Source organism: Heterodontus francisci, chromosome 45, assembly GCF_036365525.1.
Source record: "Heterodontus francisci isolate sHetFra1 chromosome 45, sHetFra1.hap1, whole genome shotgun sequence".
NCBI classification, from domain to species: Eukaryota; Metazoa; Chordata; class Chondrichthyes; order Heterodontiformes; family Heterodontidae; genus Heterodontus; species Heterodontus francisci.
This window is the reverse complement of record NC_090415.1, coordinates 15,959,655-16,031,743: the sequence shown is the minus strand read 5'-3', so window position 1 is coordinate 16,031,743 and position 72,089 is coordinate 15,959,655.

Genomic DNA, 72,089 nt, shown 5'->3' with positions numbered 1-72,089 from the left:
CCACGATTCCATATGCTTTACTAACGACATTCTCAGTATGTCATGTCACCTTTAAGGATCGGTGCACAAGAACCTCAAGTTCCCTCTGACACTGCTGACAGTTTAGAATGAGACAAATAAATACATATCGCCTCTCCCTGTCCCTTCTGCCTAAATGCATCATCACACACTTCTCCGTATTACTTTCAATCCGTCACTTGGCTGCCCGTTGCCCCAGTCTATTTATGTCCTGTTGCTATCAACCTGCATCATGCTAACTGTTTCTGAGAACTCCCGTTGAGTTATCATCTGCCACAGACATATTTGTCTTATCACTGAGCATTGGGGAACACAGCTGTCCATCAAGTTCCATTCAGAAAAGCAACCGTTTGCGACGACTCATTGTTTTCAGTTCTTAAACCAATTTTATAATCCAAACGGACACTGACCCTTTTATTCCATGAACCTTAGATTTGATACCCGCGCCTCTTACATAATACTCTCTCAAACGCTCTCTTCAAATCCCTTTATCACAATGCAAACATGATCTGCCTTTTACAAATTACTGCTGACTCTAAATAATTATCAAAATGTGTTTTTTTACAAAAATCCGTGATAGCTTCATGACACATTTACACAGCCTGGCTTTCAATTCCAGATTTTTTTTCATAATTGAATTAATTAGTTAACTGTATCTAAGTTTGAACCCATGCACCCTTTCTCTTTGTCTCGACCACTGGATTATTAAGTCAGTGTCTATATCACTGCATCACCGTCTTTCCCTATAGCTAATAGACACTCTGTCCTCACCATCATAAACCACGTTTCCGTTACTGCCACCACGGGCATTTGTACTTGCTGCTCAGCACCTTATTCACTACACTTTGTGCTTTGGACGCATGCATTGTCGAACTGTTCTTGCATTCCTCGTAGTCCTTAGTCTACTCCTACCTAATATGGGACCACCTCCTCTCTAGGACTAGCCAACATTCTCATTCCCTTCTTTAACTGAATTCCACGTTTCTAGTTCAGTAACTGCTGCCAATTCTCCTCGAAATTTTGTTTAAATGCTCCACAACAACACCAGTGAACCTCCCCGCGAGACGATTGGGCCCACTCCTGTTGAGATGCAACCCATCCCTTTTGAATACATGCCCCCTGCTTCAGAAGCAGAAGTGACCATTCCTGCATCATGCCTCAAGCTACCCGTTGATCCTACCTATCTTTCAGACATAGCTAATCTCGAAGTCCTATTTTTTTAATTCCTCCCAAACTACTAGATGCCTGACCGGCGTGCCTCAATACCCACCCTGCTTATGCAGTAAGAAACGATGTGAACCATAAGTTATGGCTCACTCCCTGAGCCCCTGCAGAATATGCAGAACCTCCTCTGTGATATCATCCTCCCTGCATATGCCAACACACTACCAGGGACACAATGCTGATTACAGCAACGCCTCTCTGTTCTCCTAATTATGGAATCTCTTATAACGAGTATATTTCTACCATTTGCTGTTGCCTCCTGTGCAGTACGTTGCTCATTGCTGCCATGGTCTGGACTGCACTCCTTCAAGTGATTTGGGAATGGAATGATATTTTTAATAATTATTATTCGTTGTTGGGATGAGGGCGTCGCTGGATAGACCAGAATTTATTGCCCATCTCGATTTGCCCTTGATAAGTTGGTAGTGAGTCGCCTTCTTGAACCGCTGCCGTCCATTTGGGATAGGCACACAGACAGTGCTGTTGGGAAGGGAGTTCCAGAATTTTGACCCAGTGACAATGAAGGAACGGTGATGTAATTCCAAGTCAGGATGGTGTGTGGCTTGGAGGGGAACTTGTACGTTGTGGTGTTCCCATGCATCTGCTGCCCCTGTCCTTCTAAGTGGTGGAGGTCGCGGGTTTGGAACGTGCTGTCGAAGGAGCCTTGGTGTGTTGCTGCAGTGCATCTTGCAGATGATACACACTGCTGCCAATGTGCGTTGCTGTGTGAGGATCGACCTTATTTTCACTAATTACCATTGTAATGCTCATGCTGGTCTTCAGTATGGCAGATTGGTGAGGGCGAGCTCACGCAGTTTCCACCCTCCCCCACACTTCCTGCTGCACGCCCAATATGTCCTTTTGAACGCAGCCAGCTCCGTCACTAATGTTACAACCAAGCCACCCTCGGCAGATAGGCATTGAAGGCCCCCGAGCAAGAGAGCATCTGGGGCCGTTACTACCATCAGTGCTTCTTCCAACGTGAAGGAGTACTAATTCATTCGCTGTCGGAGTGCAGTCAGTGACATTCAGCAGGAGGTTTCCATGTCTATGTTTTAACTGATGTCATGAAGTTTCATCAATTCTCGAGTCAATGTTGAGCACTTCCAGCGCCAATTCTTCCCTACTGTATAAGACTGGTGGTCTGTCCTTCTGGTGATACAGCACACACCCAAAGATCACAGCAGAGGAGATTGGGACAATGGCTGAAAGATATGATTGTCTAAATATGAATGTGACAGGGTCTTGTTTGACAAGTCTTTGGCACAAGTCCGGGATGGAACATTTACATCATGAGTTGCTGATTATTTGTTCTTTCATGGGATGTGGGCATCGCTGGCAAGGGCAGCATTTGTTGCCTACCCCTAATTGGTCCTCACCAACTGAATGGCTTGCTAGGCCATTCAGAGGACAGTTAAGGGTCACCTGTAGGCATGACCGAGTATGGACGGCAGATTACCTTTCCTTAAGAGGCATTAGTGAGCCACAGACGTGTTTTGTTGGGCGATCGATAACAGTTTCATGGCCCCTTTGCTGAGTGTAGCTTTCAATTCTAGATTTTGATAAATTACGGGAATTGAAACTCCACTGGCTCCGGTGATGTGGTCTGAACTTATGGGCCTGGCAAATTAGTCTGTGCCTCTGTATTGCTCGTCTGGTGACATTACCACTCCGTGACCGCCGCCACTTTGTGACATCAAAATGATTTATTGACTAAGTATGTAATCGAATGCAGTTTTCTCTTTCACTCTTTGTGGTATCCTGTGTTAACTAACTAAACTATCTGGCGAACGAGACAAAGAAACGGAGGAACAAGTGTGGTCATTTAGTCTCTCAGGCCTGTTCCATTAATCATTGTGATCATGGCTGATATGCGACCTAATTCCAAACAGATGTCTTTACCGCACATCGCTTGGCTAACAAAAACATCGATCAAATTATGCTTTACAATTAGCAATTGAACTAGTATAAAATACTGTTTGCAGAAGGCATGAAGCCAAGAGCAGGTAATGATTTATTTTGTTACAATTGAATGGAAGGATGAGTCTCCCTTGAAGGTACCGAACAATAATGTGTGGGTATCGCTTATCTTGTTGCTGTTAGAAATTATTTGGTCAAGCAATGGAATAGTTATCTGTAATCGGAGTGCTCTTAGCAAAATATCTGGTGTATTTCCATACGTTGAAACTCTCATGATAATTCTCAAGCAATTCTTTAGTTCTGACGCATATTGGCATGCTATGTGGTAGTGATTAACACTTTCCAGATGTATCGTTGTTCTTTATTTTCACAGTTTTTGCAAATGCTTATTGCTGTTTTGAGTATTCTATGGCTTCAGCAAAGCTCATTCAGAAATTCCAAGCAACATCGCCAACTTCGTTGTCTTTATACACCTAAACCAGCACTTTCACGATCACTAGGTAAATCAATATCCATATCCTTGCCATCTTTTTCTACTCCTTTATGTCGAGGACTGTCTCTATATCCATCTCCCTTCCGCAGTCTCTGTCGATATCCATTTGTAACTCTGTTTCCATCTATCACGAGCTCTATCACAAACGCTCTACAATTTCAACTTCAATCTTATCAATACATTTAATCTCCATCTCTCTTCCTACCTTCAATTTTATGACTATTTTTACATCTCCCCACGCCTCTATCCTCGCTTCCATTTCTAGCTGAGTACATAGAACTTGATCAATTAATTTATGCCTCTCTTCCATTATATAAGAGTACGTCTAATTTTTGCTGACCAATTTATAGAAGCAGATTAGATATTAGTCAGTCAGGATTCAGACCAAAGAAAGGAACACGAGAGGGCATATTTAACCTGAGAGCAGTGAACGAAAGATATCCTGAAATCAAAAACATGTGAATATAGGTTTTATAGCATATGATAAATAATTTGATAGAGTCTACCATCACACAATAATGGACTGCTTAAACAAGCTAGATATTGACAGAAACAGTGAAAGCACAATTCGGAATCCATATTGGAAGTAATCAGATGTGACGAGATTGATAACGGATTTTCAGACAGTTTCCCAATCAAAACGGGAGAGCATCAGGGTTGTTTCATGCCCCCAAAACTGTTCTAACCAGTCCATTGAAACTGTCTTCAAAGGCACAGATAAAAGCAAAATGCTGCAGATGCTAGAAATATGAAATAGAAACAAGAAATGCCGGAAATACTCAGCATGTCTGACAGCGTCTGTGGAGAGTGCTGCATCTGTTTTGATGATGCGATCTTCCACCACAGCACTTGAGATATGTATTCTTTTTTCCTCAACCGAAGATTCCACTCTGCCCTCACGCACCCCCACCTCCCACCCCCCCCCCCCCCCCCACCGCCCCTCTGTGGTTGACATGGCGCTCGACTGTTTCCGGCCCATTTCACGCACCTCTACCCTTACACCTTCCCCTCCCTCCCGGAAATGCGATAGTGTTCCCCTTGTCCTCACTTTCCACCCTACCAGCCTCCAAAAGATCATGTTCTGCCATTTCCGCCACGTCCAGTGTGATGCCACTACCAAACTCATCTTACCCTCCCCTCCCCTGTCAGCATTCCCAAGGGATCGACACCCTGGTCCTGTGCTCCATTACCCCCAAAACCTCGTCCTCTTCCCACGGCACCTGCCCATGCAATCACAGGAGGTGTAATACCTGCCCTTCCGCCTCCTCTCTCCTCACTATCCAAAGTCCCAAACACTGCTTTCAGGTGAGGCAGTAATTTACTTGTACATCGTTCAATTCAATATACAATATTCGCTGCTCACAATGTGGTCTCCCCTGCAATGGGGAGACCAAATGCAGATTGCATAACCATTCTGATGAAGGGTCACTGACCTGAAACATTAACTTTGCTTCTCTCTCCACAGATTCTGTCAGACCTCCTGAGTATTTTCAGTTATTTTTGTTTCAGATTTCCAACATCTGCAGAAGTTTGCTTTTTATCCTTAGAGCATTGGCCTGGGCTCTGGATCACTTGTCCAGAGACACGAGCACTAAGCCCCCGCCTCCCCATTTCAGTGCACAATCCTGCATTAGCTGAAAACTTCTCTGACCAAATATGGATAATGAGATTTTCGTGCTGTGCTGACATTTTTGATGTTGTAAATACACTGAATGCATCAATACAAGGGGATATATGGTTATATTCGAAACCAGTGACAAGACCGCAACATTTACGAAGAAAATTGAGATTTGAAAAAGATAGACTAAGCAATGGAGGTTCAGATATATCCCATCAATTGTCAAATGTATGCAAACACAATGGCAGATGAGTGTGCAAAAGAAATGAGGTTGCTCATTTCCAATGTTTCTTGAGTACTTCAGTTTTGATTTTGAAAATATACACATTGATAAATACCAATGGGTTCAGCATCCGTTTTCAGTATTTGCTGTGTCAGATTGTTGGCCAGGTGGAAAAGCAAAGGAGATGCTGCTGGAAATTTCTGTGACAGCTCACTGACAGTAATGGTTCTGGAACCAGCACCTTCCCAGTTTTATTCATACAAAATATTGCCGATGCTCGAAAGCTGAAATAAAAACTGAGAGCGCTGCAAATACTTGGCAGCTTCTCTGTGGAGAGAAGCAGAGTTACACTTTACTGTCAGTGACTTTTCATCAGAACTTCCCAGCATTTCTTTTCCATCTGCTGCTGTGGCATAATCAATTTCTGTGGAAGAAGCAAATGAATTGTTCCCAGTATTCCCAGCCAAGTAAGTTTGCAAAACATCAATTCCTGCTTTGGGGCAATGACGTCAATGTGCAGGCCCAGGCTGGGAATGGATAGAAAGGATGCAGTGAGAACCAAGCGTTTCCATCTCATTGTTAACTGTACTTAACCAAATGCTTTCTTAAAAGAATTATTAAAACACTTTCTGACTGCAACACTTTCATCATGAGCATCAAAGAGTTTATTATTTAGATGGTGGTTCTCAATTGCCAATCAATTTGAAAGGGATACCTTCAAACAACCAAGTTTGAAAGCCACTGTCTTAAACATGTACAACTGGGAACTGATCGTGATCCAGGGCTTGAGGGGAGGACAACTGCTGTTCACTGTCCACAGGACTCTATGTAAACGTTGGGAGCCGGTAGTTAAAGCAAGAGCATTTTTCCTACCGCCGTGTAAAGAAGGTGTATCGCCAGTGGAGAGCCTCATTTCAATTAAAACATAATGTGTGGAAACGGTGAATTTCAAGTACGATTTGGATCTCTCTTCACATGAACTTTTATGTGCAGAATCTGAATCCTTCCCTATGCTTTATACATCTGTTGAATAAAGCATCTATCCCGATTAGGTTTGCCAAAAAGTTTAAGATGTAAATTTTAAATGGTCAGTGATCTATTGGAATTATTGGTGGAACAACTTCTTGAACATGATCTGAATCTTTTTGATATGAAGCTAAGTAAGTTATCGCTCAAGAATTTCACTTGATAGACTTATTTCACATAAAATGTCCACTTTGCTACTAATTGGCTGCTTTTAACTTGATTGCATCACTTAAGTTCCTGATCACTGGTGTTTGGGCATCGTTTGTTCTACTAATGAGTTTATAGTCGTCGAACAACAATGATTGTCTGAGTTTAGCCGCTTTGCACAATTCTAATACCTGGTGCAAGCATTGATAAACCATCAATAACATAAAACTAATCCAGCACAGGAACGTTCGCATTATCTGTGACTGAACGGTCACTCAATTCCTTTGAGAATTCTGCTTCACACTGGTATGAAAATGGAACAGAAAGTCGTTTTGGGTACATAAGGCCTTTCTGCCCACTTTACACTCCTGACTAACATGCATTTTATCCCCCTGAAAACTTCAGCTTTGAAAGATATGCAGAAAGGAACAGATAGTCAGATCATTAGAAAAAATAAACAAGTGGAAACCTTCATGAGTAGATTGATAAACACATATTGACAAAGCGACATTACAATATATGGCATATAGATTAGTAAGTAACAGATTGATTTTTGTTCTTCCAGTAATTTTCAGAAATGGGCATTTAAATATTTGTCTGATGATCAGAGAAACTTAGTTGTGATCGAACAAGGAACAGAAAAAGTTCACATGTAGGCACAACAAGCAATTATGAATGCAAATGTCAGGTTAACCTTTTTTTTACAATTGGATTGGTTTTCAAGATAAAGATGTCATGCTACAATTGCACAGGACTTTGTTGAACACTGTGTGCCGTTGTTATCTCCATATTTTAAATAGATGTGTTATTTCAAGTAAGCTGCGGCATGAGTGTGAAAGACCTGGAAAATTCTTTTACCTCCCTTGACTGACTCTCTAATTACAGGGTCTCCAGTGAAACAAAGAGCGGTACCTGCAGTCTGCAGATACAGACCAATGGCGCAGCATCTCTACATTTAATCAGCTGTCCTTTTGGTGAATAGCTCCCCATTTGTCAGCAATCTTTTGCCAACAAAGATTGTGCCCTTATTATACAATGATAAAACGTTGTTGAATCGTTACAAAATACAAGACGTTAATAAACTTGGAAGTATACAAGCCAAATCAATTTTAATGCTGTTGAAGGCAAGGCTGTGCATTTCGATGGGTTGAATTAGGAAGCTACATAGTCATTGAAAAACGGGTTTGATGAGCGAAGGGATCTTTAGATACACATTCAAAAGCATTAAATGAAGCATAGTAAGTCAAGAAAGACCATTAAAAACGCAAACAAAGCAGCGAGGTTCATTTCTAGAGGAACTAAATTGTTTGGCAATAAGGCATGTTAAGTGTATACAGAACCTCTGTTTCGCCCCATTTACGAATTACCTAACCATCCTGTCCCCATATTACTTATTACGACAGAAATGTTTTAGTTTAGTTTAGAGATACAGCACTGAAACAGGCCCTTCGGCCCACCGAGTCTGTGCAGACCATCAACCACCCATTTATACTAATCCTACACTAATTCCATGTTCCCACCTATATTTCCCTACCACCTACCTATACTAGGGGCAATTGCTTATGGCCAATTTACGTACCAACCTGCAAGTCTTTGGCATGTGGGAGGAAACCGGAGCACCCGGAGGAATCCCACGCAGACACAGGGAGAACTTGCAAACTCCACACAGACAGTACCCAGAATTGAACCCGGGTCGCTGGAGCTGTGAGGCTGCGGTGCTAACCACTGCGCCACTGTACCGCAGAGGAATGAAAGGTTATAACTCAGAAACGTGTTTTAACAAGTTTTTTTCTTATTCCCTCGAAGAGGGAAGCCTGAGGAGTGACCTTATAAAATTTCTGAAAGATAAGAAGGGGTTTGATAGACGTGTTGAAGATGTTTTTCTCTGCTTCTGGTAAAGTCTAAGATTAGAGGATGTAAATGCAAGATGGACACTAATACTTTCAATAAACCATCAAAAAAACATTTGTCCCCAGAGGATGGTGAGAAGGTGGACCTTGTTGCTGCATGAATTAGTTGAGACGAATATCAGATGTATTTAAGGGGAAGCTGGATAAATCCACAAAGCTGCAAGGAATCGAACAAAGCGCTGGCAGAGTTAGATGAAAGTGAGCACGAGGAAAATAAGAACCTGCATATACTGGTTGGTCCGAATATCATGTCGCTCTGCATTACATTCTATATTCTTTCTATGAAATGTATTTCACCATATTATGCAGAATTACAAAACTTTTATGTCTTTGCAAAAAATGTAAAGCATCACTGAAATACAGCGTAGAGTGCAAGCAAGTGCTTAATATATAATGGGGCAGAGTGTAGCCTTGAGCGTCGGATTGCAGAAGGAACATTTCATCAGAGGAATGCTTGCAACAGAGCTGCCTGATTCAGGAAGAAAGGGTGAAAGGAAAATCCGCTGGGTTTTGCAAGGAAGTGGCTAACCTCCCCTCCCGCTTTTCCTTCTGCCCGTGGAATGATAAGTATCCAAATGCAGATGATAAATTCGTGGCGGGCACTATCGCTGTGCAGTGCAGTTGTGCGATTCAGAGGCAATGGGAATCATTGCAACTTTGAATGATGGTGTGAAATTGACAACATTAAATCAGAAGTACATTATCCAATTCGGACTGATTTCGTTTGTATTGACATCAACAGAAGAGAAAATACATTCCTTGCTATCGTAGGCGGCCATTTGTTGAATAACAAGCCAACATTTATTAATAGGGCAATGCAGCAGAAGAAAAAGGTTAAGTTGAACATGTGTAAAGCACTATTTCAACCTCAGCTGGAGTATTGCATCCATTTCTGGGCACCACACATTAGAGCTTGGCTGCCAGACCGAAACCTGATGGGACCCGGGTCGGGTCACTCTTCCGGGTCAGGCCGGGTCAAACACAATAACAGCCAGGACGTCAAGGTGGGAAACACTCCGCACGAGTTTGCAGTGAAGAATTCCATCCAAGATGCAGCATAACCTCTTCAATAAAGTTGATTATATTCTGGTGATCAGGTCGGGTCGGGGCACGGGAAAAAATGAAAGGCCGGGTTGTGTTCCGGTGGGATATGGCTCCATCGGGCTCGGGTCGGGTTTCATTTGCAGAACGTCGCAGGCCTTTACAACACTTTAAGAAGCATGTGAAGGCATTGGAGACAGTGCAATTAGGATTCACGAAAATGGAGTGCGGAACTTCAGTTATGAAGATAGATTGGCGACATGGGACTAATTTCCTTGCAGAAAAGTAGGCTGAGAGGAGATTTGATGGAACTATTCAAAAGTATGAGGGCTCTGGACAGAGTGGATAGGGAAACACAAAACTGTTCCCATTGGTAGATAGATCCAGAATGAAAGGGCAACGATTTAAAGTATTTGGTGAAAGAAACAACAGCGATGTGAGCAAAATCTATTTTATGCATGGAATGTGCTACCTGTGATGAAGGAAGGTTCACTTGAGGCGTTCAAAGGTGAATTAAAATCTGATCTGAAAAGCACGAATTTTCAGGGTTGCAGGCAGAAGGAGGCGGAATGACACTAAGTAAATTACTGAATTGGACAGCTGGCGCAGACACAATGGGCCGAATAGCCTCATTTTGCACTGCAACAATTCTGTGATTGAAAGGTAAAATTCCCAAAAAGATTCGAATTTGCTGCGTGAGGTCTCTCACATTCATCAGCCATTTCCAACATTTATACAAGGATCTACTGTTCTCCATTTGCATGGCGGAATTTGAGAGCCAGGGCCTCCCACATCCGTTAACTAATTGCATGAGGACTGAGAAAACCTGGGTATATTTTAAGATGTTACATTCAAACACATTGCAGAGAGGTGCACCCAGCAACACCAGAATCACATGCAGTATCCTTCTGAAAAATACAAACGACAAAGCATGCCATACAACATTGCTTGAGATGTGATGTTCAGTTGGAGTAAAAAAAAAAGGCGATTAACGTAAATTGCGAGTGGCCCTGCAACCTCTGCTTAGGAGGCCGTGTATACAAGTTACAATGGCCCAATCTGTCTTCAGGATGATATCCCTGTGGTCATATGATTTACTAGGAGCACAGCATGATTGCCGTTTCTCCTGTCTTGCTGTTGCTGCGTTTTTCTTCCTGATTCACTTTTATTTCAAAGGAAGGTTGTCGTAGACAGTTGCATCACAGCCGTCCCCTTCCTCCAGATGATTGCCTTCCAAACCAGCCTTCGACATCCCGTGATTGATCATAGAGTATGCAACGCAATTGCCACTAGAGCCACTCTTGTTGCGCTGGAATTAAATAATATACGGGTGAAATTGGTGTTTGACGATAGCAAGAAACTGACGAGAGGGAATCAATAGCGGTTTCACTGGAATGTAGGGACGGAAGAGATGTATGACGGCTGGCCAAAGAGACATCACCTGAGTTGCACTGTGATTAGTATTAAGGGCGAAGCTGGCATCTTGGTAATGTCACTAGACTGGCAATGCAGAGTCCCAAGCTAATGTCCTGGGGACATGGGTTCAAATCAACAGCTGGTGGAACTTAAATTCAACTGCTTAATAAAAAAGAGTGTGGAATGAAACGCTAGTCGCGGTAATGCTGACTTGAAATGATCATCGATTGTCATAAAAAACTGATTCACTCATATTCTTGTGAGAAGGGACTCGGCTATCCATACATGGTTCAGCTTACGTGCGACTGCAGCTCCACTGCAATGTGCTTGACTCCTTCCGGCCCTCTGAAATAGCCCAACATGCCATTCAATTGCTAATGGCAATGAGCGATGGCCCTGCCAGCGATACTTACATCCCATGAGAGAAGAAAAAAAGAACCTTTGCCTGCAACGAATTGGCTGAGGTTACAACATTCCCTGACTGAGTTTATTTTCATAGATTAAAATATATATTAGCTGGAAGGATGAAGCAATGAAGGAATAACCCACTAAATTTAACCATGTGGTGATGGTGGTCAGTCTTTGGGGAATTAAACTACAATAAGCTTCATCATTCTGTCTTCAAATAGGAAATGAGCATTTAAGATTATGGATGGGAACAAAACTACAATTCGTTTATTAATATCGTGGGGTGCAGCAATCTGTCAAGGGAGCTTTGCCAACAGATTGACATCGAAATTATAACTTGCTGTCCAATCTCAAAACTGGCGCGGATCGAAATTGCCAGAGATCAATTTTAATTCAACTGAATGCAAATAGAAATTGGGCGGTTTCTAATATGTGTTGCAGATGCACACCGTCCTTTCTAAGCCCACAAAGCAAGCTATCTACCCCACACATAATGATGGACATGATTCGTGGGCAGTCGGAGAAAAAGGACGACAGTTAATGTGTTGCTTGTTTTTCATACCACCGAACTTATTTCGATAATTGGAAATATTTCAGTTGGACCCTTGGTAAAGCGGACACCCAGAATTCCAGCTTGTGGTGTCAAGTTAATTATTTGTCAGCATTTCTTGTGGTATTATCAGCCGAACCTTGCTCTATAAAGGTAACTTACCCGGACCCCTCCTGAGACGCCAGCACCGTTATCTGTGAATCAAGCAGAAACGTGAAATAGGTAGAAATCTGGGCACTTTATCGAGGAAACTTTGAACAATCAAGATTAATCAGGTGTAATTTTAACCTAACCAGTTTCGAAACTGTGAAGATAAATCCTATATACCTCAGGGCTTCCCTTTGTGCTGTTTTATTAAAGGTTAAGGCCTTATATAAATGCAAGATGATTTTTGTCACTTTCCTCCCGTTTGCATATTCAGATTATTTTGCACTTATACCGCATGGCAGAAAAATTGTGGGAGCGATTCGGACGTTTATTTACTCCACATTACTGCAGGAATTATTTCAATAAATTGTTCCTGAACGGACGAAAAATATTCAGCATGCTTCAAGCCGAGTACTTCTATTCAAATATTCGAACAGTAATCATCCTCTGCCTTAGCAACATCTATCAGAAGTTGATGTAATTTACCAGCGTCACTTGACTTCTTGATCGTGACTATCGAGTACAACAAATGAGCAGCAGTGTTGGTATCAGCTAAATAGGAGTAAAAAAGAGGAAACATAACGTTAGGAAATCTGAATTAATATGGATTAATGAATAGATTATAGTTGGGTCGATGGACAGATAGAATGATTGATGGACAGACAGGACGACAGATGGATAGGTAGATGGATGGATAGAAAGACAGATATATAGCTAGATAGATATTTAGATAGATAGGTACAAAGATAGATACACAGATACAAAGATAGTTACATAGATGGATAGATTATATTTTCCATTCAGTAGCGCCTAATTTGGATGATTTAACGGTCGCACTTCTTCTGAGGATACAACCTTCCATATGAACAACTTCATCAGATCGTCTTTTTTCCTCAACTGTATACACCCCTCACCATTGCCGAGAGGGTCCTTAACCATTCCATTTCAAGCAATTTTGCTTTCAGCACTTTCCTTCCATTCCAGACCTATGATATGTGTTGCCTTGCCCTCACCTTTCAGTCCACCAATCTCCAGATTTAATGGCGTATCCTTCACAATTTCCAACACCTCCGGCATGATACCAGCACCAAAGACATCTTAAGCTTAGCTCCCCTTTCAGCATACCGAAGTGAGAGCTCCCTCTCAAATCCGCTGCTCCACTCTTGAGTCAATGCAACATCCCTTCTCCTTCCCATGGCAAGTTTCCATGAAAGCTTAGCCGACGCAACAATTGCCCTTTTACCTCCTTCTTCCTCAACCTTCAAACATTAAACATTCCCTCCGAGTGAACCAGCGATTTCCTTGTAGTACTTCCAAATTGTTGTACTGTACTTGCGGTTCTTGCATGCGATCCCCTTTAATTTGGGAGATCTGACGCAAATTAGGTGACAGCTTTGCAGAAAAACTCCCTCCAGTTCGCAAGCATGACCCTGAGCTCCCTGTCGCCGACACGTTTGATTCTCACCCTTGCTCCCGCTCTGACATTTCTGTCCTCGGCCTCCTGCAGCATTCCAGTGAAGTTCAAAGTAAACTGGAGGAACTTTATCTCATTTTTCTCCTGGGAAACTAAAGACTTGCAGATGCAAAAATGAGTCCAAAAATTTTAGATTGAAAACTCTGCGCCAATTAAGTTTTATTCTTTGCCAACTTTGCTCTTTACTCCCTTGTTCCTCTCCCACCTTTTTACTTTCCTTTTTATTATGGCTTCTTATGGGTGACAATTGTTCATGATTCTGCCATTGACACCTTACCCAGACCAATCTGTTGTTTGTTTACTTTTACCATTCGTTTTGGACTTGTATCATGAAACTTTTTGTTATTTAATCACTGCTACCTACCACCCTATTACAGGCATGTGCTATTGTTCTTTAGCCCACTCTGCCCACAACTCCTTGCTTAAAAGTTATTACAGTTCTAACTTTTCACAAATTTGATGAAAGACCATCAAGCTGAAATGCGAACTCTTTCTCTCTGCATCGATATTGCGAGATTATTTCCACCATTTTCTTTATTTATATATATATATATATATATATATATATACGAAATTTCCTGCTTCTACAGTATGTTGCTTTACAATTACCCCCCTGAATACTGTATGCTCACATCAATACATTCCAATACATTCTGAACATAGGCAATTCTATCTCCTCCGTTACTGTGTCTAACAATGGACAATGTTTGCAAAATGGACACATTATTTGCCCTCAAATATATAATCAAATTGTATTTTACGTTTACAATCGTTGCCTCAGTTTGTTTGAACAATATTAATCAGGTGTACTATTATGATTCATTCAGTATTAATCCAAAACCCAGAGCAGGTACGTTTGCATGAAGATACTTCTGAACCAATGAGAAAATACTGAATTTGCAAAGTGGCAACAGTGCTTGTAAATACATTTTAAAAAACAACAAAAAACAAAACAGGTACTGTGGTGCATGCCCTATAAGGCAGCAATTAATTCAGACCGTTTCACGATGATTACCACAACAGCAATGTAACGAATAGCATTGCAATGGGTGACCAAGTCCTATGAGATATACAAATGCCTCCACCCAAGAAACAAAATGAACCTTTACCATCTCTGCTTTCCAGTCCTTGTACGAGACACTGGGTTGTCTGATCAGAACGCGAAGCTGCAGAGAACAAAATGAGTCCATTGCACTTAATGACAAATTTATATAAATAAATATTTGGATGCCAGATCTACTGGAAACATCATGATTGTGAACATATTTCAGTGTTTACTGAATTTAATATGAAGCAACTAATTAAGCTGACCAATGTAAGATCTCCAGAGTTTCGTGAGTAAAGGCATGAAGTGGCTTCGGTTTGAGCGATGAGGGCCAGGGGCATCTGAGTTGAGAATTTTGTTGGCAAATTGAGTGACAGTGAGCAACACACCTGATCTCAATTTCCCACGTTAAGCATCCAGGTATTGGTCAAGGATCCATATTTGGCATCCTTTGCTTGAACATTTTATTTAGAAAGTTGTGGAGGAGACAAATACCCAAATGCATTTAATGCACAAGATATTGTTCATTATTTCTGAATGTCAGGGCCCTAGATTAACACTTTCAGACAAGTACCCAGAAGAACGCCAGCCCACTTATATCCTGTCCATGATAAAACCCCTCCAAATGAATAGTAAGAGTAAGAGGATTTAATACGTATACAAACATAGTAAAATGGAAAGAGAGTAAGCGGTATTTTTTTCCCTTGCCATCAGAACGTTAGATATCACCTGCATAGATTTCGGAAAGGGTAACCTGCTGGTGTTACACCCACATGCTTTACCAAAATCATCAGGTATTTGCTCGACTAATATGAAGTAATAGGATGGAGCCGAACTCCCCAAAGTAGATTCCTTCATATGCGCCACACAACTGATGCTTCATATCCGGGCAATGAAGAGGTAATCTAACCCAAAAAGTGTGAAATGCGTGAAGAAACCAAATGTTCGCCGATGATGTTCCATGTCCCATCAAAACATTAGTGGAATATCAAAACCTGCATCCAGAACGCGCCACTTATCTGCACTGTTCTCCAAACTTCCACTAAAGTTCTGTAGAGATTGGGGCAGAACATGCACGAAATTGTTACCATGTGCAATCTACAATATTTGATCACATACATCCTTTCGTTCTTACCTGTATTGGTAGCTGATCCTGCAACTGCATGCACGAAATTTCTTCGAGATGGCTCTTTGCTCCAGGGTTGAGTTTCATTTCCAATTGGCTTCCTTTGCAGAGAAATTATCTCAGGTATTAAGGAATAGTGCATAAGTAGCTCAAATCTCAGTTTGAATGAAATGTTAAAGTATCATAGACATGTGGTTCAGCAGGTGTACGGAACTTGGACATCTTTGAAAGAGTTGTGCATGGTACAATAATAGTGCCTTTTTAAGTCTCTAGTTTCCTCATCCTCAGATATATGCCAGCTCCAGTTTAAATTTGTTCATGTAATCGCATTCCACCATCTTTGAGGTTAGCACATTAAATGTCCCAAAAGAAACTCTCTAATTAAAATATAAATTTCCACCTCTTCCCCCGAGATCATTGTTTATAATTATTTTAACTCTATGAGTTCGATTATTGATTCATTTGCCAATGGGAACATTTTCCCAGCTTAATCTGTGAAAGCATCGCATCATATTGCAAACATCTATTAGATCATCACCGGTAAATGATGGTCATGTAAGAAAAGCATATTTTCCTCTCTGCATTGTCTGATCCAAAGAAATAATAATAATAATAAAAATCACGCTTTTCCAATCTCTGCTGAGAAATGAACTTCCTCATCCTTGATAACATGCTGAAAGGTCTCTTCGAAACCATTTCCAAAGTGCAGTTTCCCTGACATTTGGTGCCCAGGATTATGCGAAGCAGTCGGGCTGAACCCTACACACGGACGTATAAACGTTGCAACGTGATCTCTTTGCTTTTATAGTCTATATGTGCAGTTAGAAACACAAATTACACATATGGGTTGAAATCATCTAATCATCTTGTCCTGCCAAAATTAAGGATCAGTGCACATGGACAGCAAGATCGCTCTGCTAATCTACATTTTTCAAAATCCTGTCACTTTGGGATGCTCTGCTTCCACATTAATTCATGCAAAGTTCACTTCAAACGTTTTTGCATATGATGCATTCACCTGATTATAATAGTTTAACAATCCTCCCTATGTTATCCTGAAGTAGACAATTTGCAATTCATTACAAAGCCAAGTTTTGTATCACATTCAAACTTTATAATATTGCTCCCTTCAGCCGGGTCTCGACAATTTATATAAATATAATGAGTAATGGACTGGAAATTGGCCCTTGAGAAACACCACAGCAAAGCATTTCCAACTCTGAAAAGCATCCATCGACCACCACACACTGCTTCCTGGACCTGAGGCAGTTCCATAAGCATACTGTCATTTTCTCTTAAGTACATGGGTTTAAATGCTTCATCTAATAAACAATCCTCCGATGTGGCAGTTTCTTGAATGTTTTCTGAAAGTCTATGTATACAACATCTCCTACACCAAATAATTCCAAAAAGGTGGTCAGTCACGATGTATCTTTAACAAATCCATGTTGGTGCCTCTTGATTCATCAATGCCTTTCTAAATTAAAGCTTATTTTGTCTCTGATGGTGGTTTCAAATCACTTCCCATCCATCGATACAAAAGCAAAATACTGCAGATGCTGGAAATCTGAAATAAAAAACAAGAACTGCTGGAACGACTCATCATGTCTGGCAGCATCTGTGGAGAGAGTGGCAGAGTTAACGTTTCAGGTCGCTGACCCTTCTTCAGAACTGACAAATATCAGAAATATACAAGGTTTTATACAAGTATAGAGGGGGAGGAGGGAGGGTGGGGTGGGGCACAAGATTATAAAAGAGGTGTTTATAGGACAAGGTCGCAGAGATTAACTGACCAGAAGGTCAGGGAAGAAAGGTAGACGGTAGTTAATGGTGCCTTTTCTGTACTACCGCTTTGTCTATCAGCACACCATCAACATACCGTTTGCCTTTCGTCCATGACCTTCTGATCAGTTATTCTCTGCGTCAATGTCCTATCTACACTTTCTGTTTTGTTATCTCTTGCCCCCACCGCACCGCCCCCCCCCCCCCCCCCACAACCGCGGTTATAATTGCTGACAACCTTTTGCATTTCTAATATTTATAATTTCTGAAGAAGGGTCAGCGACCTGAAACGTTACCTCTGCTTCACTCTCCACAGATGCTGCCAGACCTGCTGAGTAGTTCCAGCATTTCTTGCTTTTATTCCGTCCATCGATGTTAGAATGCCTTGGCCGCTGGTGGCAGAGAGAGCAACCCAAGTACACTAAAAGAATATTTGAGCTCTTGAAATCTGTAACGGTCTCAGGCTGAGCTACATCATTGACTATGGGGTGAAAATCGAAATGGAAGTGGAGGCAAACTGGGCTTCATTGTATCTTTTGCCCGATAGCCCCCTTGGTTATTTGGTTTCCTTCAGCGCAAAGAACTGGCAGCAAATGTGAAATCGCCGGCTTTGAATCCCCATTTAAGAAACGTTTCATTTCTTCAGTACATTCACGAACACAGGTATTACTTACTAATATATAAAAAAAAGTTGCTCACTTACCTCTGCGGCTGCGAAAAGCTTGATGAGTTGTCTATATGAAATAGAAAGAGATAAACTTCAGCAACTTGCACAGTAAATATTGAATGTTAATGCAAACAGGTGGTGTGTGCTTCTTTGCCTAATTTCGAAACAGCAAACAAAATTGATCTGAATGATAAACACTGACAAATGTCCACTCCTGATCGTAATACAGCACTAATTCAAAAAGTGTGGTCAAATACTTTGCATTACAATTCCGCAGTCTGATTCCCCCTCCTCACACGAACCATGGCCAGTTGCTGCTTTATCCCTCTCCAGATGCCTATCTTTCCGAAAGTGAAGATGGGGAAATGTCCTCAACCCAGCAAAAAAAGTTCCAATCATATCATTGGAAAGATGTTTTCCTTCTCCAGCCCAAACTAACTCTCTGCCTGCGAAATCATACAGTTACATGTGTAATACTATAGCAGAATATGAAGCTTTTTGAAACCGTCACGTGATCACACTTCCAATTACTTTCCCATAGGATATTACTCACCTTTCCACTTGTTCCGCTTTTTCAACAAAATCGCTACAATCAAGGCGACTAAAAGTATCAGAACCAATGCTGTGATCGCAGGAGTGTAACTACGTACTGGAAGCAAATGAGAAGATCTAATGAATAGAATTATCCCGCTACTATTATAAATTCAACCCCGCACCATATGCATAATTACCATTTGTTATTAGCATCTGCTGATAAATGATTTCCTGTCTCCTCGTATCAGTCCATCCCCCACTGAGAGACTGATTCTTGCACTTGTCAGTTCTGGGCTCGTTGACTGCAATACCTTCCGTTCGGCAGCCTTTACGTAGTTGATTGCACAATCCTTCCATAGCAACTCCACACTACAGCCATCTGAGTGCGACTACTCTCGGCTGATTTTTTCTTACCTACCGAATCGACGGCGGAAAACCGCCATCAATAGCATCTCCTGCCGCTGCCGCACAGTTCGGTATCCAGCAAGGATCTGTCGTCGTCTCCCTTCCATTTTTCACATATCTACTGCTCTTTGGCGACATCATCCTAAAACATTCCATCAGTTTCAACACTTTCTGCTGATGACACCACATTGTCACCTTTCACAACCCTGCCGCTGACAGTAAATTGTCAGACTGCTTGGCTGACATTCGGTACTGCATGAACAGAAATTTCTGCCAATGAAACATGGAGAAATGTGAGGCCATTCTTTTTCTGGGCTGTTCCCACCTCAAATTTTGCTGCTTACACATCAACTGCATTGCTTTCCCTGCCGGCCTTTCGAGGCGACCTTGACAGTTTGTGTCCTCGTTGTCATATGTAACCCCGAGATAAGCGTTTAACCAGATATCTGCACGATCATGAACAGCGCCTTTTTCCACTCCGCAACTACCTCAGCTCATCTGCTGCTAAGACACACACCATGCCTTTGCTACCTCAAGACTTGACTATTCTAACACACTCCTGGTTCGCCTCCCACACTCTGTCTTTGTAAACGCCTGGTCATCCAAAACACGGCTGCCCACATCCTAACCTGCACCAACCCATTTTCATTCACTATTTCTGTCAGCGCTAAACCATACTGTCTGATGCTTAAGCAACATCTGGATTTTAAAAATGTTCATCCTTGTTTTCAAATCCTTCTATGTACTCCCCCTGTCTATCACTGTAATCTCCTCCAGCTCTCCAACCCTCTGAGATATATACGCATTCCGCAAATTCTTTGTTCTTGAACATCTCCAATTGTAATCCCGCTACTATTGGTGAATGTGCCTTCAGCCACCTAAGTCCTAAGTCCTAAGTTTTAAAGTTTCCTTCCCAACCGTCTGTCTCTGTCCGTCTCTTTCCTCGTTGAAGGCACTCCTTCAAACCTAATCCTTAACCAACACTTGCTCATCTGCCTCAATATCTACTTCTGTGGCTCCGTGTCATATTTTGGTTAAACACACATGTGAAGTTCCACGGCACATTTTATTAAGTTAAAGGCGCCATTTGAATGAAAGTTGTTCCCATTTTTGTTGGTCTGGTCTCCAGACTCCACCGTCCGAAAGCTCCAATCTAATCACTGACTCTGGTCCCACACAAAGTGCAACTCGTATGGGTTCACCATTAACCATTCTCCTGGTGTGACTAATTTAACCTGCTGGTCCTCCAATTCGCCACATTTCTGACAAATCGCCTCGAAATGTGTCTGTTCATTTATTTACGCACCTCATTTATTCATTGAGCCCAATTGGGCTTCTCTGCCTCCTTCATCACACAATTACCAAAAGTGATTTTGTCCCCTCCTCTCATTGCACTTCATTAACCCGGTTCCGTCTCAAATACCTCCTGCTTCAGAGATTCATTTTAAGACAGAGTTTTCCTAACCCATTCAATTCTCTATCTCTCTTTCTCTCACTTTGTCACAATAACAGTGCATTGTTTCCCTGTGGAAGGCTTTATTGGTAAATAAAAAGGAAGAGATTGTCGAAAGTAGACCAGGCTCTCTTAGAGGCAGGGACAGTTAAAATTACAATAGGGAATAAGGAAATTGCAGGGTCATTAAATGAATGCTTTGCATGTGCCTTCATGCTGGAAGGCACAGCAACATTCTAGAAATAGTGGGGATCCAATTCTCCAGTGAAATTGAAGAACTTAGATAATACGTTGTTAGTAAGTACATCATACCGGATGTATTAATTTCACTTAAATAAAATGTGAAGTACCCTGGTCCTGATGGTCTACATTCCAACATTTCAAAATATGCGAGTATAGAGATAATAGCTGTGCTGGTCTTGGCATTCCAGCATTCCGAGATTCTGGAATGGTCCCCGTGGACTTCAAAGGTACAAAACGGTAACCACTGCTCAATAATGTAGGGAGAGAGAAAGCAAGAAACTATGCACCTATTAAGCTGATATCAGTGTATGGAAACACTATAATCCATTGTTAGGAATGTGATAATAGGACACTTAGAAATCATGATATAATTAAGCAGAATCAACGCGGATTTAGGAACTGAAAGTCGTCTTTATTACATCTTTCAGCTTTTGTGAAGTTGTTAACATAAGTATAGATAAGGGGGAAAAAAACTAGATGTAGTTTTTTTGCATTTTCAAAAATTATTCAGTATGGTTTCCCACAAGACATTATTGACCAAAAATAAGGTTCACGGAATTGGGGGTACTAGTTTATGGATCCAGGTTTGTGTAACGGACAGTAAAGAGCAATTAACAATAAGTAGATCATTTCTGGGTTGGCATGCTGAAACCTGGGGGTACCACAAGGCTTGGTGGTAAGAACGTATGCTTTTTGCAATTTATATAAACGAGATAAATGAATGGACCGAGTGTAATGTATCCACATTTTCTGATGATACGTAGTTCGCAAGTAAAGTAGCTATGACGAGAGGGTGAGAAGGGATATATGCAGGTTAAACGAGTGGCAAGAGCATGGCAGATGGAATCTAATGTGCAGAAGTTTGACATTATTCGCTTTGGTCGGAAGAATGCAAAAGCATAACTTATTTAAACGGCGAGAGAATGGGAATCAGAGAACTCGGGTGTCCTTGTACATGAAGAAATGCTCAGTAAACAAATAGGAAAGCAAATGGTATGTGAGCATTTATTACCAGGAGATTGGAGTATATGAATAACGCAGTCTTCCTGCAATTATACAGCAGGTTTTTGAGACCAAACCTGGAATACTTGTACAGTTTTAGTCTCCCTCCGGAAGGAAGGATTCATTTTACTTGGAGGAAGTGCAACTAAGATACACTAGGATAATTCCTACGAATAAGGGGTTGTCGTCTGAGGAAATATTGAACAGTCTTGATGCACATTCCTTCGAGTTTAGAATTCTGAGGCGTGATCTCATTGAAGCTTAAAAATTCATAAGGGTCTTGGCGGGGTGGATGCTGGGACTATGTTTCCCCTGGCTAGGGAGTGAAATATTCGGGCCAAAATCACGGCATAAGGGGTCAAACATATAGGACCGAGATGAGCAAATAAATGTTCACTGAAATGGCTGTGGATGTTTGGTTTTCTGTATCCCTGAATGCTGTTGATTGTCAGTCGTTGAGTACATGGAGGTCGCCTTAATGATATCTAAGTACCGTGTATTTCAACACACTGTCTGGTTTACAGGAAAAAGTGCAATTCACTAAATCAGATTAAGCAGAATGAATTCGTTACCTCGCAGCGTGACATCGATAAAATTGCTGGTTATGTTAAATTCTAAGTCACTGGTCCCTCGGTTTGTTGCAACACAGTGATATCGCCCTCCATGCTCTCGCTGAAGTGATTCAATGATGAGCACTCTTCCATTCATGCGGAAGTTGTACGATTTGCTGGTGTTTTGCAGCCGTTTATTGTTGAAGTACCAGTGCAAATGTGGTGCAGTGCCTGCCTTCACCTGGCAGTGGAGAATGAGTCGGTCCCCGGCTGAAATCTCAGTTTTGTTGTTAATGGAAGTGAGAACAGCTACTGGATCTGGAGCAAAGTAAAGAAGGGTAAAGGATTAGAAATTATTCCGTCGAACTAATCACTCTGGATATTGCTCCAAGAGCATCTTCCATCCATAGATGCAAGTCCAAAAAGGCACTATGTATCAAGTAGGCATTATAGAATGTGGACGGTGAGATACCACAACTTTCGTGTGACCACCTAGACATGGTTCATGAATGCACTGAACGAATCATGCACATAATTTATTTGCCACCCACCTCAATGTTAGTTCTAAAACAAAAGCAAAATACTGCGGATGCTGGAAATCTGAAATAAAAACAAGAAATGCTGGAACCACTCAGCAGGTCTGGCAGCATCTGTGAAAAGAGAAGCCGGGTTAACGTTTCGGGTCAGTGACCCTTCTTCGGAACTGACAAATATTAGAAAAGTCACAGGTTATAAGCAAGTGAGGTGGTGGTCGGGCAAGAGATAACAAAGGAGAAGGTGTAGATTGGACCAGGCCACATAGCTGAACAAAAGGTCATGGAGCAAAGGCAAACAATATGTTAATGGTGTGTTGAAAGACAAAGCATTAGTACAGATTAGGTGTGAATGCAAGTGCACTTGCTGCTGTTCAATATTCAGTGCATTAACAACTAATCTGTACTAATGCTTTGTCTTTCAACACACCATTAACATATTGTTTCCTTTGCTCCATGACCTTTTGGTCAGCTATGTGGCCTGGTCCAATCTACACCTTCTCCTTTGTTATCTCTTGCCTGACCACCACCTCACTTGCTTACAACTTGTGACTTTTCTAATATTTGTCAGTTCCGAAGAAGGGTCACTGACCTGAAACGTTAACTCGACTTCTCTTTTCACAGATGCTGCCAGACCTGCTGAGTGGTTCCAGCATTTCTTGTATTTATTTCAATGTTACTTCTGGTAACATTGAATCGTCAGCAAATCTTAGTTTGAGTTTTATACGATGCAACTCAGGTGGTAATTTGAATTTTGTAAGTTAGTGGAAGCTGCCCAATTTCAAATTCGCCGGCAATCATGCACGTTTGCTGGCTTTCATTTCCATTTGAAGAAATGGAAGCGATAATCGGGCTGCGTTTATAATTGAGCCGGCCCTGCTTCACGGATCTCCTTCGTTCAAAATTACAATTTCCCCTTCAGATTGTTGACAGGGGATTGGAAAATGAGCGTTGCACTGTTTGCAATCTTCCAAAACTACAGAGCCGAAAGCTAAATAGAATAGTAGCACAGATGGTTACAGCCCAACAGGTGGCATTCGGCATCTCGAGCTCGTATCGTCTCTCTGCAAATGTAATTTATCTAGTCTGACCACCCCCCCCCCGCCCCCAACCCCCACCCCGCCTTTTCTACGTAGATTGTTCTCCTTTCAGATACTTATCTCATTCTCTTTAAAAAGCCACGATTGAATTTGCTTCCACTAGCCTTTCAAGCAATGTGTTCCAGACCATAATCACTTGCTGTATAATACAGGTTTTCCCCATGACATCTTTACTTGTCTTGCTAATCAGCTGTGTCTTCTGATACTGGACGGTTCCGCAAAAGGGACAGTGTTCCCCATTTACGTAAACACGTCATGTTTTTGAACAATTCGATGAGATATCCTTTCGACGTTCTCTTCTCTAATCAGAAGAATTTTAGGGTGTCCACGTACTCGAACTCCCTCATCTCTGAGCCCATTCTTGTAAATTCTCTCTTCTCCATCTCAAAAAGAAGGAAGACTTGCATTTCATCGCAAACTGGTTTAGAGCCAATGAAGTAATTTTGAAATGTCGTTCTGGTTGCAATCCAGGAAACGTAGCAGTCAAGTTGCACTCAAAACTGGGATTCCACTTGCTTTGCTGTGTTACTTCCAAAGACAACAAGAACTTTCATGATTATCAAGAACTTTGTTCACCAGGTTACCATTACAATATTTTCACCAGACTTTTCTTCTCTTTGACAGGATGCAGAATTAGTAGAGGCACGCATGATTGTGGAAATGCAATCCTTCTGAATGAAACACATATGTGACCAACATAGCATTTCCGCTCTGGCCCTGATTCAAATAAGTCTACCATTGATAGACTGTATTCATAGGTACCATAAACGTTATTCTACTGAATTGCATTGGTATAAAAATATACCGCCCCACGTGGCAAGTCATTCCATGCTCCAGTAATCGCCTACAAGAAGAAAGTTCTGCTCACGTGTATCCTATTGCAATTAGTAGGGTTAGTAATTTTACCAGAAGTTCCCCCAGATGCTTGAATAAATGAACTCGTCTGATTGCTTTCACAATCAATTATAAACATTCCAGAACTTCAACAAAGATTTCCTGGAAAACCTATTACATCGTACACCAAATTACCAGCTAGCATATTCGGAGAGAAAGGATACAGCAAGTTACCAACCTGTTACAGTGATATTAACTTCCGGTGCGATCCACTTCCTGTAGTTTATTTGGAGTTCACACCGATATGATCCTCCATCTGATTTCTTCACCTTTCTGATGGTGTACTGAGATTGATCATTTCGTGCGATTAATTCTTCATTTCTATACCACAGGAAGACCTTAGGAACTGACAATTCCTCAGCCATCACTAAACAGTTCATCTTAATATTTTCACCTGACAGGGCTGCTTTTGGTCTGACTTTCAGAGATAAGTTCACAGTAGAAGCTGCGAGAATTTGAGAAATATAAATTCAGTATAATCGCACAGAAACTTGCTTCGTCACAACACTGTGGATGTACCTACACCACACGGACTGCAGCAGTTCAAGAAGGCAGCTCACCACCACTTTCTCAAGGGCAATTCGGGATGGGTAATAAATGTTGACCAAGCCAGCGCTGCCCACATCCAATGAAAGAGGGAAAAATACAGTTTTCTTAGCGGAATCACAACGCTTCAACAGTTGCAAAAAGTAAGAAAACTATGATGTTGAAATTTGTAAGGTCCTTTGATAGGTAGCAAATGTTACCATTGGCATGATGCCCAGTAACGACAGGACCCCTCATTTAACATAATTGGCAAAAGTGCCGAGGGAAGATGAGGCTCCGATAAATGAATTGGGGAGGCGATTAGTCGGATAGATTTGTTCAAATCTCCAGCACAACCCAAATAGAGCGAATGATTTGCTTTTGTGCTATGATTCCTTGCTTTTGTGTTGAGTCAAGGCCTTATATTAGGCGCTGGGCCTGTTCAGGTGCACCAGTTGCCTGTTACAACGGCCATGAAGCTATATGATTGCATTTCTGTTCTACTGACCTTTTAATATCCTTAACTTCCCTTGTCATCCTCGGGTTGATCTCTCCTGCTGTTTTTGTCTTTTTTTATTTTATTTGAGTTGAACATTATGAGTTTGGAAATGTTTGCCACTGTTTAGTTACCTTCATCCAAATCACACTATTTACCCAAACAACGTTAATCAGCTCTCCTCTCATACCGATGTAATTGGCTTCATTTAAGTTCAAGATTGCTGTTTGGAACTGGATTATATAGCTTTCAAACTGAATAAGGTATTCATTTGTATTATGATCGCACTTTCTCCTCAAAAGCTCTTTTCATCTGAGATTATGAATTAAATTAACTTCATTGCACAATCGAAGATTTCATGCAGCTTTATCACTAGTTGGTTCCACAACATAGTCTTCAATGAAACTGTCACACCATCACTTTACACTCGCATCTTCCAGACTACGTACCTTTTCAGGGAAAACACTGTCACCGATTAAACATTTGAATAAACTTGTACTAGCTGCTTTAGATTGCTTGAGATCAGAACTGAGCTCAGGTTAGGCAGACATCGGCATAACGTTCTCTTAGGGTAAAACTTCGCTTTCCGAGGAGCGGCAAAGGCTATAGTCAGGACTAATGAAGAACACATTTGTTCTGGTTTTATAATCGGCAGAAGATGCAGGACTGAATATTTGCATTCTGCAAACTGCAAGATGTCTGGTCACGTGGGCAGCTGGGTTAATTGAAGAAAGCCAGAATGGATTTCTTAAGGGAAAATTATGTTTGACTAACTTGCTGGCGTTTTCTGAGGAGATAATACTGAGAGTTCACGAGGACAATGCTTGTGATGTGGTGTACATGGATTTTCAAAGGGTGTTTGATACAGTGCCACACAACAGACTTGTGAGCAAAGTTATAGCCCAGGGAATAAAAAGGATAGTCGCAACATGGATATGGAATTGACTGAGTGACTGGATACAACGTGGTTAATGGATGATTTGGGTTGGAGGAAGGTTTGCACTGGAGCTCCACACGGGTCAGTGTTGGGAACCTTGCTTTTAATGATATATATTAACGACCTAGACCTTGATGTACAGGGCACAATTTCAAAGTTTGCTAATGAAACAAAACTTGGAATCATTGCGAAATATGAGGAGGAAAGTGTAGAACTCTAAAAGCACATAGGCAAGTTGGTGGAATGGGCAGATAGATGGCAGATGAAGTTAAATGCAGAGAGATGTGAAGTGATTCATTTTGGTAGGAAGAACATGGAGAGATAACATAAAATAAAGGTTACAATATTAATGGGAGTGCAGGAGCAGAGGAACCTGGATGTATATGTGCATTGGGCATTAAAGGTGACAGGACAGGTTGAGAGAGCAGTTAATAAAGCGCCAAGTATCCTGGTCTTTATAAATCGGGGTATAGAGTATAAAAGCAAGGAAGTTATTTTGAACTTGTGTAAGACATTAGATTGGCCTGATCTGGAGTATTGTATCCAGTTCTGGGCGCCACACTTTCTGAAAGATGCGAGGCATTGGAGAGAGTGCAGAAAGGATTTGCGAGAATGGTTCCAGAGATGAAGGCATTCAGTTATGAAGGTAGATTGGAGATGTTGGAACTGCTTAACTTGGAGAAGAGAAGGCTGAGATGTGATTTGATATCGGTATTCAAAATCACGAGAGGTCTGGACAGAGTAGATACACAGAAACTGTTCCCAGTCGTGAAAAGATCAATAACGAGAGGGCACAGATTTAAAATGACGAGTAAAAGAAGCAGAAGCGACATGAGGACAATTTTTTTCATGCAGTGAGTGATTAAGATCTGTAATGCACTGCCGAGAGTGTGATGGAGGCAGGTTCAACTAAAGCATTCGAAAGGGAAGTAGACTGTTATATGAAAAGGAAGAATGTGCAGGGTTATGAACAGAAGGCGGGGGAATGACACTCGATGCATTGCTCTTTCGGAGAGCTGGTGCAGACACGATGGACCGAATGGCCTCCTTCTGTGCTGCAACAATTCTGTGATTCTGTAAAAATGGCAAGTGGAATTCAATCCGGAGAAGTGTGAGCAATGCATTTTGGGAGGGCAAAAAGGGCAATGGAATACACAATAAGTGGTCGGATACTGAGGAGTGTCGAGGAACATGGGGACATTGGAGTTCATGTCCACAAATTCCTGAATGTTGCTGGGCAGGTAGATCAGGTAGTTAAGAAGGCAAACGTGATGCTTGTTTTTATTGTCTGAGGCACAGCATATCACAAAACTGGGAGGTTATTCTGGAACTGTATAAATCATTGGTTGGACCACAGCTGTGTGCAGTTCTGGTCACTGCATTACAGGAAGAATGTGATTGTATTTCCAAGGGTATAGAGGAGATTTACAAGACTTCTGCCAGAATTGGAGAATGTTAGCTGTGAGTAATGATTGGTTAGGCTGGGCTTCATTTCTTTGGAACAGAGGAAGCTGAGGTATATAAAATCATGAGGGGCTGAGATGGAATGTATAGGAAGGGGCTATTTCCATTATCAGAGAGGTCAGCAACCTGAGGACATAGATTTAAAGGAACTGGCAGAAAGATTGTAAGATAGTAGAGAAATCTTTTTACCCAGAGGAAAGGGGGTTTGGGTTTGGAACTCAGTGAATGAAAGCATGATAGAGGCAGCAACTCTCATTGTATGTACAACATATTTGGATTTGAATTTGAGGAGCCGTAACCTACGTGGGTACAGACAAAGAGCTGGAAAGTGGAATTAGGCTGGAGAACTCTGAATGGCCAGCGTGGACATGATGGGCTGAATGGCCTCCTTCTGAGCCATAACTTTTCTTAACTTAACTATCTTAAATTTTTGTCAGGAATTTCGTTTTCAGTTCTTTCAAGGGAATCATAATACTCTTGTCGTGTATTGAAGAGAAGAAGCCTTAAAAATAGCAGACAAGTTAAAGTCATCACTGATTAATCGGTAAACTCTCCTGCAGTTATCTGGTGTTTATCTCATTGGTTCTTTCTCTATTTAAAATAGCCGTCGTTTTGTTTACATTATACCCGTATTATACACTTGATGGTACCATGATGTTTGCTACTTATTTGGACGTTGGTTTCCATCTACCACTTTCCAACATCCAGAGAGGTACAAGGTAATAATTGATCACGGTATCCACTGCCACATACCTTCAGTTAGCGCAGCTCAACTTGGATGCTGTTCAACAATTCTGAGGTAACAAAAGGATATTTGCATTTACACAATGTCTTTCACAGTCTCAACACTTCTCAAAGTGCTTCACCTGCAACGAACTACGTTTTTGAAGTGTATAATACGGGTATAATGTAAACATAAAGACAGCTGTTTTAAAAAGAGAAAGCACCAATGAGATAAACACCTATAACTACAGGAGAGTTTACCGATTAATCAGTGATGACTTGAATTTGTCTGCTATTTTACAGGCTTCTTCTCTTCAATACACGACAAGAGTATTATGTCTCCCTTGAAATAACTGAAAACGAAATTCCTAAGAACAATTTAGGAATTGTGTACGAACGTCACTAACACCCATTTGAACACTGGTTCAAACCAAGCAGTCCTTGGCAGTTTTATTATAACATTGAATGCGTTTCATAAACCATAATACATTCCAGCCTCTTTCAAGCGAAGTTTATTTGGCCAGCAGCTGACTGATTCTTTGTGAAAGTTTACCTCCGCATTGTGTGCTGTTCTGGATGCTATAATCTTAAGTCGAAAATCGCTCAACAATCTCGGCCCAAGTGAATAGCTCAGTCGACCTGATCAATGGGTTCAAGCACTAACCTAATGTGCTCCCTTTTGAATTAGACATGTAATCGAAGTTCATTCTTTGTTCACAGGTGGAATGAAAAGAACCCACGACCAGGAATGGAAGAAAAGAAATTATTACAACGAGCATAAATGAAACCTATTGTCTGACCAACAGCATAGTGACATGTATGACACCCTGTTCTGGGCAAAGTGACGACCACGTATAAAAAGTTGCAACCAGGAGAGTACAACAAATCAGCAGAAATGATTGGAGAGTATGAATGAAGCTATATAAATGCAGATCCTCTATTTGTTTTTGCATGTTATGTAATTTATGAGTGTCAAAGTTCACTTACCTATAATGACCACATCCATTGGTTCACTCTTCTTCCAATAGTCCAACAGCACACCACACTGGTAAGACCCTCCACTGCCTCAAGTTTTTAATATTTGTAACTTGAACATCCACTGATCTGGATACCATTTTTAAACCAATAAAAGCATGCAATTTTGGCACTGCATCGACACTGCAGTTCTAATGTCTCCCCTTTAGTTTTTGAGATACAGCCCTGAAACAGGCCCTTCGGCCCACCGAGTCTGTGCCGACCATCAAGCACCAATTTATACTAAACCTACACTAATCCCATATTCCTACCACATCCCCACTTTTCCCTACCACCTACCTGCAATAGGGGCAATTTATAATGGCCAATTTACCTACCAACCTGCAAATCTTTTGGCTTGTGGGAGGAAACCAGAGGACCCGGAGGAAACCCACGCAGACACAGAGAGAAATTGCAAACTCCACTCAGGCAGTACCCAGAATTGAACCCGGGTCGCTGGAGCTGTGAGGCTGCGGTGCTAACAACTGCGCCACTGTGCCTTCTTTTGCAATTCCATTGCTGGGATAAATAACGGATCTTGAGCTGCAAAAAGAAAATAAATTCAATTGAAAATCACCAATGTTGAAACTTTTAAGCTTTGATTTGTGCTCTGTCGTGAACACAGTGGGCATTTCTGCTCAAACCAACCAGTACCTATCGGGTACCTATTGATCGAACATTCTGTTCAACAAGCGATTATAAATTGGTGAAATCGGGTGCCAACGTCCTCGAAGTGAGATCATTGAGACTGCGCCCACTTCCGCTTTTAGAATGACCTAAGTCCAATTAGCTACATTCCTTCTGCAACGTAATAGGTTTCATCGCCAATGCCATTTGTCTGTGCACTTCGCCAGCCTTTCTATATCTGCTGGAAGTCTGTTTCAAATTACCTCATTGTTTCTTGGAATTCCACGTTTGGGGTCCTCTGCAAAGGTTGAAATTATCTTCAGCACACCCAAATCCAAGTAGTTAATAATTATCAGACAAAGCAGTGATCCTAGCACATAACTATGTGAGACAACGCTGAATACAACCCTCCATTTCGAAATAAAAACAACCATTCCCAACGGCACTCTTTCTTATCTCTCTAAGACAATTTCTTAACAACGCTGCCACTGTAAATTAATCACTTGACTTAACCCTATCTATGCCATCGTTATCCCATCCCAGGCGCAATGACTTTAACTATGGACGCCACCCAATTCTCACATAGCTACTTCCTGCATCCAATTTGCTATCGAGATTTTGAGGGCCAGGATTTTTGTGTAAACAGACTGATGGAGCCTGAGTTTCCCTTTGACCATTCGTGTGCCCATTTTGGCAGGTACACCTCACCCGATACCTTCAGTTTATGTAAAGTGTTTCCTTTCTGAACGCCTTTTTGCTTAACGCGATTTGGACGCATATCTTCGATCATAATATCTCCTTTCACATCTCCTCTTTCAGGTACTCTGCCGTCCCAATTTCGTAATCCAATTCTGCAGTATTCCTTGACATTCCTGCTCTCTTGTCAACATCTCATGCGGGGCCCTCTTTCAGATAAACGTGCAGCTTTCCTCTGAGCCTCTATTTGAATCCTCAAAATGACCCATTGAGGGACACAGTGCTGTCTCATTCGGCACAACAACCCAAATTGTTCCATTCAACGATGTGGTCCAACGTTTCATTGCGCTTGTGCAGGGAGCTATTCTTGCCAGTCTCCTTCCCATCCAAACATATTTCCGATGGCTGAGCCTATTGCCTTTGCTAGTCGAGCAGTTCTCACAGCACCTCTGAACATCTCCGTCCAGAATTAGTGAAAAAGGCAGTTCTCATCTATCAACCTATTTTGGATGATTGCATCGCTATCATGGCCACACTGAAAAACTGGATAACTGGATGGAGGTGATGACACGTCTAAGGAAAGACATCACCTGGCTGCACCTTCTACCACTTGCCCTGCCAGGACTATCGTGGTGGATGCTTATCACAAAATCACGGCTTGGCCTGACACTCCACAACTCTGTCAAGTTCCCCTTCATTGAGCATGCCACATTGCCCCAAGCCTCATTCAATATCATTGATTTCTACCACCCACTCAGCATGATTAAAAAATCTCGCCAAATTTAATACACCTTTTCCTCCCTCAAAATCTGTAATGAAGGACTTCCCAACCTCGGTGATTTAAATCTCTAACTCTACTCATTATGCTCACTCTCCTTTGATTCAGTTCACCACCTTCTTACCCTTCCATAATCATGCTCTCCATGTAAACTCATCAATGTTTTTTCACGGCCACCACCTTTTCCTTGCCATCTCCCATGATCAGGCTATGACCTTACAATCAATCACAGATAAGGCCACTACTAACCAATTAGTGTGTCGCTGGGTATCAAACTGTCCCTTTCACGCATCAATACAGGCAGTCGCTGTTCCCTCCCAGAGGCAAAAATACGATCATTCAATGCAGCACGACTTGGACAATAACCAGGCTTGGGCTGATAAGTGGCAAGTAACATTCGCGGCACACAAGTGTCAGGCAAAGACGATCTTCAACTAAAGAGAATCTAACCATCCCCTCTTGACATCCAATGGCGTTACCATCGCTGAATCCCCAACTATCAACATCCTAGGGGCTGCCTTTGAATATAAACTGAACTGGAGTAGCCATATAAATACCATGGCTACAAGAGCAGGTCAGAGGTTAGGAATCCTGCAGCGAGTAACTCACCTCCTGACTCCCAAAAGCCTGTCCACCATTTACAAGACACAAGTTAGGAGTGTGATGGAATACTCTCCACTTGCCTGGATGGGTGCAGCTACAAAAACACTCAAGAAGCTCGACATCATCAAGGACACGGCAGCCCGCTTGATTGGCACCCCATCTACAAACATTCACTCCCTCCACCACAGACGCACAGTGGCAGCAGAGTGTACCATCTACAAGATGCACTGCAGCAACGCACTAAGGCTCCTTAGACAGCACATTTCAAACCCGCGACCTCTACCAACTAGAAGGACAAGGGCAGCAGATTCATGGGAACACCACCACCTGCAAGTTCCCCTCCAAGTCACACACCATCCTGACTTGGAACTATATCGCCATTCCTTCACTGTCACTGGGTCAAAATCCTGGGAATCTCTTGCTAACAGCACTGTGGGTGTAGCTACCCCACATGGTCTGCTACGGTTCAGTAATGCAGCTCACCACCACCTTCTCAAGGGCAATTAGGGATGGACAATAAATGCTGGCCGAGCCAGCGATGCGCAAAATCCAGGGATAAATTTTTAAAAATCAGTTAATACAGTACCTTCAAATTTCCAACACGCTTGCCATTGCCATCCGTTCACCACAGCATTTCTGCAGTGAATGATTGGCTCAAGCCCACCCTATCTCCACATTTGATGTCCCAGCACACAATAACAAAAACTCTCATTTTCCGTGACTGTTGCCCGCTGTGATCTTGTCCCTGCTCCTTTAAGTCCAAGTTTCACAGACTTTCACGGAAACAGCAGCCAACGGATTAAACAGTTTACCACCAGGTCTTTCTGGACCAAATTAAAAATAAGCTTTTGGGTGCCGCTCTCATCTGCTAAGTATATTCAGTATTCTAGATTATCGTCTAATGCACAAGGAAAACCCAGCATCATTGTGCTCCTGCAAACTGATTTCTGAGAACATATTTCTCTGTCTCTTCCATCTTCACCCCCAACATTAAGTGCAAGGAGCTCATGGCCATCCCTGTCACTAAGATCGATACTATCCAATCAGCAGCCTCTGCCACTTCCCTCCCTTTAACTCGCACACCCGGACAAAATTCCTCTCAGGTTTCCCGCAGCCACCGCTTTGAAGGCTCATATTTTTCTCTGCTATTTCTCTCATGCACCCTTCACGCTTATCATATCTATAAGACCTGCTCCCTCGACCATATTCCAACTAAATTGCTGACAACCCAGATTTTACTCCTGGTCCACATGTTAGCTGACATTGTTAATGACTTTATTTCTTCAGGTGCTACCCCTATCTCCTATAAATCGTATTCCATTATCCCACCCCTCAAAAAGCCAACTCCTGGCCCCACTGTGCTTGGATCGACTGCTCAATTTTCAAACTCCATTCGATGTTCCAGTCGTTGAACGTGTTGTCACCTCCAAATACGTGTGCATCATCATTGGAACTTCATGTTAGAATCACCCCCATCAGATTAGTGCCCTTGCCACAGTACTGAAAAGACTCTTATCAAAGTCAGAATTTACATCCTGTGTGGCTGTTTTTTAGCTGAAACTATTCATTCTCCGCCGTCTCGATCTGTCGGCAGATATTCACATGTTTGACCCCCACATCCTCCTCGAAAGCAGCTCCATTGTTCAACAACTGGATGGAACTGACTACGCATTGTTCCATTCTTATTTTTCCCATCATAGCTCGGCTATCACTTGCAATATCTTCTATTCCTGTAACCAGACCAATAACTTTCGTGGTCCCCAAGGATCTATCGTTAACCCCCTCCGATTTCTCTTCTACATGCTGCTCGTCAAGGACATATTCTGAAAGCAGAGCATTAGTTTTAATATGCATGCTGACGACACAGTGCTGTCTCATCATCAGCACGGTTGACTCCTCCATTTTTGAGAAGCTATCAAGCTACTTATCAGAATCTGATGTTGGATGTGGAAATGTCTTCCATTGAAATGTTGGGAAGTCCAACACAATTGTCTTTGATCCCCGGTGCAATCTCCATTTCTTCACTACAGGCTCCACCTTTCACATTAGCAACTTTCTGAGGCTGAACCAGACATTTGCAACTTCTCTGTTATATTTAACTACAATATCAGCTTCCGACCATACATCCACCATCATAAAGACTGCCTATTTCAATCTCTGTAACATCGTCCAAATCTGTCTCCACCTCAGGTCATCTGCTAGTGGAACCCTCATCTTTGTCTTTGTTACCTCAAGACTCAACTGTTAAAACGCACTCCTCACTGGACTTTCACATTTTACCCTCCATAAATTAAAGACCTTCAAAAGTCTTCTGCCTATGACCTAATTACCACGCAACCTTCGCCTTTGTGCTCGCTGGCCTACATTGACTTCCGGTTAAGCAATACCTCGATGTTCAAATTCTCATCGCTCTGTTAGAAAGTGCATGGCCTCACTCAATCCATTGCTGTAAAGTTTTCCAGTCCCATAACCGTTCATTCACCTAATGCTGGCCTCTCGAGCAGCCCACAACTTAACAGTAGCCATGCCTTAATTTCCTTGGCCTTAATTTCCTGCATCCCTTCCCAAAAGCTCTCCACCTCTGTGCCTCTCATTTTCCTCTCAGATGCATTTTAAACTTATTTTAACCAGGCTTTTGGCCATTTGTCTACTTTATTATCGTCTTATATTCTTCAGTTTTCGACCATCACGGCAGCAGGACATTGGGGAGGACATTTACTGAGTTTTTTTCCCACAATAGGCAAGGGTTTTTATGTTTTTTCCCCACTCCCACTTGGATGCGTGTTAGGGAGAGGAAGTACGTGTGTCGCCATGATGCTGCTGCTATATTGATGTGGGGCAGTCTTCATAGGCCAGCTAGTCTTCCGGCATCATTCCCATAAGTTTGTAAGATCTAAATTTCCCTCTGTGGCTACTCAAACTGTACAGGGACCTGAATCATACAAATGCGACAAGTACCTCCTTCCTTAATATTGCAGACGAAGAGGTAAGTAGCAGAGGAAATAGAACAGACAAAACTTGGTTATGCTCTCTGACAGCACCAGGTCTTGGTTCCTGAACTCTCTGCTAATGAAAGAGTAATGTGGCTGGCTCATCCTCAAACTTGTTGACGTATCCTGTCTACTTTAAGCACCCTAGCAAAGTTTGGGAACTCTCTGAAACAGTACGACAGATGTAGATTTCCCAATTGTGCTACTAATTGCCGGTTCCATTCGCTGGTGGTATTGTTTTATTTTTAATCTTCATCTTTTTTTTCTTTTCAATAATATATTTCGGGTCGTGTCGGGCATGAAATGCAATTAAAGGACTCCGGTCCGGGTCGGGTGTTGGGTTGGCTGTGGTCCGGTCGGGTTCGGGTTGGCTTTTAATTAGGTACCTGAGCCAGGCTTTAATATAAGGTTTTTTTTTTGCTGTTCGACAAACAACTTTTGAAAGTCTATATGTACAACATAAACTGCACCGGTTAGACCGCCCTCTCCCTTATTTCTTCAAATAACTGTTCCTCTATCCATTCATCTAAATCTTTATTCACTTATGATTTATCTTTCTTGCTCACCCTCAGTTAAAATTTACTTTGTCTTTTATATATAATGGTGGAATATAAACTTGGCACAGAGCCTTAACACTGGTTACCGCATATTCTGACCACTGATGAAACCCCACGATTTCATTCCTGCTGAAGTCAATGATGATGAAAATCAGCTGTTTCTATCGTCAGGGTAGTATCCTTAACATCGGTTTTACGCTTGAACAACCAGCTGGAAATTAATCGACTGTTTGATTAACCCTTTCCACAAGTATAAACTGGAAGACCTCATTCAACAAATTGAATTATTATCAATAAAGAACAATATTTTCATCTTACCTTGTGCTCTTCCATGAAGAACTATTTGCACTGCAAAAAAAAGTACTTCATTAAGTGTGACCTTCTCCATCTGCTGCTATCTATTCTGCTAAGGAGTAATGTTACTAAATGGAGGACAGGTCCTCAATAAAATCCAACAGGGTTGTCAAACATGTTTTCCCTTTCATAAATCCATGTTGACTCTGTCAAATGATATCATTATTTTCCAAATGTCTACTCATCACGTCCTTTATAATCTATTCTCAGATATTCCCTATTTTTGACGTCAAACTAACAGTTTCCCATTTAGTTCCCATTTTCTCTCTCCCTCCTTGATTTTTGTTTTGAAAAGTTGGGGTTACATTCGATATTTTCAGACGGCAAGAACCTTTCCAGAATATTTTTTGAAATATAGCTACCAATTCATCCACTATCTCTGCAGTCAACTCCTTCAACACTTTGCGACAGCGAAATTGCAACTTTCTCCAAAAAAGGCTGTGGCATGGGTATTGAATTGAAGCCTTCAAAACTCAGATGGATACATTGTAGTTGAGCACAGAGTAAATGCATTTAGAGCAAAACTGAGTAAATAAAGTTTAAGTACTCTGCAGCCATTCGATCACCCTCTCTCTTACATCTTCAAATAATTGTCTTTCTATCCAGCCATCATATGATTGAATGGAACTGCAGGCTCAAAATACAAAATGGTCTACTTAAGTTCCAAAGTTTTGTAAATAACTATCAACAAATTTCCATCAACATTATATCATACAATTGTCTGGATTGCCATCTAGTGCTTGAACACAGTTTAGAACTGGGATACAGGGAGCTGAAAACTTTTTCTTGCGCCTCAGTTGACAGGAATCACACTGCTCGGCGATGCATGTTGCTCAAATTTATCGAAACAAGAATTGCAACATGGCCAATTTGCATTTGCATTTAATTGGTGAACAAAGCGTTCCTGTGCTTTATCCAAGCAGAATGAACGAGGGGATAAAAGCAAAGTGAACGAGGTTTTTTCAACAAATTGTGTTTTTTGTTTTGCACTGGGGATCAGAAGAAACACGAAGGACAGCATATCACCTGGTATTGTCTCTTTGAGAATATTTACAGCCATTTAACATCTGCCGCATTCAGTTTTGGAATGCATTGAGGCGAACAAGGTTACACAACTAACTTCTAGACATTAAAATAGATGTGATTCTGGTCAAAGAGCAGTCAGTACATGAAGGATGCAAACCCTGTCTGTTCTTCTTTCCTCCATCTTAACAAGACAACGGAAAATTGACAGCAGCACGTAACAGAAAGGCAGTCTTAATGACATATGAGTAAATTCATAAATGTTCTCTAAGTCCTTGTACATGTTCGCAAAGTTAATACTGGAAATCCACCACTATGAAATATCCTGTCTCAAAAAGACATCAGTATACTTCTAGTTCAATCATATTTATTGTTTTCACCTCAGTTTTTTAAAGCCAATGATAACCAGCAGTTTCTGCAATTCAGATGAAGTGGGAAATCGCGTTGCATTTGCGCATGACTGTATGTTAACTCTTTGAGACTAGAAAATTAACAGAACATAATCATGGTGTCTATGCAAGGGCAATTTAAAGAAAACACTGCTCTTTTTCTCGCTCTGTCACTCGCTGTCGCCATCTCTTTATCTGTCACTCTCTGAACCTATTAGCTCTGGTCTCCTTCTCTTATCTGATCGATGCTTTTTTTCTGTAGCTTTGTTGCTCTCTGCCCCACGTTCTGCCTTTCTCTCTGACACACTCTCTCGCTCCATATCATCTGTGTCTATCCTTTGATTTATCCGATTGAGTGTCTTCCTCTCATGTGTTTTAATTCCTCTTTCACTATCTTGATTTCTTCCTCTCTCTCCCTCTATCTGGGGTATCTACTTTGCAGAGACTCCACCTATGTGTACGCTTCTCACTGCCTTCTTTGACTCTCTGCAGCAGATTTTTAAGTGCGCCTGTGCCAAGCTTCATAATAAAGCAAGGATAAAGACATTATTCACATCTACCTGAAGAAACCCCGAGCCGTAAAGCTCACCACAGTTAGTAGCAGAGGTTAACAAGAGCGTTACAACTAAGACGTCGCTGACACTTGACATGATGTGCATTAAACCGCTTATCACTTCGGTTAAGACAGCTCTAACAACATGACATTTTAAAGCGTGTTCTGCAGATGTTGCTAAAGAATAATCATGTTGCAGTTTCGAAGGGCCATTAAATGCGATTCAGCCTTCAATACGAAAGTGGTAGCCTCTTAGATGAGTGAAAAATGTTCTGCTGACCTGACTGGTCAAACTTAGCTTTGTTGTTATGCCTAAACAGGATTCACACGGAATCATATAAATGATATTTCAAAGCCATGTAACGAAATCGAATTTAATTGAACTTTATTTTGTCTGAACTTAATATTGCTGTCAATGCCAATTCATTGCAATCCACGATATTACAATGTTTGCTTTTTTACTCTGATGGTTCTTTCGTAGTGAATACAACACATTTTCAAAAACATTGCAAATACTTCACAGACACTCACGGAAGAGCTGAAGGAGACAGATGCACTTCATTTCGCATTCGGGGTGTCCCAACAGGAGTGCAGCTCCCTGTGTCGCTTTGAATGTTTCGGATCAGTCGTTTCCTGTTCCGTTGACCTAAAAAGTGAAATCATACAATCATACAGGGGAGCAGGAGGCCATTCCGCCCATCATGCATGTGCATGTCCTTTGAAAGTACTTGCGAATTGTTTACACTCCAGTACCCTTGCCTCGCAGATTTGTATCTTGTGAAGTGCAATCAACTTCGCCACAAAGCCAGAAATAGACAAATATATATAAAATCGGTAATTATAATTCTCTTTGCTTCAATGCAGACTCTGTTTCCTCAGATTTGGGTAAATATTTCCACGGAAAACCAGAACAAATCTTTTCCATCAATCATGTAGCAAATTCTACCGAAGCGCATTGGTCAGCTTCACATTCTTGCTCCCTAAAAATGAAACCGCCAAAATTCAGTCCCTTGTATGACACTAGCTCTTAAATATCAATTGAATACACTCGCAAATCCGAACATGCTACTTACGTAGATTGATGAGCCACGAGATGCAGTCAGTTCCAGTGGACTGGAGCACAGCCGAGGACCACGCTGCGCATGCGCGTGGTGAATGCGCAGGAAGCTCAATGTGGCTACTGAGCGCATTTGCAAAGTGAGGAAATTTCTCTGTATGCACTGAGCTTGTCCACCCCAATGCTAAAATTGAAATTCTCCCTGCAAGCAGTTAAATGAAATCTTATCAGAACTCAACAGGTGTCGTCCGGGCCACAAACATGTCTGCAGACATTTACATGTCTAATTGGTTCTATCCTCAACTTAAACCGTTAACAAAGACCTGATCTGCAACCCCACGGCTTCATTTTTTAAAAGCGTGTGTCCTGGCACAAAGGTAGAAAAGGAACAATGGTGAAGGGCTGTTACCAATGGGTATATTGACCACTGACGGTTCTTTTTTCCTTGGGCAAAACAGTGATTAGGTTATTGATTGCGGTGCAGGATTATTTACGGTGTCCTAAAATGATTACAAATGGTGGCGGTAGCAGTTGCAATGCCCAAGCTTTGTTCAGCTTAGATTGTTAACATATGTTTCAGAATTATGCCAATAGAGGGGCTTCCATTCAGTGATCGAGATCGTGATGAGACAAAAAGATTGTGTGTGATGCATGCCAGGTTAATTCTTCAAGTAGGAACCAGATCAATTGTCGTAAATTAAGAACGCAGCTGAAGGGGAACTTAAGAGTGTCTGAAGGATAATATGAAAATAGAACGGCAGTCAACATAAAATGGAAACCAAAAGTCTCACACCGGCATGTAAATAGTAAGAGGTTAGTCGGGTGCAGAGTGGGGCCTATTAGGAACAAAGGGGATAATATATGCTTGGGGCACAGGGAAAGGCGTAATGACTACTTTGCATTGGCGTTTGCTGAGGAAGATGATTCTGATATACTTGCGGTATAAGCAGATGGAGTAGCGGCAATGTATAGGGTAGAAAGTGAGACGAATTTGGATTGGCACTAGAAGGAAATTTTCTTGCATGGATACAGGGGTCAACGGGGCATGGGAATGACTGAATTGCAGACGACACTAAGATTGGTGGAGTAGCAAATAGTGAAGGGGACTGTCAGAGAATACAGCAGAATATAGATAGATTGGAGAGCTGGGCAGAGAAATGGCAGATGGAGTTCAATCAGGGCAAATGCGAGGTGATGCATTTTGGAAGATCCAATTCAAGAGTGAACTATACAGTAAATGGAAAAGTCCTGGGGAAAATTGATGTCCAGAGAGATTTGGGTGTTCAGGTCCACTGTTCCCTGAAGGTGGCAACGCAGGGAAATAGAGTGGTCAAGAAGGCATACGGCATGCTTTCCTTCATCGGACGGGGTATTGAGTACACGAGTTGGCAGGTCATGTTACAGTTGTATAGGACTTTGGTTCGGCCACATTTGGAATACTGCGTACAGTTCTGGTCGCCACATTACCAAAAGGACGTGGATGCTTTGGAGAGGGTGCAGAGGAGGTTCACCAGGATGTTGCCTGGTATGGAGGGCGCTAGCTATGAAGAGAGGTTGAGTAGATTAGGATTATTTTCATTAGAAAGACGGAGGTTGAGGGGGGACCTGATTGAGGTGTACAAAATCATGAGAGGTATAGACAGGGTGGATAGCAAGAGGCTTTTTCCCAGAGTGGGGGATTCAATTACTAGAGGACACGAGTTCAAAGTGAAAGGGGAAAAGTTTAGGGGGGATATGCATGGAAAGTTCTTTACGCAGAGGGTGGTGGGTGCCTGGAATGCGTTGCCAGCGGAGGTGGTAGATGCGGGCACGATGGCGTCTTTTAAGATGTATCTAGACAGATACATGAATGGGCAGGAAGAAAAGAGATACAGAACCTTAGAAAATAGGCGACATGTATAGAGAGAGGATCTGGATCGGCGCAGGCTTGGAGGGCCGAAGGGCCTGTTCCTGTGCTGTAATTACCTTTGTTCTTTGTTTGTTCTTTGCTCCGTGGAAAGCGGGAATGGACTCGATGGACCCAATGGCTTCCTTCTGTACCGGAAATGAATCTATGACATCACTTACAACATTTCCAGATGCAAACTTTGGAATTATATCCTGTACATGCAAGTATGGTTCATGAATGCTTCTCAAGAAATGCAATGATTCCTGCCCCGAAGCTTAAGCGACAACACTATATCTTTCCCTCCAGTTAAGAAAGAAACTGTAATCCACCATGACTCACTGATTCCTTTCCTTTTGCCGATTCCGTCTGCACGCTGCCCTTTCAATTCCTTTGGATCTCACGCTGGTAAGATTTGTATGCTGCTTTATCAATCACCTTTTGAAAATCCCCTTTACTTAATCGAACAGCTCAGTCAAGTTAGACAAAACACGGTTACCCTTTAAGCGTAGCATATCATTTGTTCACCCAAAGTTTTCCAAGTGCAAATTCATTCAGTCCAGGTATATTGACTCTAACTTTACCCATCAGAGACATCAGATTGACTGGCCGGTAGTGGCTGGATTTAGCCCTCTCGGATTTTCTGGCCAACGGGGTTAAATTTGCAATCTTCATGTTCTGTGACACCAACCCGAAAGTTTTGAGGGTTTAAAGGATTGTAGCCAGAGCTTCAGGAATGTGCACATTTACATCCTTCCGACAACTAGGATATATTTCAATCAGAGAAGGTACATTTTCTACTTTTAATTTTAGCTCAAGTGCCTGCTGGTTATTTATAATGCCTGCTGTCGCTGCTGCTGCCTATTTTACTGTGAAATTGAAAGCATCATCTTCTCCCGTGACAATGTGTTCAAGGTACTCATTTAGTTTCTCAGCCATATGCCTCTGCCTGTATGACCACTACTCCATGTTGGCAGCTGATCTGTTCCAGACTGCCTTTGATTCAGCTTCAAGTATCATATGTTTTATGAAAGACTATTGAGTTTTCACATCTGACTTAATCAACGTGTTTAACATTTTTTTCTCAATGGATTTGATAAGGCTGCTACAGAGAATCGAGCTCATCTGTCTGTGGGATATAACATGAGCAGATGTCATCTGAAAATTAGAGCCAAGCCATTCTGGAGAGAAATCAGCAGACAACTTTCCTCTTGCATGTCAACAAAACTCTGTACTTATCGCCCCAAAATGCTGCAGATGTTCACGGACAATAGGGGATTTCAAGACTTAGACTGATAGATTTCACAATGGCAAGATTATGAAGCAAAAGTCAGCTAAGGCGGGGAAATGGAGTGAAAGCACTGACCACCCACGGTCTAAATAAACTGCAGATCAGGCTCGAGTGGCTGAATGACATCCTTTTCATTCGTTTCTATTCTCGTCATAACCATCATCAGTGAATTCTTGTCTGGTTTGTCACGCTTACCATTGTCGGTGATCACAGGGGCTGACCGATCTGCAGACGACACAAAGCATCCTTCAAACCGCAGTAAACAGGAAATGACATTTAAAAACGCAATGCATCTTGCTGCAAGCTTTGCAAATGCATTTGCAAAAGATTGAACAATGCGTGACTGGAAATGTACTTATATTTAGCTGCTTAATGTCTAAAATGTTGATAAATCGTCCAATTAGGCTTCACGAGCGTGATTGTTTCAAATACTAAATTGGTCCTGTCACGTCCACACTGTTTTATTTTAAGCTATACTGCAAAATAATATTGATAGCACAAAAAAAACTCAAGATTTCCTTTTGCAATTCCAGTAAACTGCGAACGAAACTTACAGTAAAGATGTACTGCTATAAATTTCTATAAATTTCCCTGCCAAATAATTGTTAAGGCGTCGGTTTAGGTATCATTGTATATATACTTTTTTATTCATTCTTGGGATGTGGCGTTACTGGTCAGGCCAGCATTTATTGCCCATCCCTAATTCCCCTTGAGAAGGTGGTGGTGAGCTGCCATCTTGAACCACTGCAGTCCATGTGGGGTAGGTACACCCACAGTGCTGCTGGGATGGGAGTTCCAGGATTTTGACCCAGCGACAGTGAAGGAACGGTGATATAGATCGAATCGAGGATGGTGTGTGACTTGGAGGGGAACTTGCAGGTGGTGGTGTTCCCGTGTGTTTGCTACCCTTGTCCTTCTAATTGCTGATGTCGCAGGTTTGGAAGGTGTTGTCTGAGGAGTCTTGGTGCAGTGCTGCAGTGCATCTTGTAAATGGTACACACTGCTGCCAATGTGCGTCGGTGGTGAAGGGAGTGAATGTTTGTCGAAGGGGTGCCAATTTAGCGGGCTGCTTTGTCCTAGGTGCTGTTGAGCTTCTTGAGTGTTGTTGGAGCTGCACCCATGCAGGCAAGTGGAGAGTATTCCATCACACTCCTGACTTGTGCCTTGTAGTTGATGGACTGGCTTTGAGGTGTCAGGAGGTGAGTTCCTCGCCTCAGGATTTCTAATCTCTAACCTGCTCTTGTAGCAACGGTATTTATATGGCTACTCCAGTTCATTTTCGGCCCTTAGGATGTTTTTAGTGGGGGATTCAGCGATGGTAATGCTGTTGAATGTCAAGGGGAGATGGTTAGATTCTCTCTTGTTGGAGATTGACATTGCCTGGCACTTGTGTGGCGCGAATGTTACTTGCCACTTATCAGCCCAAGATTGGATATTGTCCAAGTCTTGTTGCATTTCTGCACGGACTCCATCAGTATCTGAGGAGTCACGAATTTTGCTGAACATTGTGCAGTCATCAGCGAAGATCCCCACTTTTGACCTTCTGATTGAAGGAAGGTCATTTATGAAGCAGCTGAAGATGTTTGGACCTCGGACACTACCCAGCGGAACTCCTGCAGTGATGTCCTGGAGCTCAGATGATTGACCTCCAACAACCACAACCATATTCCTTTGTGCTGGGTATGACTCCAACCAGCGGAGGTTTTTACTCCTGATTCCCTTTGACCTCAGTTTAGCTCGGGGTCCTTGATACCATACTCGGTCAAATGCTGCCTTGATGTCAAGGGCAGTAACTCTCACCTCATCTCTTGAGTCCAGCTCTTTTGTTCATGTTTGAACCAAAGCTGTAATGAGATCAGGAGCTGAGTGGCCCAAGTGGAACACAAACTGAGCGTCACTGAGTAGGCTATTGCTAAGCAAGTGCCGTTTGGTGGCACTGTTGAAGACAGATTCTGCCACTTTACTAATGATTGAGCGTGGGCTGATGGGAAGGACTTACCCTGCCTTTTGTGTACAGGACATACCTGGGCAATTTTGCACATTGCAAGGTCGATGCTAGTGTTGTTGCTGTATTGGAACAGCTTGGCCAGGGGAGGAGCAGGTTCTGGAGCACAGGTCTTCAGTACTATTGATGGAATATTGTCAGGGCCCATAGCTTTTGCAGTATCCAGTGCCTTCAGTCATTTCTTGATATCACGTGGAGTGAATCGAATTGGCTGAGGTCTGGCATCTGTGATGCTGTGGACTTCAGGAGGAGTCCGAGATGGATCATCAACTCGGCACTGCTGGCTGAAGATTGTTGCAAATGCCTTATCTTTCGCACTGATGTGCTGGGCTCCCACATTATTGAGGTTGGGGATATTTGCTGAGACACCTCCTCCAGTTAGTCGTTTAATTGTCAACCACCATTCACGGCTGGATGTGGCAGGACTGCACCTCTCAGATCTGATCCGTTCGTTATGGGATCGTTTAGCTCTGTATATCGCATGCTGCTTATGCAGTTTGTCACGCAGATAGTCCTGTGCTGTAGTTTCACCAGGTTGTCCCCACATTTTGAGGTATGCCTGGTACTGCTGCTGGTATGCCCTCCGGCATGCTTCATTGAACTAGGGTTGGTCTCTTGGCTTGATCGTAATGGTAGAGTGGGGATATGCCGGCCATGAGGTTACAGACTGTGGTTGAGTACAATTATGCTGCTGCTGATGTCACACAGCGCCTCATGGATTCCCAATTTTGCATTGCTAGATCTGTTCGAAATCTATCCCATTTAGCATGGTGGTAGTGCCGCACAACGCGATGGACAGTGTGCTCAATTTGAAGGCGGGACTTCGTCTCTACAAGGACTGTGCGGTGGTCACTCCTACCAATACAGTCATGGGCAGAAGCATCTGCGGCAGGCAAATTGGTGAGGACGAGGTTAAGTCTGTTTGTCCCTCGTGTTGGTTCCCCTACCACGTGCCACAGACCCAGTCTTGCGGCTATGTCCTTTAGGACTGGTCAGTTCGGTCAGTAGTGGTGCTACCACTCTTGGTGATGGACATTGAAGTCCCCCACCCAGAGCACATTCGGTGCCCTCGCCACCCTCAGTGCTTCCTCCGAGTGCTGTTCAACATGGAGGAGTACTGAGTCATCTGCTGAGGGTGGGCGGTAGATGGTAATCAGTAGGAGGTTACCTTGCCCATGTTTGATCTGATGCCATTAGACTTCATGGGGTCCGGAGACGATGTTGAGGAGTTCATGGGCAACTCCTTCACTACTGTATACCATTGTGCCTCCACCTGTGGTAGATCTGTCCTGCCAGTGGAACAGGACATACCCGGGGATGGTGATGGCAGTGTCTGGGACATTGTCTGTAAGGTATGGTTCCGTAGAGAATGACTATGTCAGGCTGTTGCTTGTCTAGTCTGTGGGTCAGCTCTCCCAACTTTGGCACAAGCCCCCAGATGTTAATAAGGTGGACTTTGCAGGGTCGACAGGGCTGGGTTTGCCATTGTCGTTTCTGGTGCCTTGGTCGGGTCCGGGTGGTCCGTCCGGTTTCATTCCTTTGTATTGACTTCGTAGCGGTTAGGTACAACTGAGTGGCTGGTCATGCCATTTCAGAGGGCATGTAAGAATTAACCACATGGCTGTGGGTCTGGAGTCACATGCAGACGAGACCAGGTGAGGACAGCAGATATCCTTCCCGAAAGTGCATTCGTGAACCAGATGGGTTTTTACAAAAATCGACAATGGTTTCATGGCCATCATTAGACGAAATTTTAATTCAAGATTTTTTTATTAATTAAATTAAAATTCTACCTTTTGCTGTGGTGGCATTCGAACCCATATCCCCAGAGAAATACTCTGTGTCACTGGCTCTTTAGTTCAATAATAACACCACTACACCACCGCCTACCCCCTAGCTTCACTGATCGGCAGCGGATTCTGTGCAGTGCGTGCAGTTAGAAATTGTGTCATATTAACAACCTACTTTCATGTCTTCTGACTGACATTAGAAAATTTTTAAAAAACTTGTTACAGTGAAGGCGAGTTCACCTAAACTGTACTGCTTCATCCTTCTGCTTTTCTCTCTTTACGTCATTTTATTGTCACTTTCTCACTGTCTCTGTCTCGCTAGTCTCTGTCACGAGTTGTTCGTCTGCTGCAGACGGTGGTCGAGTGGTAATGTCATTGAGCTTTTAATTCAGTGACCCAGGCTAGTATTGCAGAACATAGGTATAAATGCCATGAAACTTGTGGAATTTAACTTCAACTATTTCAAAAAAAGGGAGCTGAACGCTATCAACGATTGAGGTAAAAGAAAAAACATTTCTTCAGTAATGTTCTTTCGGGAAATGAATCAACCATCCTTACCTTGTCTGCTTACATGTGACTCCACACCCACAGCAATGTGCCCGCTCTGAAGTGCCCTCTGAAATGACCTAGCAAGACATTCGGCTTCCAAGGGCAATTATGGATGGGCAGCAAATGCTGGTCTTGCCAGCGAGGTCCACATCACATGAACCAATAATTAACCAAACATTTCTCTCGTCCTGACTTTCTCTGTCTTTCTGTATTTTTGACTCCTTGTCTCCCTGTAGGTTTTTATTTCCCTAATTTTCTCTGCACGTTTCACACTCTCTCCTCGCCGCCTCTCCCTGTTTCAGTGTCACTGTTTCTATCCGTTTATCTGCCGAACTATCTCGCTCTTCCCTTCTCTATGTCCGTGTCAGTGGCTGCATCGGAATCTCTACATCTTCCCCTTTATGTACCGTCATCTCCATGCCTATTTTGTTGGTTAATCGGTGTCTATCTCTCTGTATTTCCTTATCACCCCTTCCGGTTTTCTCTTTCTGTCTCTGTTTGTTATTGCATCCCTTTCATTCTGTCCCGCACTGTGCTTACCTTCCTCTTTCTCTGTCTAATTTATTCCCTATCTTAATCTCTCTCTCTATTGTTGTCTCTCTATTCTCTGCCTCTGACTCAGTATCTGCTGTTTTCGCTCCCTTTTCTCCATGTTTCTCGCTTTAAAATCTAGCAGGCATTTAAGACTAAACGTGCTAGTTCCACATGTAATCATTAGTCAACCACATGGGTTACGATTGACATGGGGCTGCAGAAAGAATGCATGTGAAGTACGCCATCATTAGCAAAGAACAGTAATAAAAGTGTTACCACCGAGCCAAAGCTGCAACTTGAAGTGCATAGAACTGATAATTTCTATCAAGAAAAACACCAAAACTGAATTTTCGAAGCATTTTATTCAAGCAAGGCAAAGGAATTACGCAAATAAAAATAAACCATGCACTTTGGGAGCAGTGTTCAATGCGTTGGATATTTCAATCAGAGAAATGTTGTTTTCCTCGCCAGGTGTGTTTAATTCCAACATTGTAGGGAATTCTGATTAAAAGGGTAAGGTAGCAATTACATTCAGGACATGTGAATTGAATATCTGGCATTAAGGTGCTGTTAGTATCATTGCCGTGCGATAACGCCTGGTAATGATTATTTTTATTGTGCCGATATTCGCCCGTGGCAGTGTATGATGCAGGTTTTCAAAGATGCCGCAAATATTAGAGATTAATTTGCAGAACACAGAAAGGATCAGATATTCTTAATCTCTACTGCAGGCAGTCGGAGCTGAAATCCAATTCCCTCTGTGAAGATGCGAGCTTCCTACCAGGCTGGTGTTTTGCGTTCCTGAAAATTGTGACAAAAGAAACAGAGGGTACAGAAGAAGAGCATTCGGCCCATCGTGCCGAGGCCGGCTTTCCGAATGAGCTTGCAAATTGTGTCGAATCCACTGCTGCTCCTCTATAGCCTTGCATGTTCCTTTATAGCTATTTGCTCGCTTTTAAGTGAGCAACCGACAAATATGAAATGCACTCTGGCATCACAACCGCTATGTTTCAATGCCTCTATTTAGTCTGATGAGTGCAAAAATGAAATCCACCAGGAGACATGGAAATTCGATTCAGCCAAACACAAAGTTCGCTTTTATCCAAGCACATTAGACCTTCTCGCAATCCTACTCCCGGCAAACGTGATGCACGCATTCAGCCGCTGACACAGTTCTCCTGCTTCAAAATCAATGGCATGCAAGCGAAAATCCCGAAGCAGCACTTACATGGAATGAAGAGATAGCGGCTGCTGCGAGTTCCCCAAGAGCAGTCTACAACAGTGCCCCTCACTGCGCAAACTCTAGCTCACTCCAACGAAACGTTAATATTGGTCTGTCGGCACCAATAATACGGTTTGTTTTTGGAAGAAGTCAAGGTGTCAAGAAAAGTTGCGGCCATCGCAGATCAGATGTACACATCAGTGCAATGTCTCCCATTCTCAGGGCTGATGATGTGCTACAAAAAAGGCCCGTCTTGTCTTTACATTGTATCTGTTGTATTCAAAGTTTAATGTTGTAATTGCTCCCGTTGGCACATGGAGGGTCTGTGACGATATAGCATCAGTATGACTTTTCTTTGTCCCACAATTGCAAAGTATACCTGAACTGTCCGACTGGTACAGGCCTTTGGATAGCCTGTACACTCTAGTACTCGTGCAGGCCTTTCATAAGAATCTATCAAAGAGCATAGATGATTATATTTGTGCAAATAATTAGTGCTACTTGAAGAAAATTCTTCGAATATTTTTTTCGTATTTCCTTAATAGAAATGAACAATTCTATGCACTTCAATTTGAAGCCTTGTCTTGCTGGTAGCAGTTGTATTGTCGCTCTTTGGTAATAGAACATAGAACATCGAACAGAGGAAATAGAACAGTACAGCACAGTACAGGCCCTTAGTCCCACGATACTGTGCCGAACCTTTAACCTAGTCTAAGTTCAAAATACCTACCTCCCTTCATTCTACTATCATCCATGTACCTATCCAAGAGTCGCTTAAATGATCCTAATGTATCTGCTGCTACTACCACCGCTGGCAGCGCATTCCACGCACCCACCACTCTCTGTGTAAAGAACCTACCTCTGACATCTCCCCGAAACCTTCCTCCAATCAACTTAAAATTATGCCCCCTGGTGTTAGCCCTTTCCACCCGGGGAAAAAGTCTCTGGCTAGCCACTCTACCTATGCCTCTCATCATCTGGAAGCCCTCTATCAAGTCACCTCTCATCCTTCTTCGCTCCAATGAGAAAAGCCCTAGCTCCCTCAATCTTTCTTCATAAGACATGCCCTCCAGTCCAGGCAGCAGCCTGGTAAATCTCCTTTGCACCCTCTCGAAAGCTTCCACATCCTTCCTATAATGAGGCGAACAGAACTGAACACAATATTCCAAGTGTGGTCGACACAGGGCCTTACAGAGCTGCAGCATAACCTCACGGCTCTTAAACTCAATCCCTCTGTTAATGAAAGCCAACACATCACACGCCTTCATAACAGCCCTATCAACTTGGGTGGCATTTTGGAGCAATCTATGGACATGGACCCCAAGATCCCTCTGTTCCTCCACACTACCAAGAGTCCTGTCTTTAAGCCTGCAATCTGCATTCAAATTCGACCTTCCAAAATGAATCACTTCACACTTTTCCAGGTAGAATTCCATCTGCCACTTCTCAGCCCTGCTCTGCATCCTGTCAATGTTACAGTTGCAACCTACAACAGCCTTCCACACTATCCACAACTCCAGCAATCTTCGTGTCATCGGCAAACTTGCTAACCCAGCCTTCCACTTCCTCATCCAAGTCATTTATATTAATCACAAAGAGCAGAGGTCCCAGAACAGATCCCTGTGGAACACCACTGGTCACCGAGCTCCGGGCTGAATACTTTCTATCTAATACCACCCTCTGTCTTCTATGGGCCAGCCAATTTTGTATCCAGTCAGACAACTTTCCTTGTATCCCATGCCTCCTTACTTTCTGAATGAGCCTACCATGGGGAACCTTATCAAACGCCTTGCCAAAATCCATATACACCACATCCACTGCTCTTCCTTCATCAATGTGTTTTGTCACATTTTCAAAGAATTCAATAATGTTAGTGAGGCATGACCTGCCCCTCACAAAGCCATGCCGACTGTCTCTAATCAAACTATGCCTTTCCAAATAATCATAAATCCTGTCTCTCAGAATCCTTTCCAATATTTTGCCCACTACCGACGTAAGACTGACTGGTCTATAATTCCCAGGGTTATCCCTATTCCCTTTCTTGAACAAGGGAATAACATTTGCCATCCTACAATCATCTGGGACTACTCCAGTGGACTGTGAGGACGCAAAGATTTTTCGCCGAAGGCGCGGCAATCTCTTCCCTCGCTTCCCGTAATATCTTGGGTATATCCCGTCTGGCCCCGGGGACTTATCTGTCCTCATATCATTCAAAATTTCCAGCACATCCTCCCGCTTTACCTCAACCTGTTCGAGCATATCAGCCTGTTCCACGCTGTCCTCACAAACGACCAGGTCCCTCTCACTAGTGAATACTGAAGCAAAGTATTCATTCAGGACATCCCCTACCTCCTCCAACTCCAGGCACAAGTTCCCTCCACTATACCTGATCAGCCCTACCCTCACTCTGGCCATCCTCTTGTTCCTCACATAGGTGTAGAACGCCTTGGGATTTTCCTTAATCCTACCCTCACAAGACTTTTTCATGTCCCCTTCCAGCTCTCCTAAGTCCATTCTTCAGTTCCTTCCTGGCTACCTTGTAACCCTCTAGAGCCCTGTCTGATCCTTGCTTCCTAAACCTTAAGTAAGCTTCCTTCTTCCTCTTGACTAGCTGTTCCACATCTCTTGTCATCCAAGGTTCCTTCACCCTTCCTTGCCTCATCGGGACAAACCTATCCAGCAGTCGCAGCACGTGCTCCTTAAACAACCTCCACATTTCTGTCGTGCATTTCCCTGAGAACATCTGTTCCCAATTAATGCTCCCCAGTTCCTGCCTAATAGCATTGTAATTCCCCCTCCCCCAATTAAATATTTTCCCATCCCGTCTGCTCCTGTCCCTCTCCATGACTATAGTAAAGGTCAGGGAGTTGTGATCACTATCACCGAAATGCTCTCCCACCGAGAGATCTGCCACCTGGCCTGGTTCGTTGCCACGCACCAAGTCCAGCATAGCCTCCCCTCTAGTCGGCCTATCTACATATTGAGTCAGGAAACCTTCCTGGACACACCTGACAGAAACTGTTCCATCCAAACTATTTGCACTAAGGAGGTTCCAATCAATATTAGGGAAGTTGAAGTCACCCATGACAACAACCCTGTTACTTCTGCACCTTTACAAAATCTGCATCCCAATCTGTTCCTCCGTGTCTCTGTTGCTATTGGGGGGTCTATTGAAAACCCCCAACAAAGTGACTGCTCCTTTCCTGTTCCTGACTTCCACCCATAATGACTCAGTTGCCATATACTGGTATAGGTCTATAATTGTTAAAATAAAATACTGTCCTAATACTACACGCCAATAATTATTAACTCTCCTGTGCTACAGCTACACGTCAATGATGTTTCCCTATATTTCCCTACTGCACAGGTTTATATTTAGAAACAACATTGTCCTGCTTCAACAGGCCTATAACGAGAAGCTATTTTGTCGAAATGATCCAGGTCAATACTTAGTATCAATACTGTCTTTGTAGGAAAAGTCTATTATCAGTAAATTTAGCACCTGATTGGCACATTAGTAACAGTAAATTCAAAATTGTCTACGTTTGTAATTAATAGGTACACAATTCTATTGGGGCAGATCTATGATTGGTGTCGATATTCTTCGCTAGGTCCAAGTCTATGAGGAGTACATACACAATGCTGCAGGTGAAGGAATTATACTCTGTTCCTGTGCTGCCGTACTGACACAGGTTTGTGAGTGGAATTTCTATTGAAGAGAAATGCACTGAGGGATACAATGCGTGGCCAGGGCATGGGGTTTGTGCTCCATTGATCGGGTCACTTTTAAGCCAGCGGTTTATAAGAGCTGGCAAACAGAAAGTGACCAGGAGTTACTTTGAGACTGCCTGCTCACAGCGCATTTCAACATATCAGCTTGGATTCCTTGGGTTAAAGAAAGGGTCATCCCCCATAATTTCCACATCCCCTCACTGCCCAAGATCTAGCGATGATGCATCGCACTGTTCAGCAGCCAACTTATACTGATTGGATTCAGGAGTGCATAGTGGCAGACTGAATGATGTACATTATGGTAATCTTTAAATGACCCATCACTGAGTGAAAGGAGAAGAAATCTGGGGGAACAGCGGTGGTGTTCTAGGGTGAACGAGAGGCGGGAATCTCTCCTTTTGCAACAAATGTGTTTATTGCAGATAATGTACAGGCATTAATGCCGTTTGATCAGAATAGAAAACTATTTTGAACTGCATACTGACATCACCTGATGCTTCATTTAGTCGTATAAGTATTGAAATTAGTTTTGTGCTTCAGGTTTCATACAATGAAACAGCACAGAAAGAAGCCATTAGGCCCATCATTCCTATAAAGTCTCTTTGATGAAACATTCCAATTTATCCCAGTCCTCTTTTCTCCCTCTATCCTTGTTGCTTTTTTATACCTTCAGTCGCTCTGAACAGGCTCCAGAAGCTGGCCGAGCGCGTCTACCCTGAGGCACAGTGTGGCTTTCGTGCAGAGAGATCGACTATTGACATGCTGTTCTCCCTTCGTCAGATACAGGAGAAATGCCGTGAACAACAGATGCCCCTCTACATTGCTTTCATTGATCTCACCAAAGCCTTTGACCTCGTCAGCAGACGTGGTCTCTTCAGACTACTAGAAAAGATCGGATGTCCACCAAAGCTACTAAGTATCATCACCTCATTCCATGACAATATGAAAGGCACAATTCAACATGGTGGCTCCTCATCAGAGCCCTTTCCTATCCTGAGTGGTGTGAAACAGGGCTGTGTTCTCGCACCCACACTTTTTGGGATTTTCTTCTCCCTGCTGCTTTCACATGCGTTCAAATCCTCTGAAGAAGGAATTTTCCTCCACACAAGATCAGGGGGCAGGTTGTTCAACCTTGCCCGTCTAAGAGCGAAGTCCAAAGTACGGAAAGTCCTCATCAGAGAACTCCTCTTTGCTGACGATGCTGCTTTAACATCTCACACTGAAGAATGCCTGCAGAGTCTCATCGACAGGTTTGCGTCTGCCTGCAATGAATTTGGCCTAACCATCAGCCTCAAGAAAACGAACATCATGGGGCAGGATGTCAGAAATGCTCCATCCATCAATATTGGCGACCACGCTCTGGAAGTGGTTCAAGAGTTCACCTACCTAGGCTCAACTATCACCAGTAACCTGTCTCTAGATGCAGAAATCAACAAGCGCATGGGTAAGGCTTCCACTGCTATGTTCAGACTGGCCAAGAGAGTGTGGGAAAATGGCGCACTGACACGGAACACAAAAGTCCGAGTGTATCAGGCCTGTGTCCTCAGTACCTTGCTCTACGGCAGCGAGGCCTGGACAACGTATGCCAGCCAAGAGCGACGTCTCAATTCATTCCATCTTCGCTGCCTTCGGAGAATACTTGGCATCAGGTGGCAGGACTATATCTCCAACACAGAAGTCCTTGAAGCGGCCAACATCCCCAGCTTATACACACTACTGAGTCAGCGGCGCTTGAGATGGCTTGGCCATGTGAGCCGCATGGATGATGGCAGGATCCCCAAAGACACATTGTACAGCGAGCTCGCCACTGGTATCAGACCCACCGGCCGTCCATGTCTCCGTTATAAAGACGTCTGCAAACGCGACATGAAATCGTGTGACATTGATCACAAGTCGTGGGAGTCAGTTGCCAGCATTCGCCAGAGCTGGCGGGCAGCCATAAAGACAGGGCTAAATTGTGGCGAGTCGAAGAGACTTAGTAGTTGGCAGGAAAAAAGACAGAGGCGCAAGGGGAGAGCCAACTGTGCAACAGCCCCAACAAACAAATTTCTCTGCAGCACCTGTGGAAGAGCCTGTCACTCCAGAATTGGCCTTTATAGCCACTCCAGGCGCTGCTTCACAAACCACTGACCACCTCCAGGCGCGTATCCATTGTCTCTCGAGATAAGGAGGCCCAAAAGAAAGAAGAATACCTTCAAATATTATCCAATTCCCGTTGAACAGGCTTCTGCCACAGTTTTTTTTAATGGCACGTACCCGAACACAGCATCTCAATGCGGAGAAAGAAAAATGCAACCATGGTTCCCTTTGATACCTCTGGTTATTTTCCCAATCTCCGCAAGGTGGCGTCCTCGAGTTCCATATTTCTTTCCTGACTTTCAGATTTGATTTAAGGAAAAAGTCTTGCTTTGTGAAAGACCTCGATTTCAGTCACGCAGATTTGTCAGAAGAATTGCAGCCATTTGATTCTTTATTTATTGATACAGCACTGAAACAGGCCTTTCAGCCCACCGAGTCTGTGCCAACCATCAAACACCCATTTTTACTAATCCTACATTAATCCCATTACCCTCTTACATCCGCACAATTCCCCTACCACCTACACTAGAGGCAATTTATAATGGCCAATTTATGTACTAGTGGCTGTGGGGAAAAAAAACCCAGGCAGTCACCGGGAGAACTTGGAAACTCTGCACAGGCAGTACACAGAATCTAAACATGATCATTGGAATTCTGAAGCTGCGGTGTTAGCCACTGCGCCACCCAAGAATTGCTACTGTCAGTCTGCTTGATGGAGTTATATTTTAAACTCTGTTGTCCTCTGTTTACTGAATGCTATTTCGCATCAAGTCCGCACCTCACTCATTTTTTTTCTAATTTTCCCTGGGATGTGGGCGTTTCTGACTAGGCCTGCGTTCATATCCACCCTAATTATCCTGACAATGTGTAGGCGTGAGGAACTTTCAAAGAGTCAACCACATTTGCATTTGTAGTTATATGCAAGTCAGAGCAGGGAAGAACGTCAGATTTTCTTCCATCAAGGGCATTAGCGAGCTAGATGGGCTACAACAATCGATAACATTTCCATGGTTACTATTAAACGAATAGCGATAAATTCTATATGCAATAATTGAGTTCAAATTGCATCATTTGCCGAAGCGAGATTTGAGCCCCGATAACTTCTACTGTCAGTTTGTAATCCAGCGATCACAGTGCAACTATTCAGGGATGCAGTCGCTCTCTCGAATAAAAGCACCAAGTTTAGGCAATGTTTTGTCCCCGTGTCATTTTTTAATGACACGATGAATGTCTTCTGCCTCATCTTTTCGCAACACTGGGACGGCTCTGCTACTCAAGTGCAATGCGACCAAGTATTGTACCTTTTTCATAGACTTTCCTTCCATGGTCTATGCTATGTTGAACCTTTTGTGCATGCTATTGTGCTTTCCATTAGCTCTTATTTCGTTACTAATCAGTATTTTTGGTGTGTGTGCATGTTATTTGGCAAATGTGCTATTCAGCATAAGGTGACAATGACGCCACAACATACACGTCCTTCAGGCTTGCCAGGATTGGTGACGCAAAACCGAGCACAGTTCATCGAATCAAATTCATTATGGCACACAAAAAGGCCATTCGGCTCCTGGGTTCCATTCCGTCTCGCTGTAAAGCATTCCAGTCAGTCCTATTCCCCCGCTCTATACTCCTAGTCCTGAATGTTCATTCCATTTTACTGCTCGTCTAATTTTATTTTGAAAGCATGGACAATACATTGCCTGTTAACTACTACATAGAACAGTACAGCACATGACAGGCCCTTCGGCCCACGGATGTTGTGCCGAACCTTTAACCTACTCTAGGAACAAACTACCTACATACCCTTCATACTACTATCATCCATGAACCTATCCAAGAGTCGCTTAACTGTCCCTAATGTATCTGCTTCTACTGCCACCGCTGGCAGTGCAATCCACGCACCCACCACTCTCTGTGTAAAGAACCTACCTCTGACATCTCCCCGAAACCTTCCTCCAATCACCTTAACATTATGCCCCTGGTGATAGCCCTTTCCACACTGGGAAAGAGTCTCTGGCTATCCACTCTATCTATGCCTCTCATCATCTTGTACCCCTCTATCAAGTCAACTCTCATCCTTCTTCGCTCCAATGAGAAAAGCCCTAGTTCCCTCAATCTTTCTTCGTAAGACATGCCCTCCAGTCCAGGCAGCAGCCTGGTAAATCTCCTCTGCAACCTCTCTAAAGCTTCCACATACTTCCTATAATGAGGCGAGCAGAAGTGAACACAATATTCCAGGTGTGGTCTAACCAGTGCTTTATAGAGCTGCAGCATAACCTCACGGCTCTTAAACTCAATCCCCCTGTTAATGAAAGCCAACACACCATACGCTTTCTTAACAACCCTATCAACTTGGGTGGCAACTGTGAGCAATCTATGGACATGGACCCCAAGATCCCTCTGTTCCTCCGCAGTACCAAGAATCCTGTCATTAAGTCTGTATTCTGCGTTCAAATTCGACCTTCCAAAATGAAGCACTTCACATTTTTCTATGTTGAACTCCATCTGCCATGTCTCAGCCCAGCTCTGCATCCTGTCAATGTCCCGTTGCAACCTACAACAGCCTTCCACACTATTCACAACTCCAGCAACCTTTGTGTCATCGGCAAACTTGCTAACCCTGCCTTCCACCTCCTCATCCAAGTCATTTATAAAAATCACAAAGAGCAAAGGTCCCAGAAAAGATCCCTGTGGAACACCACATGTTACCGAGCACCAGGCTGAATACTTCCTATCTACTACCACCCTCTGTCTTCTATGGGCCAGCCAATTCTGTATCCAGACAGCCAACATTCTTTGTATCCCATGCCTCCTTACTGACTGTCACATAAACTTGTTCTTTTTTACTCTGGAGAGCCACTGGGTCCCGGCACCGCTGCACTATGACCGTTAGTTAATATGCTGAGAGTAGATAATATCTGGCTATATTATTGAAGAGGAGACAATGCTCTTCTGCTAAACCTATTGCGGAAACATTGGATAACGGATTTGAAAACATACCTTTGCCAGTTAGAGAGACAAATTAACAAGTGCAATAAGAAGCAATTGGACAACAATTATTGCCACTTTCAACTTGCAAAACTTATTGAAATCTCTGGGTGACTGAACTACAAGTGTTTCGCAAAAGTCTTATAAGAAGTCTTTGTAACTAACGTGCGATGGTTTAAGGTGATTGGGAAAATAACCAGAGGTAGCACGGGGAACCATCCTTCTTTCCATGCTGTGCTTGATTGTGTCCTGGAACGTACTAGTTAACACAGTATAGGAAGCAGATTCAAAATGGAATGGGATAATATTTGATCGGATAAAAATACAAGGACCCAGGGAAAAACAGATGCATGGATTAATTATACATTACAGTGTATATCATCCAATTAACCACTATGCACTCCTGTGTCCAATCAGTATAAGTGGACTGCTTAACACTGTGATGCATCACAGCTAGATCTTGGGCAGCGTTGGAATTTAGAAATGATGGGCGTTGACCCTTCTTAAACCCAAGGGCTCTAAGCTAATACGTTTCAATCGGCTGAGAGCAGACAATCCCAGAATAACTCCAGGCCATTTCCTGTTCACGAAGCAGTCACCTCTGGCTTAAACAGCGACCCCATCAATGGAGCACATTTGCGCTCACTAACTGCTGAACCCCATACCGTGGCCACCCATATAGTCCTTCAATGCATCTCTATTAAATAGAGCTTTCACTGACAAACCTGTGCAAGTGCTGCAGCACGGATCATGTTCCTGTACTTATAGTTGGGATTATATTCGCTGGAGTTCAGAAGAGTGCGGGGGGATCTCATTGAAACCTATAAAATTTTAACAGGAATTGACAGAGTAGTGCAGGAATGATGTTCCCGATGTTGCAGGAGTCCAGAAACATGGGTCATAGTCCAAGGATACGGGGTAAACTACTCAGGACTGAGATGAGGAGAAATGTCTTCACCCAGAGAGTGGCGAGCCTGTGGAATTCACTAGAACAGAAAGCAGTTGAGGCCAAAACATTGTATGTTTTCAAGAAGGAGTTAGATATCGCTCTTGGCTCTAAAGGGATCAAAGGGTATGGGGCCGAAAGCGGGAACAGGCTACTGAGTTGGATCATCAGCCATGATCATAATGAATGGCGGAGCAGGCTCGAAGGGCCGAATGGCCTACCCCTGCTTCTATTTACTATGTTTCAAGAAAAGCAGTGGTTCCTATACAAACAGCTGAAGAACAGCATTAAATGCTTCCCTCTATTCCATAAATAAAAAAAAATCAATCCACCACGACTCACAGCTTTCTTCCTCTTTGCCGTTTTTGTCTGTTGCTGTTTCTCTTTTTTTTCTCCTTGTTTCTCACAATGTCTCGCTTTAAAATACAGCAGGTGTCTACGAGTAACCGTGCTTGTTCCAGACGAAATCATTAGTCAACGACATGGGCGAGATTGACATGTGGCTACAGAAAGAATGAACGTGAAGTTCTCCATCATCAGCAAAAAGCAGTAATGAAAACGTTACCACCGAGTCAAGGGTACACCTTGAAGTTCATAGAATTGGAAATTTCTGTTTAGAAAAGTAGTAAAAGAATCTGAGTTTTCAATGCATTTTCTTCAAGCAAGACGAATAAATTACACAAACAAAAACAAACTATGCTGTCTGGAAGCAGTATTGATTGGATTGGGTCTTTCAAGAAGAGAGAGCCTCACATAAAGAAAGATGTGCTGTTCCCGCACCAGGCGTTCTTAGTTCCATAATTGTACTAAGTTCTGATTAAAATGGTAAGGCAGCCATTAAACTTCAAGACATTTGAATTGAAAATCTGGCATTAAGGTGCTGTTGGCATCATTTCAGTGTAACAACGCCTCTGATGGAATGAGCCTTTTAGCATCGCCAAAAGCTATTGGTGGTGAATGATGCAGATTTTAAAAGACGATGTAAATATTTGAGATTCATTTGCAGAACACATACACGCACGCACACACAAAATGTTCTTCATCTCCACTGCGGGGAGTCGGAGCTGAAATCCAATTCCCTCTGAAAATGCGAGCTTCAGATCCGCCTGGTGTTTTGTGTTCCTGAAAAGTGTGTCAATGGAGCTATAAAATATAGAGGAAGACCATTTCACCTTCATGCCCCTACCGGCTCTTTGAATTGCCAATTGGTTCCAATCCCCTGCTCTTCCTCCATAGCCCTGTATTTTCCTTTACAGGTAGTTGTTTGCCTTAAAGATAGTAACGGACAAATATGAAATGCACCCAGGTAATACAGCCTTTTTGTTTCAATGCAGCATATTTGTGTCAGATTGCTGTGAACAATTCCACTGGGAGACACAGAAATTCGATTCAGCCAAACAGAAATTGAGCTATTCCAAATCACATTGTTCCCACGCCCAGCAAAGCTTACTGCCCACATTCAGCTGCTGACACGATTCCCCTGCTTCAAAGTCAATGGCGCATGCACGCGAATGCCAAAACAGCACTGACATGCAATGAGGAGATGTCGGCTGCAGCAAGTTCATAGAGTGATACAGCAATAAAACAGGCCGGGTCTGTGCCGACCATCAACCACCCATTTATACTAATCCTACATAAATCCCATATTCCCTACCACATCCCCACAAATCTCCTAACGCCCACCTGCACTGGGGGCAATTTCCAATGGCCAATTTGCCTATCAACGTGCAAGTCTTTGGCTGTGGGAGGAAACTGAAGCACCCAGCAGAAGCTCATGTGGTCGCAAGAAGAACTTACAAACTGGGCACAGGCAGTACCGAGAACCAAACCCAGGTCGCCGGAGCTGTGGAGCTGCGATGCTAACCACTGAGCCAATGTGCAACCTTAAGAACTGTATGCAATTGCTGATCTCGCTGCTCACACACCGACTCATTACAACTAAACTAAAAATCGTCTCTCAGGAGCAATGATACAAATCGTTTTTCTAAGATCTCATGGGCTACAGAAAAGTTGCAGCTATCAAAGATGAGACGTACACGCCAGTGTACTGACAATGTATTGGAAGGAAAATATCTCATTGCGTCTGTAAGTACAGTTTAAAGTTTTGCTTGCTCCCATTGGCACATGGGGAGAATGTGACTATGTGAGTGTGATATTGAACTTTTGCTCCACAAGTTGAAAGTACCCTTATACTGTCCTACTGGTACATGCTGATAATAAACGTCTATCCTGTCCTACTGGGACACGTCTATGATTAGTACCGAGACTGTTTTGCTGGTGCAGGTCCACCATTATTAAAAATACTGTCCCATTGCTAAAGGTCTATAATTAGTACCTCTACTGCTACACGCTAATGATGTTTTCCAATATTTTGCTACTGTTACAGCTTTATATTATATTTATATTGTATTTCCAATATTATTCCACTGCTACAGGTCAATAATTAATACAATAGTATAGGTCTATTATCAGTCGTTTTAGAACTGACAGGCACAGGTCGATGATAGCTACCATTAAATTCTAACTCCAATAAGTTTGTAATTAGTAAGTGTACAATGCTACTGGGGGCAATTCTATGACTGGTACCTATACTTACTGACGGGTTCATGTCTACGATTAGTACCTGCATATTGCAAAAGGTGAAGAAATCTAATCTGTGCCTGCGCTGCAGCACTGATCAAAACTTGCTGAGCGGAATAATAAGTGTTGCCTCTGGTTCTTTTCCCAACAGCCTCAAACTGGAATTCTCTGGTTACCGAACATTGTGTTTTTGTAAAAGAAAACTACCAATTCAATTTGAGGAAAGATTCTTGTTTTTCCAACCGCCTACATTTCAGTCACACAGTTATTACTTATAAAAATCCAACTTGCAATCATTCCAGTAATTGACAATTTGTCAATCCCCTTGATAGACGTTTATTTTCAACTCTATTGTAGAGTGTTTTCTATTTTAGCAGTAAGGCCAATATCTCCTCTTCAAACATATAGTCAGATCATTCTCCTCTCAGTTTGTTTACTAACGGTCACAGTGCAGCGGTTCAGGGACAGGTCGCTCTGTAGAGTAAAAGACCAAGTTTGTGTAACAGTATTTAAGAGGCAATGTGTTGGCCCTGTGCCATTTTTAACGAGACGATTAATGTATTCTGCCTTATCTTTGCACGTAACTGGCATGGCTGTGAGACTGAAAGCAATGATCCAGAGTTCTGTGCCATTTTCCATACACTTTGCTTCGATGTTCTATGCCTTGCTTAAGCTTTTTATGTCATGTTATTGTCTATTGGCCATGTATTCTCTGTCTAATCGCTCTGATTTCATTATTATTGTGTATTTTTGCGCGTGCATGCTTGGCTTTTGAAAACGTGCGATTCAACACAAAGTGAGTAACATATATCTCCTTTAATAAAAACAAGGAATGCTGGAACCACTCAGCAGGTCTGGCAGCATCTGTGGAAAGAGAAGCAGAGTTAATGTTTCGGGTCAGTGACGCTTCTTCGGAACTAGCACAGAGGTGCAGTGGTTAGAACCGCAGCCTCACAGCTCCAGTGATCCGGGTTCAATTCTGGGTAATGCCTGTGCGGAGTTTGCAAGTTCTCCCTGTGACTGCGTGGGTTTTCGCCGGGTGCTCCGGTTTCCTCCCACAGCCAAAGACTTGCAGGTGATAGGTAGATTGGCCATTGTAAATTGCTCCAGTGTGGGTAGGATGGTAGTGAATATGAGATTACTGTAGGGTTAGTATAAATGGGTGGTTGTTGGTCGGCACAGACTCGGTGGGCCGAAGGGCCTGTTTCAGTGCTGTATCTCTAAATAAAATAAAAAATAAAAGGTGAGAAAGCAAGTGAGCCGGGGGTGGGGTACTCATAACGAAGGAAAAGGTGTAGATTGGACAAGGCCACATAGCTGACCAAGAGGTCATGGAGCAAAGGCAAACAATATGTTAATGGTGTCTTGAAAGGCAAAGCATTAGTACAGATAGGGTGTTAACGAATTGAAGATTGAGCAGCAGCAAGTAGAAACATGAAAAAAAACAGTGCGTGAGCAAACGACAATGAAATGAAATGAACCAAAGAAACAAATTGTGAAATATGTAAAAAAAGAAAAAATAACTGAAAGCAAAATGGGAGGCCCGTGATGCTCTCAAATTATTGAACTCAACGTTCAGTCTGGCAGGCTGCAGTGTGCCTCAACGGAAAATGAGATGCTGTTCCTCGAGCTTGCGTTGATGTTCAGTGGAACACTGCAGCAAGCCCAGGATAGAGATGTGAGCATGAGAGCAGGGTGGAGTGTTGAAATGGCAAGCAACCAGAAGCTCAGGGTCCTGCTTGCGGACTGAGCGGAGGTGTTCCGCAAAGCGTTCAGCCAGTCTGCGTTTGGTCTTCCCAGTGTAGAGGAGACCACATTGTAAGCAGTAAATACAGTATACTACATTGAAAGAAGTACAAGTAAATCGCTGCTTCATCTGAAAGGAGTGTTTGGGGCCTGGGATAGTGAGGAGAGAGGAGGTAAATGGGCAGGTGTTACAACTTCTGCGATTGCAGGGGATGTTGACGAGGTGGTGGTGGTAATGGAGGAGTGGACAAGGGTGTCGCAGAGGGATCGATCCCTTCGGAATGCTGACAGGGGAAGGGAGGAGAAGATGCGTTTCATAGTGGCATCACACTGGAGATGGCGAAAATGGCGGAGGATGATCCTTTGGGTATGGAGGCTGATGGGGTGGAAAGGGAGGACAAGGGGAACCCTGTCACGGTTCTGGGAGGGAGGGGAAGGTGTGAGGGTAGAGTTGCGGGAAATGGGCCGGACACAGTTGAGGGCCCTGTCAACAAAAGTGGGGGGGAATCCTCGGTTACGGAAAAAGGAGGTCATATCAGAAGCACCATCATGGAAGATGTCATCATCAGAGCAGATGCGTCGGAGATGGAGAAACTGGGAGAATGGAATGGAGACCTTACAGGAGGTAGGGTGTGAAGAAGTGTAGTCCAGGTAGCTGTGGGCGTCAGTGGGCTAATAATGGATATTAGTAGACAACCTATCCCCAGAGATGGAGACAGAGAAGTCGAGGAAGGGAAGGGAAGTGTCAGAGATGGACCATGTAAAGGTGAGAGAAGGGTGGAAATTGGAAACAAAGTTGATAAAGTTTTCCAGTTCAGGGCAGGAGCAGGAAACGGCACCAATACAGTCATCAATGTACCGGAAAAAGAGTTGGGGCAGGGGGCCTGAGTAGGACTGGAACAAAGAATGTTCGACATAGCCCACAAAAAGACAGGCATAACTAGGACCCATACGGGTACCCATAGCAACACCTTGTATTTGAAGGAAGTGAGCGGAGTTGAAGGAGAAGTTGTTCAATGTGAGAACAAGTTCAGCCAGGTGGAGGAGGGTGGTGGTGGATGGGGACTGGTTGGACCTCTGTTCAAGGAAGAAGCGGTGAGCCCTTAAACCATCCTGGTGGGCGATGGAGGTGTAGAGCGATTGGACGTCCACAGTGAAGAGGAGGCGGTTGGGACCTGGAAACTGGAAAATGTCAAAATGACGTAGGGCATCAGAAGAGTCACGGATGCAGGTGGGAAGAGACTGGACCAGCGGAGAAAATATAGATTCAAGATAGGAAGAAATAAGTTCACTGGGGTGAGAGCAGGCTGACACAATGGGTCTGCCGGGACAGTCACGTTTGTGGATTTTGGGAAAGAGGTAGAGGCGGGCTGTCCAGGGTTGCGGGACTATGAGGTTGAAAGCTGGAGATGGAAGATCTCTTTGTCTTTCAACACACCATTAACATATTGTTTTCTTTGCTCCATGACCTCTTGGTCAGCGATGTGTCTTTGTCCAATCTAGACCTTCTCCTTTGTTATATCTTGCCCCACCCTGGCTCACTTGCTTATAACGTTTGACATTTCTTATATTTGCTAGTTCCGAAGAAGGGTCACTGACCTGAAACGTTAACTCTGCTTCTCTTTCCACAGATGCTGCCAGACCTGCTGAGTTGTTCCAGCATTCATTGTTTTTATTTCAGATTTCCAGCATCCGCAGTATTTTCATTTTATATATCTCCTCTAGGCTCGCTGATTTTGTTGCAACTAAACTGACAAGAGCTCATAGAGTTATTGACTCATTATTGCGCCAAACGTTTTGTATTCACTTTTTTTTGTATTCATTCATGGGATGTGGGTGTCGCTGGCCAGGCCAGCATTTATTGCCCTTCCCTAATTGCCCCTGAGAAGGTGGGGTTCAGCTGCCTTCTGGAACCGCTGCAGTCCATGTGGGGTAGGCACACCCACAGTGCTGTTAGGAAGGGAGTTCCAGGATTTTGACCCAGCGACAGTGAAGGAACGGCGATATAGCTCCAAGTCAGGATGGTGTGTGACTTGAAGGGGAACTTGTAGGTGGTGGTGTTCCCATGCATTTGCTGCCCTTGTCCTTCTAGTTGGGAGAGGTCACGTATTTGGAAGGTGCTGTCTAAGGAGCCTTGGTGCGTTGCTGTAGTGCATCTTGCAGATGGTGAGAACTGCTGCCATTGTCCGTCGGTGGTGGAGGGAGTGAATGTTTGTAGGTGGAGTGCCAATCAAGCGGGCTGCTTTGTCCTGGATGGTGTCGAGCTTATTGAGTGTTTACGCTGCACCCATCCAGGCAAGTGGAGAGTATTCCATCACACTCCTTACTTGTGCGTTGTAGATGGTGGACAGGCTTTGGGGAGTCAGGAGGTGAGTTACGACTCACAGGATTCCAAACCTCTGACCTGCTCCCGTAACCACGGTATTCATATGTCTACTCCAGTTCAGTTTCTAGTCAATGGTGGCCCCTAGGATGTTGATAGTGGGGGATTCAACGATGGCAATGCCATTGATTGTCAAGGGGGGGGATGGTTTGATTCTCTCTTGTTGGAGACGGTCATTGCCTGGCACTCGTGTGGCACGAATGTTACATGCCACTTCACAGCATAAGCCTGGATATTATCTAATTATTGCTGCATTTTTACACGGACTGCTTCAGTATCTGAGGACTCGTGAATGGTGCTGCAAATTGTGCAATGATCAGCGAACGTCTCCACTTCTGACGTTATGATTGAAGGAAGGTCATTGATGAAGCAGCTGAAGATGGTTCGGCCTCGGACACTACACTGAGGAACACCTGCAGTGATGTCCTGGAGCTGAGAAGATTGATCTCAAACAACCACAACCATCTTCCTTTGCACCAGACATGACTCCAGCCAGCGGAGGGTTTTCCCCTGATTCCCACTGACTTCAGTTTTGCTAGGGTTACTTGATGCCATATTCAGTCAAATACTGCCTTGATGTCAAGGGCAGTCACTTTTACATGATGAATTGTATGCCGCCCCCCGCCCCCTTGACGTATGATCAGAGATCAGGGTGCCCATTGAATCATGATGGAAGGCGTGGTGTGGAGGATATTTCACTTCTCTCTCTCTCCAAAAAGATGTTTTTGGAAGTGGTATAGACTGTCAACCATCTTCTGGCTCAAAGGAAAATGAAGTCCCTTACGTGGCATATTAATGGTCGCTTAAGTGCCTCTCCCCTCTCCGCTGTGATATGACTGGCGTCGGGGACGGGTGCCACACCATAGAGTGTGATCACCTCTCGATATGAGGAACACTTCCTGCAGCCTTGAGGGTCTTCCCTCCCCCAAGGCACATTGAGGACTCCGGAGTAAAACCGCACTTCCTTGGGCACCCCTCCCCATGCAGTTCACGACAACATCCAAACCCTCCCCTCTCAGGAGCCAGCCTCCCTTATCTGATATCTGGGATTCCATCCCTGGGCTTGGATCTAAGCCCTCTACAGTACTGGCAGTGGCCGCTTTTCCTTGTGGCACTTCCAACACTGCTCAGCTACTGGCCCTGCGATTGACCAGCAGCTCTTGGAGGTGAGATCCCCGTTTCTGAAAGGACTGAGATCCTGGCGCTGGGAATTTTGGTGTTAGAACAATGCAGGGTTGTACCGAGGTGCTTGAAAAGACCCAGGTCGGGTACAACGCATTGTTGGCCCTGCACTGGGCGCCCCGCCACCACCAGGAAATTCAGGCCAAAGAGGCCAACCGATTCATCGAGTCCAAAACGGCTCTCTGCTGAGCAAACTAGTCAGTCCCATACCACCACTGTATCCCCGTAGCCCTCTACGTTTATAACCCTCAAGTGCCCATTAAATATCATTTTGAAATCATTCATCGTTTCCACTTCCATCACCCGTGTAGGCAACGAGAGCCGGGTTATTGCCAGCTACTGTGTAAATTGCTCCTCCTCACATTCCCCTGACATTGCTGTCCTGAACCCTTAAATTTGCGTCCCCTAGTCCTTGTGCAATCAGCGAATGTGAACAGTTTTACTTTGTCAATCTTTCCGAAACATGTCATAATCTTCTACACGTCTACCAAATTTATCCTTAATCTCCTTTGCTCTAAGGAGAACAACCCCATTTTTCCAAACTAACTTTGGAGCTAAAATCACGAATCCCTGGAACCATTCCGATAAATCTCCTCTGCACCCTCTCAAATACCATTACATTCCTTCAACATGATACACGATGCAATACTCTCGTTGAAGCCTTACCAAAGCTTTCGAATGGTTCAGGATAATTTCGCTGCCTTAGTACAGAACATCTCTGTTTCCGAAGTCCAAGATTCCATATGCTTTACGAACGACATTCTCAGTATGTCATGTCACCTTTAAGGACACTGCACGCAGTTTAGAATGAGACAAGTAAGTACATATCGCCTCTCCCTGTCACTACTGCCTAAATGCATCATCGCACACTTTTCCGTATTACTTTCAATCTGTCACTTGGCAGCCCGTTGCCCCAGCCTATTTATGCCCTGTTGCATTCAACCTGCATCATGCTCACTGTTTCTCACACCACCAGTTGAGGTATCATCGGCCACAGACATGTTTGTGGTAGTCTTATCACTGAGCATTGGGGAACACAGCTGTCCATCACGTTGCATTCTGAAAAGCAACCATTTGCTACGACTCGTTGTTTTCCGTTCTTAAACCAATAAATCAATCCAAACTGACACTAACCCTTTTATTGCATGAGCCTTAGATTTGTTACCCGCGCCTCTTACATAATATTTTCTCAAACGCTCTCTTCAAATCCATATCAACCTTCGCTGTCACTTTATCACAATACAAACATGATCTACCTTTTACAAATTACTGCTGACCACATAATTGTCTAAATATGTTTTTTTGCAACAATCCGTGATAGCTTCATTACACTTTTACACAGCCAATTTCAATTCCAGATTTTTTTTGCATAATTGAATTAATTAGTTAATTGAATCTAAATTTGAACCCATGTACCCAGAGTCTTCGTCTGGACCACTGGATTTCTAACTCAGTGCGGCACAGTGGTGCAGTTGTTAGCACTACAGCCTAACACCTCCAGCGCCTCGGGTTCAATTCTAAGTACTGCCTGTGTGGAGTTTGCAGGTTGGTAGGTAAATTGGCGATTGTAAATTGCCCCTAGTGATGGTAGGGAAATATAGGGCCCGGTGAGGATGTGGTAGGAATGTAGTATTAGTATAAATGGGTGGTTAATGGTCTTCACAGACTCGGTGGGCCGATGGGCCTGTTTCAGTGCTGTATCTCTGAATCTAAAATCAGTGATTTTATCACTGCATCGCCATCTTTCCCTATGGCTAATAGACGCTCAGTCCTCACCATCATAAGCCATGTTTCCGTTACTGCCACCACGGGCATTTGTACTTGCTGCTCAGCGCCTTATTTTCTACAGTTTGCACGGATGCATTGTCGAACTGTCCTTGCATTCCTCGTAGTCCTCAGTATCCTCCTATCTAATATGCTACCACCGGGACGAACCAACATTCCCATTCTCTTCTGTACCTTAATTCCACGTTTCTAGTTCGGTAAACCGCTGCCCATTCTCCTCGAAAGTTGTTTAAATGCTCCACAAACACACTAGTGAACCTCCCCGCGAGGATATTGGGCCCACTCCTGTTGAGATGCAACCCATCCCTTTTGAATATATACCCCCTGCTTCAGAAGCAGAAGTCACCCTTCCTGCATCATGCATCAAGCTACCCGTTGATCCTACCTATCTTTCAGGGATAGCTAATTTCGAAGTCCTACTTTTTAAATTCCTCCCTAACTGCTAGAAGTCTGACCGGCGGGCCTCAATACCCACCCTCCTTCTGTAGTTGGAAACGATGTGTACCATAACTTCTGGCTCACTCCCTGAGCCCCTGCAGAATTTGCAGGACCTCCTCTGTGATATCTCCCTCCCTCCAGATGCCAGCACACCACCAGGGACACAATGCCGATTGCACCAACGCCTCTCTGTACTCCTAACTATGGAATCTCTTATTACGAGTAGATTTCTACTATTTGCTGTTACCTCCTGTGCAGTACGTTTCTCATTGGTGCCATGGTCTGGACTGAACTCATTCAAGTGATTTGGGAATGGAATTATTTGTTTTATTATTATTATTATTCGTTGTTGGGATGAGGGTGTCGCTGGATAGATCAGAATTTATTGCTCATCTCGAATTGCCCTTGATAAGTTGGTAGTGAGTCGTCTCCTTGAACCGCTGCCGTCCATTTGGGATAGGTACACAGACAGTGCTGTTAGGAAGGGAGTTCCAGGATTTTCATGCAGTGACAATGAAGGAACAGCGATGTAATTCCAAGGCAGAATGGTATGTGGCTTGGAGGGGAACCTGTAGGTTGTGGTGTTCCCACGCATCTGCTGCCCCTGTCCTTCAAAGTGGTAGAGGCCGCGGGTTTGGAACGTGCTGTCTAAGGAACCTTGGTGCGTTGCTGCAGTGCATCTTGCAGATGGTACATACTGCTGCCAATGTGCGTCGCTGTGCGGAGGATTGACCTTATTTTCACTAATTACCACTCTAATACTCATGCTGGTCTTCAGTATGGTCGATTGATGCGGGAGAGCTCACGTAGTTTCCTCCCTCCACCGCACACCTCCTATTGGTTCTCTCACCGTCTACTACACGCCCAATATGTCCTACAGAACGCAGCCAGCTCCGTCACTGATGTTACCATCAAGCCACCCTCGGCAGATATGCATTGAAGGTCCCCACCTAAGAAAGCATCGTTTGATTTAAGCACCGTTACTACCATCAGTGCTTCGTCCAAATGTTGTTTTAGCATGGAGGAGTACTAATTCATTAGCTGTAGCAGTGAAGTAAGTGACATTCAGCAGGAGGTTTCCATGCCCATGTTTTAACTGATGTCATGAGTTCTCATCAGTTCTCGAGTCAATGTTGAGCACTTCCAGCGCCACATCTTCCCTACTGTATAAGACTGGCGGGTCTGTCTTTCTGGTGATAGAGGACACACCCAACGATCACAGCAGAGGAGACTGGGACAATGGCTGAAAGGTATGACTGTGTAAATATGAATGTGGCAGGGTCTTGCTTGACTAGTCTTTGGCACTTGACCGGGATGGAACATTTATATCATGACTTGCTTATTATTTGATCCTTCATGGGATGTGGGCGTCGCTGGCAAGGGCAGCATTTGTTGCTTACCCCTAATTGGTCCTCACAACTGAATGGCTTGCTAGGTCATTCAGAGGACAGTTAAGGGTCACTTGTCGGCATGACCAAGTATGGACGGCAGATTCCTTTTCCTTAAGGGGCGTTAGTGAGCCACAGATGTGTTTTGTTATGGTGATCGATGACAGTTTCATGGCCCCTTTGCTGAGTCTAGCTTTCAATTCGAGATTTTGATTAACTAGAAGAATTGAAACTCCACTGGCTGTGGTGATGTGGTCTGAACATATGGGTTTGGCGAATTAGATTTTGCTTCTGGATTGCTCGTCTAGTGGCATTACCACTCTGTTACCACTGCCCCTTTGTGACATCGAAATGCTTTATTGACTAAGTATGCAATCGAGTGCAGTTTTCCCTTTCTCTCTTTGTGGTATCTCGTGCTAACTATCTAAACTATTTGTAGAACGAGATAAAGAAACGGAGGAACAAGTGTGGCCCTTTAGTCTCTCAGGCCTGTTCCAATATGCTTTGTGATCATGGCAGATATGCGATCTAATTCCAAACACATGTCTTTACCGCACATCGCTTAATACCCTTGACTAACAAAAACATCGAACAAATTCTGCTTTACAATTAACAATTGAACTAGTATAAAATACTGCTTGCAGAAGACATGAAGTCAAGAGCAGGTAATGATTTATTTTGTTACAATTGGATGGAAGAAATTAGTCTATCTTGTAGGTATCGAACAATAATGTATGGGTATCACTTATCTTCTTACTGTTAGAAATTATTTGGTAAAGCAATGGAATAGTTATCTGTAATCGGAGTTCTCTTAGCAAAATATCTGGTGTATTTCCATACCTTGAAGCTCTCATTATAATGCTTAAGCAATTCTTTAGTTCTGATGCATATTGGCATGCCATGTGGTGGTGATTAACACTTTCCAGACGTATCGTTTCTATTTATTTTCACAGCTTCTGCAAATGCTTATTGCTGTTTTATATATTCTATGGTAATAGCAAAACTCATTCACAAATTCCAAGCAACATCCCCAACTTCGTTGTCTTTATACACCTAAACCAGCACTTACACGATCACTAGGTAAATCAATATCCATATCCATGCCATCTTTTTCTACTCCTTTATGTCGAGGACTGTATCTATATCCATCTCCCTTCTGCAGTCCCTGTCGATGTCAATTTGTAACTCTGTTTCCATCTATCACGTGCTCTATCACAAGTGCTCTATAATTTCAACTTCAATCTTATCGATACGTTTAATCTCCATGTCTCACCCTACCTTCATTTCTGCGACTATTTTTACATCTCCCCATGCCTCTATCCTCGCTTCCATTTCTAGCAGAGTACATAGAACTTGATCAATTCATTTCTGCCTCTCTTCCATTATATAAGAGTACGTCTATTTTTTTGCTGACTAATTTATAGAAGCAGAGTAGATACTAGTCATTCAGGATTCAGATCAGCGCAAGGACCAAGCGAGGGCACATTTAACCTGAGAGCAGTGAACGAAAGATATCAAGAATTACAAAAACATGTGAAGATAGGCTTTATAGCATATGATAAATAATTTGATAGAGTCTCCCATCACACAATAATGGACTGCTTAAACAAGCAAGATATTGACAGAAACAGTGAAAGCACAATTCAGCATCCATATTGGAAGTAATCAGAGGTGACGAGATTTGCTAACGGCTTGTCAGACAGTTTCCCAATCAAAACAGGAGAACATCAGGGTTGTTTTATGCCCCCAAAACTGTTCTCACCTGTACATTCAAACTATCTTCAAAGACACAGATAAAAGCAAAATGCTACAGATGCTGGAAATCTGAAATAA